This window comes from Nyctibius grandis, chromosome 5, assembly GCF_013368605.1.
Source record: "Nyctibius grandis isolate bNycGra1 chromosome 5, bNycGra1.pri, whole genome shotgun sequence".
Classification (NCBI taxonomy): Eukaryota; Metazoa; Chordata; class Aves; order Nyctibiiformes; family Nyctibiidae; genus Nyctibius; species Nyctibius grandis.
Genome location: NC_090662.1, coordinates 41661968 through 41734056, shown reverse-complemented (window position 1 = coordinate 41734056; position 72089 = coordinate 41661968). Strand labels below are relative to the sequence as shown.

Here is a 72089-nt window from a genome sequence, read left to right as displayed (position 1 = left end):
AGGTAGATTAGGTAGAACGGATCCCAGAAGCAGACAGAAATACATGAGATATTGCTGATGCCCTCTGCATGGCCAGGCAGCCTCCAGATTCTCTCCTAGACGAAGCCTCACCAGGCTTGTCACAGGCAGCTGCCAGCACTTTGCAATATTCTAACCTGAAGGTGAGACCACAAGAAATTAGAGTCCATCCTTTGTGTGAGGTGTTGTGTTGGAAGACACTGTCTGTAAAGGTCATTAGATGTGAAACTGAGAGCCAGTGGATTCTGGAAATACTAAAAAAAGGCCAAATTCCTCGGCAAAGGTGGGCACAGTCCGGCTGTAACAGTGCAGTCATGACTTGCAACTGTATCTCGGATTGCTCCTCTTGCCCATCTCCTCGCACCTTGCACCTCGCACCCCCTTGTATTGGGTTTATGTGGCAAGATTTTGGTAGCCGGGGGGAAGGTGGGGAGTGGCTACAGGGGTGGCTTCTGTAAGAAGCTGCTAGAAGCTTCCCCTGTGTCTGATAGAGCCAATGCCAGCCAGCTCCAAGACGGACCTGATGCTGGCCAAGCCCAAGCCCATCAGCTATGGTGGTAGCGCCTCTGGGATAACATATCTAAGGGGAAAAAAACCTGTGCAACAGCAGCCAGAGTAGTGGAGTGAGAATATGTGAGCGAAACAGCCCTGCAGACACCAAGGTCAGTGAAGAAGGAGGAGGAGGTGCTCCAGGCGCCAGAGCAGAGATTCCCCTGTAGCCTGTGGTGAAGATCATGATGAGGCAGGCTGTGCCCCTGCAGCCCATGGAGGTCCACAGTGGAGCAGATATCCACCTGCAGCCTGTGGAGGACGCCACACCGGAGCAAGTGGATGCCTGAAGGAGGCTGTGACCCTGTGGAAAGACCATGTTGGAGCAGGCTCCTGGCAGGACCTGTGACCTCATGGAAAGAGGAGCCCACACTGGAGCAGGTTTGCTGGCAGGATTTGTGACCCAGTGGAGGACCCACACTGGAGCAGTCTGTTCCTGAAGGTCTGCACCCTGTGGGAGGGACCCATGCTGGAGCAGGGGAAGAGTGTGAGGAGTGCTCATCCTGAGAAGGAAGGAGCAACAGAGACGTGTGAAGAACTGACTGCAACCCCCATTCCCCATCCCCCTGTGTCACTGAGGGGGAGGAGGTAGGGAAATTGGGAGTGAAGTTGAGCCCAGGAAGAAGGGAGGGGTGGGGGGAAGGTATTTTAAGATTTGGTTTTGTTTCTTATTACCTTACTCTGATGTGATTTGTAATAAATGAAACTAATTTCCCCAAGTCGAGTCTATTTTTGCCCATGACAGTAACTGGTGAGTGATCTCTCCCTGCTCTTATCTCAACCCATGAGCCTTTTGTTATATTTTCTCTCCCCTGTCCAGCTGAAGAGGGGAGTGATAGAGTGGCTTTGGTGGGCACCTGGCATCCAGACAGTGTCAACCCACCACAATCCTCTTGCCAGGTTGTCTGCCAGCTGATTCTCATCCAGCCCTCTGTATTGGCTAAGTTCAGGGGAAAAAAGGGAAATTACACCATCTGGATCTGCTGAAAAAAAGTCACGGAGCAGAATGTCACCAGCATACTGATGGCACAGCAGCCAAACCACAGCTGCCACGTGAACGCTCAGCAGGAGCTGTGACAGAGCGGGTCTAGTGGGATGCACCTCTAAGTTTACTGACAAGGGAAAAACTGAGCTAATGATCAAATCTTGCCAGATGCTGTCAGTAGAGGCACTGGGAATCTCTGATCAGCTTCATTCAAAGTTGTTGGCAGAGGAAGCAAACTTAGCAATGCCATTTTGACTTAATCCATCATTTGTAGCAAGAAGTTCTGCTCAGAGAGCAGTAACACCTCTAAGTCCTTAACATGGTTGCAGGAGGACAGAAGCAGCAGTAGAGCCCTCAGCAGTGGTGCTGTGGCTCCACAGCCTCTCTCGAGCAGGAAGCCTTGCACTGAAGCAGTAATTAGAGGCTGATCAAGACATTAAGCAGAGGCCGAGATGGTGATCACTTAACCGTACTTCTGTAGACATCTACAGCTCTCACCCACAGCAGACCAAGGCATTTGCGGTTATCTCTTTCCTCCTAATGCACTCACCTTGCAGCCTCCAGTTCCCCTCACATCTCCATATCCAATATAAAGCAGATCCTGGTACCAGTGAGGCCAGGGAAACACACAGCTCGGCACAAGCTAAATACCTGATGCTTTACCTACCTTCTCAAGCACTTGAGCTTGCTAGATGAGGGCTGATTTGGGAAGCTCTCCACAGGGCCACTGCAAGAAAGACAAGCACCAGGCCATTGTTCGTGAAACTGCTGAATATTTTGACCTTTTAATTCTATTTCATCCCTACAGCTGAGGCATAAAAGGCATCCTGTGTGGAGCAGTCCCTGGTGGAGTGAAGACCTGAATAACAAACTCCCACATTCGTGCATTTGGAGTTATTGGCTGGCTTTTTCCATGCCAGAGACAGGCTGTCCTTGAAAATTAAGGTGATTCATCTCAATTCAATCTATACTAAGACAATTTAAAATCACTCATTTACCCTGCATCATACAGACACTTAAAACAGGCACATTATTATTCTTCGTAACATAAAGTGCTCCTTGGTTCTTACTGGCCTCCTGGCTTAACTCCTAGAAGTTTCATGTTCTCTAATATTAGATGAATAATGTATTTGGTCAATTTTGCTCTTAAATCCTGAACCGTCAATTACAGCAATAGAATCTAAATCAAGAAAGGGATTTGTATGGACTTTCTTACACTGACTCAGAAAGCACTCCTTGGCCAGTCTTGGATGTAAGAAGTGGCCCTGACAGATGGATGTGGAGCCTGGCAGGTAACTTTTATGCATTGGGGACTTCCAGAGGGTGTTAGGGCAAATGAGCCACATTAGATATAATGCTATCTATCTGGCTGCAGGCAGGAAGGATTTAACCATCATCAATGTGTATAATCTCCCAGGGATGTGTATTTAGGATGTTTTAGTCCATCAGTTATTCCGAGTCTGGAAGATTTTCAATTGCCAAATTCTCTTTCTACCCCTTTGTATGAGCTGAGACTTCTTACAACCACGGAAAAGCATATAAATACTGGGATAAAAATCCTCAGCCCATCTATGAGGCTGGATACTGTGACGCCCTTCAGCTCAGGTCTGTCCTGCACGGAGGATCATGGAGCATAAGGAAGGCCATGGAACTTGCCCAAGGTGGTGGCCAAGATCTTTCTGCAGCAGCCCTTGCAGTACACTCCCTCTCAGGGGATGAGGAACATCTGGCCTGGCATGACAAGACCCCAAACCAGTGCTGGCAACACCATGGAGAACGATGGGTGTATGGAGGGCCACAGGGATGCTGGCACTAGGGACCTCCAGTAAGAACCAGGCTTTGCTGCTCTTACAAGGAAAATGTCATTTTGATTCAGCAAGGATGATGTCCCATTCTCTCTAGAGCTGCCTCCCAAGAGTTTCCTTCCTGAAATATCAAGGTTGGGCATATTTTTTAACAAACTGGGCAATTATACCAACTACAGGAAACGCAGATGCTGCCAGCTGGCTCAGACATTGGTAACAAAGAGTGAAGCTTCCCGATGCATTATTTAAAACCTGCAGGCTGTAATGAGAAGCTGCTCAGTCTAGGGAGTGGAAGACATAGAGAAATCCAGTAAGAGACCTGGACAGATGAGTTCAGGTGGAAGTTCATGACACAGCAACGGAGGAGAAAGAAGAAGGAATGGTGGCCAAGGAAGCTTTAAGGCTGCAGGTTTAGTTGTGTGATGACTGAGAGAGGAAAGGTAGTGCTTTAGCAAGTTCTCAGCACTATCCCAACAGACGTTTTACTTCCTTCCCCCAAATGATTTGGATCAAAATCAACTTTCTGTTAGCTACAGCATCCCTTGCTCCTTCCACTCTCATATGCCTGACATTCATTGACAGCCACTACCTCTACCTCCATTTCTGAGTAATGCCTACCCTTGAATATGTGTGTTCTAGCAACTTTAGCTGCTCCACCGCATCTCTGCCCTCCCTGTAGTAGCTGGTTTCACATCCTGCGCAAGCAGGTCAGGTTCCTCTATTTTGTTGCCTAGGTGCCCAGTGTTTATGTGTGCAAACATTTCCATTGTTTCTTTGCCATCACAGCTGAGCTTGGGCAATAAAAATTCAGTTGACATGGAAAACTGTTAATTTAGTTCACAAGTATGAGATGTGATTGATGAGGGTAGATAATCCTGCTAGAAAAAAAAAGGTGCCAGTTTGCCTTGTTACCATCTTAGGGATAAGTAGTTTCCTATGCTTACAGCTGGCGGCTGGCAGTCTCGCTTCTGGAATTCACAAATGTAGAGAAATCCAATGTATTTACCGACAAGGCTCAGCTGGGGGAACCCGGCCTGACAGACACGTAACCTTATATCTGATCACTCCAATTTCAGGCTTTAAGGCCATGAATGGAGTAGCTCAGGGAGCTGTATTTAAAGTACACGGTATGGGGAACTGATCTGTGAGCACGTGTGTGTGTGCTCAGTGCTGTATCACCACTCTGTTACAACCACTTAAAAATCTTTCAGAAGTTGAAGTCTGCCAATTTACAGTTAGATCAACAGAAACGGCAGCCTAAGCAGGTCCATACCGGTCTGATGAAGCTGTTCTCTCTCTTGTTTCCTGTCACTAGTAAAAAACTACAGCCATGAGGCTTTTTTTTCTGTTTCTGCTCATTTTACAGCTGCGTGATGTTTGTGGGAGAAACCTTGGGGACACCTCGGGCACACCTACACCTTGAGATACAGGGCAGGGAAAGCATGGCACCAAGCAGCACACATTTTCCTTCCCATGCCTGCCAACAGGCTTCATTTTTGTCATGGAAAAAACAGCTGTGAGACCAGGAAGCAACAACCTGCCTTACTCGGACTTTCACCCTCTGGGCTCCAGCCCAAACTGTAAGACGTGAATTACTCAGCTGTGGCAGCTCCCCTTCCCCCACACCCACAGTACCATCAGTTCAAAGCCTGCCCGGGAATGAAGCCCATCACAGTGACGGGTTGGATGAGGCGGCTTCCCCACTGGAGTGACTCTGTAATGTTATTTTGGGGCAAAAAGCAGCAGATCAGGTTTGTCTCTCTCACAGACTTTGAAGCAGAGCATCTACAAATGGAGCCTGCTTTTTATTAAAAGGAGTGCCGAATTATGTGCTTTTTGCTATGAGAACTCATTTTGTGTTCTTGTGTTCAGAGGGAACACAAGTAGCAGCTGTATGTACGGTTGATATGATGCACTTTCATTTGTACAAGGAGCCGGAGCTCAGGGAATAATGCTTACTGTTTGTAAGTAGATAGGAAAGATTATTTAAAATTGCTCCCCTATTGGAATTGGGCCAGTCGCCTTTGACATCAAAAATGACAACAGGAGCTTGCTGCAGAGGTTTGGATTTGCATACGTACGTGACTTAAATCTAATCCCAGTGAAATCCTATCATCTTGCTGCCTTACACGTGAACTTAAAGTCTTAATGAGCTTACCTCAGCCCCATAAGCAAACAATGCCTCCCGCTCAGCGGGCTTAATATGCTCTTTATAACCAAGATATCAAAGGACAGTCCTCCAGCAGAGCTCAAGGCTGTCTGGTGAGACTACCTGGGACGGCCCTGACATGGGAGCAGGGATACTCTTCCCGGCTGAGACGCTGGGCAGAGCCTGAGCCCTTGGCAGCCCGGCAATGGGAGCTGTGCAAATGGCTCTCCGAGTTCATCTGAAAAACTGAGTGCTGTTCCTCAAAGCCAATACCAAAGACATGCAAAGCCTTACGCAAAGAGCACGCGAAGGGAGTTACGTACATAACTAAGGGCCCCAAGGGAGCGCAAGGACAGGCTGGCCTGGCCTCAGCAGCCACCTGGGGCTGTAAACCAGGGTGGTTCCACTCCCTCTTTGGCACAGGCAAACGCCCTGGGAAGCCAGCACGCTGCTCTTGCTGGGGCCGTTGGAAAAGCAAGAAAACCTCCGTCCTTGGGAGAGCTGGGAAAACCTGGAAATGTGCACCCTGGGGACTCATACCAGACAACAACCCTGCTTTTAAAAAAGAAAACCTCTTGTCATCTGTAGAGTATTGCTGTATTGCATTGGCAATAGTGCAACAGAGAAAAACGAGCTGGGGCTGGCTGGAAGGGTAAATGTTTGTTTCTTACTCATTGCAGACTTTTTTTGTGTGAAATCTAATTTTCAGATTTTTTTTTTAAACCTCATTCAAAAGTATACCTTTTCATTGCTGTTGACAAAAAAACACACCAACCCACCTTTTGCTTACGTTCACAGACTTATACAGTTTTCATGCCCATCACAACTAACTTTTGCTTCAGAAAGAGAGTAAACAAAACAACTGACATTTATTAGGGTGATCTTGAAAGTGGCTTTAATAAAAGTGACTTTGAGATAAGCTTAAGACATTGCTGTAAATTCCAATGATGCAACTGAATGAAAAATAAAGCTATATGGGATTTTTGTTTATTTTATTCTTCTCCCTGAAGAGAACTGGTATGGATACAGCGCTCTTCTATACCAAGCTACAGATATGACATTTATCAGATGTAATAATCGTTTCATCTTACCATAAGCAAAAATCCCAACACAGCTGAGGCTCTAAGGACCAGAACGCTATTTTTAATCTGTGTTTCAGCAGATGAATGAGTGTAACTGCATAGCAGTAAAGGTAAATTATTACTTTAACTGAAGTTTTAGCTTTATTTGATTCAGTTTTAAAAGTATATTCTGATGTGTTTTTCACAGTGTGGTACAAACCTATTAAAATTGTTTTCCACAGACTATGCAAGCTGTCAATTTTACACAAAAAATGGGCAAAAGAAACTTAAATTGGCGCTATATCCACTAGCTACAAGAACAAAAAAATGAGTAATTTGTTGAAGATGATTGCCTCAGAAAGTGACAGGCTGATTAGAAAAGCTGCATTGCAGACAAGGAGGCATTTTCTAGATGGCAGCAGGATAAAACTTAAATTAAAAATTAGCTAAGCATAAGCTGGAGTCCAGGATCAAATGGGAGTAGAAAAAGGAGAGTATTGGTCTAGCAGGGTCATATATTTTAGTCAGGCCAAGATGCTCTGAGGGATGAAGATGCAATGACTGATTGAGGAAATGGATAACTGTGAATATGAGATCAGAACAAAACCTGACATAGACAATGAAGGATAACAATATTCAAATATCCTTTAGAGAGGTCACACAGCCCAGCTTCAACGCACATGTCAGTCCTTAGGCCAGGACCTCTAACAAGTCCTCACCAACCACTCAGTCACAGACCTCACGTGTAGCCGAGGCTCCTCAAGACACTGAGTCCCACAGGTCCCCTTGCTAGGGGGATACAGACTCACATGTACAGAAGGGATTCCGCTGTGGGTAAAATCCTCCTCCAAATTTCCAAGATAGCATTTCAGCTGCTGGTAGAAGTTACCAAGGCCCCAGAAAAGTAAGCAGATGAACACTGTGCTTTGAAATCACTGCTTTTTTATTTGCATTACATATGTAATTTGGGTGTTGTGTTGGACCAGTCCTTAAGTTCTTGGAAACTTGGTTTCCCTGAAATAATGCAACTTCTTTTCCTCTTCCTTTTTGCAGGGCTGTCCTTTCAATGAAGAGTTTTGAGGGCACAAGATTTCAGGTATAGCAACATGTAGTGAAGATACACCCACTCACCATCCCCCCCACACACACACACACCCCAGCACTTTAATCACAGGTTTGGGTAACAGCCCAGAAGAAGATAATGCCTTGTTTGGCAAGGAGCAAAAAGTAGCACAAGGGTAGAAAGCTCTAGGGGAAAAAAAAACAATGCTATTTTTGAATATTGTGATAGGACAATTTGAACTCCCAGCAATTTTGAAGTGGGATTTTTCTCTTTGTGAGAATGAACTCTAACATGTAGTGTCTTGTGCAGAAAGTCCTTGAAATTTTTTGGCTCTCTGGATACTTTTGCATTAGGGTAAAGGGAAAACCTTGAGGAAAATCTTCTGAACACCTGCAGAAAGCTTGAGGACATATTGTCGCTGAGAGTCAGGTTCCTCCTCCCTGGCTCCCTCCATGCACCAAGTATTGCCAGCAGCGCTAGCCTATTTTACCCACACGGTTGTACATGACAATTAAAATGAGCTCTTCTTCCGCATGGTCTGGAAACCTACTTGCTTTGCAGAGTAGTTATGCCCACAGCAATCATCTCCCAGCACCTCCCCACAACCTCCTGCCACAGAAGGGCAAGCAAATACGGTGCAGAGAGGGAGGCCCGCTGAGCCGGGAGGTGAAGGGATGCTCCTGGGCACAGTGTGCCTGCGGCACAGCCTGCACCGTGGATAGCCCGTACCACAAATGCTGGGGCACCCATGGTGCCCAGGGCTTGGCTTCTCCTCCCCATTTTTTTTCAGATCTCAAGGGCAAACTGGTGACTCTCATCCCTCGCTAATGGAGACATTGTACTGGAATACAATATTCTGTTTTCTTCCTTCTTCGCATCGTGCTGCCATTCCCTGGGTGGGAACAGAAGAAGTGCTCCTCTTTACCACAAACAAAGCAGCTTTTAAGACAATTCAAAAAGAGATCGCAATTAAAAAACAATTAAGAAAGAACTTGTCTGTTCTTCTTTAAAGCCTGGGCTAATATCACTGAAAGGAGATCTGGACACAGCTATGGGAATCTTTTTAGCAGAAGTACTTTCTAGGACGTTAAAAAAGAATAGCCCAAAAAGTCAAGTGTTTGTTGTTTTTTTTTCCAAAGGGCTCCACTTATGATGAAAATGCTTTGAAAGAAAATCTGCAATTTCCTCACTCAGCTTTTCAATTCTAGTCAGCTTTGTCCCATACAACACAATTGTTTCTTGCTGTTCACATCACAGTAATTTTGGCTAACAGACGTAGGCTCTGAAGTGAAGCAAGCTCAGATAAAGCTACCTGCAGACAGCACAGTCACGTATTCAGTGATCTCGACCCTGACATGGATTTTCAGGTTTAAATAGTCATTTTAGCATTTATTTCACTCAGTCTTTAGCCAGGTGCAGTTTTTAGCTGGGTGTAACATTTACGTTCCAAAGCATGCAGTTGTAAAAGCCTGAGCATGGTTGAGCTGGCAGTTTGTGCTCCCTAGAAACTGAACGTCTCCTTTTGTGGCAGCACGCAAGACACTTCAGTAATATTCAAAGCAGCAAAAAGTTAGCAGAAAACTCATGTTTGTGTTTCTCTCACCGCTGACCCTCAACATCCAAACCTGTCTCTGCTCGTTTTTTGTATCATTATTTGTTGTGGGCTAGTGCATTTGAGGACCGCTCATCACACCCTGCATCCGTCCTTCTTGAGCTGCTGTGTCCCTCTCACAGCCACTGCCAGAGGTTTTCCAGGTCTGCCAGGACAGCCGGTGCTGGCCAAGGCGCTGCTGCAAGCAGCATCCCTGCGGATGGCATCCCTGCCGATGGCATCCCCACCGATGGCATCCCCACGGCACTTGCCCAAGGTCAGGCTGAGAGGGAGCTGTTGGGAGCCCTCACATTGGGACAATGAGCAGTTCAAATACGGCAGTAACACATGCCCTGCCAAAGCGCTGTAAACACACTCATGGAAAGTACCTCTCCCAGACAGCAAATTACATTACCTACCCACAGCCCTGGCTTCCAGCAGGGCAGAGGCTGGTGCTTGGTGCTTCCACGGGGGACGTGTGCTGCCCAGGTCTCCCCAAATGGGTACTGTGAGGTTGGTGCTGGGACTGTGCCCTGAGCTTCACTGCCATGGAAATAATCACCTAGCCCTATAGCCACACATCGAGCAAATGTGACGGATTGACATTTAAACCCCCTTTCCCTGAAGAGGCTCTTGTAAATACATAACGCAGGACAACATGCCAGAAAACAGGACATATGTATCAGGACTACGGACTAGTTGTGTGAACACATCGAAGTATGCCACCTTCCCCCTTATTCCCTCCTTTCCTTCTCCTGTCTCTGCTGTTCACTGAGCATCCCAGTGCTCCGTACCAGAAATGGCGATGCCCCTTTCAGGGACAACTTTTCCCTGTCCCCTTTTCACTCTCTGGTGCCCCTCTGAAGAGTGTTGTACTCCCAACTGACAGGACTGGGAGAGGGCTGGAAACAGGATTTTACTGTCCCCACACTCAGGTACTCAACTGCCACGTGCACGTTCTGCCTCTTGCCTTAGGAGGGCTCGATCAAACCAGCAGCACAGGGAAGGAATAGAAACTTTCCTCCTGCAACATCACCAAAAGAAGGGCAGGAGAAATAGGAATCATTCTCATTTCCTCCTCTCACACTTTCCTGAATAGAAAATCCGTGAAAGAGCAGAGAACAAGCCACCAGCACTTCTATGCATGCATTGGCATAGGCTGGCAGCTGAGTTCATGTGGATTTTCCGATTTATGGTGAACTTCAAGTTAAGAGCATAAACACAAGATGAGCCACCAGTCACCCCTTTAACAACTGACAAATCACACACTGTTCCTTTTTTATCCCCTTGCACCTTAACCCAAGATTAGTAGCAAAATGACATTCAGAAAGGCATTTAATTGGGTGGCTTTATCTTAAAGATCACAGGAGATGAACAACAGCTACGTAAAAAGTCTGGGTCACTGTTCAGTGATGGCTTTCAGAAAGTAGGGGAAACCCTCTTGAGGCTGACTCTTCCCCTGCAAGTTGCTATTTGTAGCCCACTCTCCACGTGGTCTTGCAAGCCTGCGAGTAAATGTTGTGAAAGACGGGCAGTGCTAAGCAACAGAGAGGACAACACACAGAGAGCCAGCCCCCAGGCTGGAACAGACTTCGAGCTGTGAACTCAACATTTCCAGCTTTCGAGGAGCTCTGAATTTCCTCACACAAAGATTAGTAACCAAGCATTCTTCTTAAAATGTCTTAAAGCTAGCAAAGCTCAATCGTGAAGGTCTTTGATGCCAAACCAGAGCTTTCCTTTCCATCCACAGCTGTGCATGCAAAAGATGATAAATTAAATTAGCTATTGTTTCTCCAGCTGTTTGCTGGGACTAAGAGTGTGTTTCTGAAAAAAACCTCTGGAATTTAACAACGAAACAAAACCAGCCCCATTTTAATATTTGTATACATAAACTGAAAACAAGAATTCACTTCCATTTGTGCATTGTTCCCTCCCTACTCCCATACCAATTAATGAATATACATCAACTAGCTGAACGATCTGTTGTCCAAGGCTCTGGATTTTTGGCTCAGTGCTTATATGCTTGGCACCAATCACCCTAATTTAGAAATTATTTGGATGTTCTAGCTTGCCATTATTCCATTATTTTTTTGAAGTGAAATCCCAAACAATTACTAATGTTCCAAGGAGAGGCTCAATTGCTTTAAAAATCCGACCGAATAAAACAAAAACAGTGAGACTGTTGCACTCTGAAGAGAAGAGCTCACGATGCCCTTGCCCAGGCTTGTTTTCCTGGAAAGAAAGTGCAGATTGAAGCTGTTGAAGTGGATGGTTCATTCCTCCTTGCCAGGTTCCTGGGCTCTCTGCTACCGCTGGGAGAGGGCATGTGGAAAGTAGAAAGACAGAAGCACCAGATTTGCTGTTTCAAGTTAAAGACCCCGGAGACTCAGTAAATTATTGCTACAAGTCAAAGGGCTGTCCCGGGGGACAGAAGCAGAGCAAGAAAACCACAGCAAAAAGGTTCCTCAGTAAGGACAAACAGCAAGGTAGGCAAAAGCTGCAGAAGACCAGCACTGATGGGTCCAGCATTCACTGCTCCACAGCAACAAGCCCCTGCAGAAGAAGGGCTGCAAAGCAGATGAAGGCTTCTCTGAACTTGCATGAGGGTGGGGGTCAGCCCCTTCCCCAGGGGGCTGGCCATGGAGCCATATTCCCCCATCCCATCCCCAGGAGGATCCCACACCTTGCACGAACCTTAGATATATCTCCCAGTCCAGTTTTCTCCTGCAGCCGGGATACAAGCAGTCCTTCACTTATATTCTTGGCAGGAGGACTTGGTTCGTAAACAAGTGTTTAAAAAGAAGAAGCAGATGCTGTCCTCCTTCAGCACATAACAACAGCAAATAGCATAATCAGGGGCTGATTACGAGACTGATTTCCGCTCTGTAATTTAAGACGTGGAGCAGGTAATGGCGTGTATTGCACACCATGTGTCATAGCTTGCATGCTGATCATTCCACGCCTTAACCTCAGCTTCTGCAAGGCAAGGCTTTTTCAACAGCATTTCTCATTTCTGGGCAAGTTCTCTTAAGGCTGTGAGAGACGGAATAATGTCCTTATTCCACCTGCAACAAAATGCGTGTTCTGAACACGTAATCCATAGTCCAGAGGCTGAGAAGATCAGAAACCCAGGAGGACTAGGCAATTTTGCAGGATCCGTTGTGAAAATGTCAGCAACCGCACAGTTTGTTCCAATGGCAATAAGCTCAAACAGGGTGTTTAAACATAGCGATTTAATCGCCCAAATGATAACCCTTATTGTATTGTGTAAACTGTGTCACAAGTTACACTATGGCAGGAACAGAAAAGGTATCAAAAAAGGAAGATAGCCAAAGCTGTACTTTAAACACTGTTCTGAGCAAAGAAATGCAAAAAGCAAGGAGCAGTTTCAATGGGAACTATCTGAGGTTGCTGAATAGAAATGGGCAATGAAATAACAAACAAAATATAACCTGAGCACAGCACAGCCCTGGCACTATAAATCAAGCAGGGGCAAAGAGGCACAACATTTTTGAAGCTTGTCAAGCCACACTAGACAGCCAGCTCATCCCTGGAGTGCCACCAGCCTTCCCGGTGCAGCCTGGCTGAAACGCACGGGGGCTGCCGTAGGAAGCAGAAATGCGTTGCTTGCAACTAGACAGAGAGGCTGAGTGGTGGTAATCTCACTGTGCAAGCTGAGAGGTATGCAAAGATAAATAAATGCTACTTAGAAAGGAAAGCTTTGGGATTTTGTTATATTTTTAGACATATAGCACTTCAGCAGTTTAGGACCCATTCCTCTGAGCTTTAGCTTCATTCTCCACTTTCCAGTTGCAAAGGGTTTTAGCAAGGTTGTATGTCCTTTAGCATCTCTGCTTTTCCCCCGTCATGGCAGGAGCAGCATGTGATCTATGTCTCTGGCCTGTGTTCTGGTTTCATCTTCTGCTTATCCCTCCCACCAAAACCTAATATTCAGGCCATCTCTTACAGTTATTGCTTCTTTCTGAGTAACTAACTCCAAAACCACGTCCCCTCATCCTACCAGATATTCTCCTCTTTCACACTCTTGACTGCTACCGCCCTCTCCTCTCTGGCAACTGTTCTGGAAACATTGCCATTCTTTCCTTTGACATCATGACCAGCACAAGCACTAAAAAAAATAAATATAAGAAATATTGCTGCTAAGGTGATTTTTAATATACTTCCTTCCTGATCCCTTCAAGTTACACCATTGATTTCACGTTCCACCACATCAAACACCAACTTTCTGTCCTACCTCTCAAACCCCCTTGGGATACAATTGCTGTCACATCGTCTCATTTAGAGAGGGATTGTTACTGTCACTCCATCACCAGGAGCATCCTCAGTCACCTGAATCTCCATTTCTCTCACAAGCCCATGTTTGCCCTCTCCCACTTCTCCCTTTACCATCAGCAAAATCCCTTTCAGCATTCATGGAAGCAACTTTCACCCACCCACCTCAAAGCTTACTTTCCCCACAGACTATCCAGAAGAAACAATCTGAGGAAGGATGGTCATGCAGTGAGCTGGCGCTTCCACTCCCACGAGAGGAAAAGAGGGTTCACGTTGCCCCTCTTCCTGCTTCTTTTTGTTTTGCACATCGCATGTACTTGAAGATCGAGACTATGATTTTCTACGCATAACACCCTGCACAAGACCTCTGCCATGACTGGCTTCAGGTAAGTACCATTAAGTGAAAATATTACTAGTAGCACATTTCTAGTAATGAGTTTTAAGAAAAAAATTTCTCTCGCCCTTTTACATCATATTGCTACCTTGATCTAATTCATATTAAGAATTTATATTTCCTTTAACTAGTGTTTGTGAAAGACTTCAGAATTTGGAATCACAACTAATGCTGCCATGTGCCAATGGCGTACGTGTGTACGCTCATGTATACACACATAAAGATCCTCAATGTTTAGTCTCGCAGATTCTCTTATTAAAAAATAAGACCAGATTTTAATAAAGATTTCTCGTCAGAATTCACCAAGATCATGTGCCGATTTTAATATTTATTTAAAATAACTGTGACCTTTTAGAGGCTCACTCAAGGGCTTATCACATCTTGCTATCCAAAATGAAATTGCTTTAATTTTAAGGGTTTATTGTTGTTATAAAGATGAGGAATGGCAGGGTACAGTCAACTGTAATACGGCAGAATGCAATAAATATGGTTTAGTGCAGAGGCTGCCTGAAGTGACCCACCGATATACAGCACTGAGTGAAAGCAAGTGTTTTCAAACAGAGAGTATCAACTTGCAGAAGTCTTCCAGTAAGTGAAAGAACCGGGGAAGGTGCGCTCTGAGTGTTGAACTTCCCTCTTTATCGTCCTCCAGAAAGCTAATAAGGGAGAGGAAGGGCAAAGGCTTTCACCTCAGGGTCTTCCGTGCAAGCGGTGCGATGGGAAGGGATGTGCATGACACCAGCTCAAGCAAGCTTTATGGCCATCCTGGTATCAGCATGCCCCAGGTGTGTTTGTGTCAGCATTAGCCAATTAATGTATGAACTGAGGTGTTTCATTTAATTTAGAAAAATGGTTTGTCAATTATTTTTTTTTTAATTCAATTTTATTTCCTCTTTCTTTCAAAACACAGGATCCTAGGAGATCTGAGGCAGCCTGGCAGAAAGGCAGCCAGGTGTCTGGCTGCATTTTGGAAGAGGTTTGCTGACATATTTCTGCAAAACCTTTTAGTTTTCCTGCAGCGTTGCTGGGTGGCTCTAACAAACAGCCACCTTCTTTCTTTCCTTGTACTACTGTCCGTGGATACCCAGATCCCTATGGGAGTACAGAGGGAACATATACTCATTTGAGAGCTGGGACTGTGATTCTTTAAGCAGAAAAGGCTGTTGTATCCCCTCAGCAGTCTTCATCATTGCTGGGAGCAGGTTGGCCCCAAGTGATACCTTGACCTCGCCTCTGGCTCTTGCTGTCAGCGTGGCAGCTGGAGCCTTCTTCAGGCAGAGAGAACGGTTTCACTGCAGATTTCCAGTGCTGGTGAGCTGCAAGCATGTCTGTTTACTGAATGCTAATAATCTCCACGTGTTATGCAGCTTGACTACCTAATGTCAGTACTCGTTCAGCACAGAAGATAATAACTTCAGGAGAAGAGAGCCACCCCTGCCAAATCTAGCAATCAGAAATTCACCTCCTCTTCCATATTACAAGCACAATCCCATATTTTAAAAATCCCATCTGTCTGTCAGGATATTTATCGCATTCTGTAATCACCCCCATGGCTGCTGAGCACTCACTTATCAAAGCATTTGTCTGTAAAGTGGTAAAGAGATATCCATTTAATTCTGACCTTTAAAGAAAGGGGGGAAACGCTTACGTGGCAGACTGGATTGCAAACAGGACAGAGCGCCTTCACCCTTTGGATCGCCATCTCAAAGGAGTAGCTTGCAGAGGTCTTTGGTGAACTCAGTCACATTTGCAGCAGACAGTTGTCTGGACTGCGTCAGGCAGATCATGGTAGCTGCAAAAGGGCTGTAATTCATCTCTCCCTGGCTCCCTCCTGGGGAGGGACTGCTCCAAGCTGAGCTGAGGCTGTTTGGCTTAGCAGGGCTGCACCTCTATTCCAAGGGGGCTGAGGGGGTACCATGAGTAGCTGGAAGGTATCAGTCCCTGAAAAAATGCAGATTTGGGGCTTTTGCACTTATTTTCCAGAGCTCAGCCTAGGGGTCAAACAAGATCACAAAGACAGCCTATGTGAAGGGACATGGCAATAAACAAGTCATTGCCAGAACTGTTAATGCCTTCTTCCATTTCAAAGCATGAAGCTTAATTTCCTCCTTACACCTATGATAGAATTTTTCAGTGTTCAGTACTCTATGGGGACTGTTGATATATAAATAACTAATTAGATAAGGCTCTGTTTATCTGAGAAAGCCACAGTCTTCTGAAGGCAGGCTCCCAGCAGAGCAGAGACTGCCTGAGTTGTATAATGTGCTCCTGGCTTTTGAAGGAAAGCCAGGCCAAGCCCTGTATCGCTTTGTTGACTGAAGGCATACTTTTCCAAAAAAATCAAAGCTTAAGTTGGATTCCCAAGTCTGTGTTTAAGCTTCAGAAGTGCAGCTGGATTTTTCAATCTACCAACACCCTTGAAGTCAGCGTATGTTCCAAGTATGCTGGAAGTCAGACCAGTTATGTAGGAGCCAAGGTCTGGCACCATGGCCAAGATGCCCAGAATGCTCTTCAGTGTTTCAGAGGCATGCAGGAGGCCTTAGCTAAAAACCTCAGCCAAGGCATGGGCAACCATCACGTTTTTCTTCCCTAATACAAGAAGCATTTCAGTGAAAACAGTGCCCTGACTTTCTCATGGCCTTGTTGCCCTGAGGACTGCCCATCTCTGCTGATGATTAGCATGTAGGGTTTGGTCTCCATTTTAGACTTGGTTAAGTTTTAGACTTGACCCTTGGACTTCAAGTACAGAGAGTGGGAAAGGGAAGAGATGGAAAAGAAATAGCTAAACTGAAGAACTAGAAGACAACTCTGGCACCTGGCAAGGAAAATTAGCTCTATATTTTTCTGTCAGAGAAGGGTTTTTTTTTTCCCAAAAAAAAAACCCAACCGAAAACCAGACTTGAGAAAGCCTAGCACCAATTATATGTCCTCGCTGTTGTCAGAAAATATTACACTGAGTAAGGGGAGAAAATTCCCCTACCCCTAAGAAGGTATTTCTTACTGAGAAAAAAATTGCTCTGATAATTTTTGTGGATTGAAGGTTGACAAGGCAACAGCAGAATCTCTCTCTGGCCTTTAAAGACACGTCTATGACAACAGGAATGCCTGAAATCAAGGACACTTTCTGTCTCTCTCTGTCTCAGTCCTCAGCAATGAACACAAATCCAATGGCATTAGATCCCAAGGATGTCTACCCAGAGAGGTTTTTTATAGGATCCAGAGGTGAGAAAGTGTCCCCAGGCAACCTAAAAAGATGACTTTTCATGCCGGAATCAGCGGGTTTGGATAAGACTGGACATCCTTCTGAAAAGGGAAAGCAGCAGAGAGACATCCTGCACCTTCAGTACAAAGCCTGTGCTGTCAGAGCTTGCCGTAAGCAGTTGTCCAGGATCAGAGCCTTATGGGTGAGAGCTTTACAGATGAATAGATGAAAATCTCTCTGGTCAGTCTCAATTTTTTCTGGATAAGAAGGTTATCTCTGCTGGATTAACTTTTTTCAGTACACGCACCAAACATTTCCTCAGCAATGATGTCCCCATGTGTCTAGTGTATTGCAGTGGCTGTTGGCACACTACCTTCTCATATCCCTTGAATATTTCCTACAGATTTTTAAATTTTATAACACTATGCTACCATGATTAGAGTGTCCCATCCCTTGTGTTTCCTGTTTTGCTTCACTGCAGGATCTCTTGTCGTCATAAAGAACACGGAAGTTAAAAGCCAAAGAAATGAGAACCAACTCTGTCAAGGCAAAATAAAGTATGACTGGAGTTGAACACAGCTGGAGTGCAGACTCTGCACTGATAGCTGTCGCAGGGGAGTCCGTAGGAACCCCATGTGTCCAGATGGTTAAGGTGAAAATGCTAAGATAAATTTTGGGCCAAGAAGGCAGGTCTACCCTACAATAATCTGCAAGATGAGGTGTGTGCAATAACTAAAATGGGCCAGAATCCAATGGTGTGTTATTCCTGGCACTTCTCAGAAGAGCAAATGAGAATACCCATGCTTTGCAGAAGGTGGGCTGGTGGGTAGATGGGTTTTACACCGGGACTGCAGCTGTTCTGTTCCCTTCACTGCACAGAGGTGTGTGTGATGCGATGGGGAGCGTATTGCCAATGTCGTGCTAGCTTAGGGCTAGTGTTGGGCCTGATGGAAGAGACAGATGGGCTGGGAGAATGGGCTATGTCATGGAGCACCAGTCTGGCAGCAGTCACTGGAGCTCAGTGAATGCAGAGAGCCAGCCTCTGGTGTTCACAGAAGGTGCTGCGATGACTGCACTGGCAAAAGGCACCCCTCTCCTTAGCAAGAGATGAAACTCAGGGCAGACACCAGCAAAGCACTAGTGGCTGCTAGCCAGTATCCTTTAATCCTGTCTGAAAAGAGCTCTATTGGGCACAAAGGGGATGGTTTTGCCTGTCCTCTCAGCCCTTATCTTTGTTCAGTCTGCTAGAAATGTTGACAAGATGTTCAAATGACCTTGGCAGCTCTGTGACACAGGTGCCATTACTGGACTGAGACCAACAACTGATTTCAAATAGTCCAAGTAGCCCTACAGTTAAACAACTTCTAATTTCACTGCTACAGACACAGCAAATGGAGCCTGATGTCACATTGCATGAAGGTCTTTCATCCAGCAAGTTTATCCAGACAGTGGACATGAATTGCAATAAAAGAAATTCCAAATAGACATTAGGAAAAAAAATCACCATGAGGATGAACAAACACAGGACCAACTGTCCAGCGAGCCTGTGGAGTCTCCATCATTGGAGACATTCAAAACCCAACCAAACACAGCCCTGAACAATGTGATCTAAGTTAGACCAGCTCTGAGAAGGGGATTGGCTCAGATGATCTCCTGAGGTCCCATCCAAACTAAATTATTCTGTGATTCTGTAATAATTTCTTAAAGACTTATGATAAAATTACCCAGGCTTAAAGTAGACAGCTTGGGGATATTGGGGCTTTCCTGTACTCCTTTTGATAGGCTCAGCATTAGAGAACACTTATCCAGACCAAAGGCAGTTATGCGATGAGAAGAAAGTCCTACAAAGCTATTTTCTCCCAAGCGGTTAAAAGATTATGTCAGATATAGAGTGAATTTTGGCATTTTTATATAGACCTCTTAAACAGACATCGCTGTCATCAGAATTCATCCAGGCAGGTCTCCCCCTTGCTTGGCTATGCAGCCCCAACATCTTCTGGAGAACCAGAAGGGCAAATCAAAGCCTGGGAGATGCACCACGAATGACGGCAAATCAGCATGGTGGTGGAGCAGCTCAACCAGCACCCAAGGGAAGATGAGCTGTAGAGCTGCTGATTGTGGGGATGGGGGCAGTGAGTTGAGGGGGGGCAGGCAGGAGAGTGGCAGCCTCCTCCCATTCTTCCCATGAGAGGCCAGGGCAGATGGAGCTCACCACTGCACGCCACGTTTCTGCAGGGACAGGGGAATGGTACTATGCCATGAATAAGCAGATGGAGGACACCATAACAGCAGCAAAAATGCAGAGTTTGCAGCTGTGTTGAAGCTTTTGTATTGCTCTTTCCAAACCAAGTTCAGTTTTGTATTGCTTTTAATATCTCAGAGACAAGATATGAGTACACTGGGAATGGCTGAATAAAAATTATCAGCTCCATTCAACTGCAGTAAAACAAATGAAAGTTATGCTAGGTGGGAGAATCAAGAATTATCATTTTTTAAAATACACTGTTACAGAATGTGTATGCTGAGGGGACTGTGCCTTCAATGTTATATTCATCACGTAAGTCACTGCCTCTCATTAAAAAAGGGGATGGGAAGGAGAGGGTCACAAATGGAGGAAATTACTTCAGCTATCATGTTTGGGTTGTTGAGGTGAGACTCCTCATGAGGGGAGTACACCAAACCAGGGAGTACACCTCCCACTCCCGCCCTGAGGGGCCTGCTTGTCATGAAATTTGACCAAGCACAAATTCTGCCAAAATGTGGTTACCCAGCACCTCTGGAAAATCAGCATCGTGAACTATTTAGTTGGGAGAAGAGCTAAGGGCATAGAAACAGGCACTGATTTTTGCCATTATCCACAGTAAAGGGAGCTGGGGGGGGGTGGGAGTGCTCCAAATGCAAGGGAAAAATAGTAAGATTTTTTAAAAGTCCGTGTACATCTTAACATTACTTTTCTTGTTGTTTACAAAGGGCAAGGAGCAGAGGCACATCCTGTACCTTCAGTACAAAGCCTGCATTGTGTTGTACACAGTTAGTCAGATTGAAAGGAGGGTTAGGATTTATTTTTAAAGATGCCATTTTAATGAAAAAAAAAAAGGGTATAATTGGCTCAAACATCTGTGCATGAATATGACAACTTAGAGTTGAAGTGAACATGAAGGAACATCCATGCAGAAAGCACTGCAAAATGCTACGTGGTTTTGACTGAAGGGATTCTTTCTATGCCCACTCCCCATTTTTCTCCCCTTCTCATGGCCAATAACTCCCACCTCCAATGTTAAGGATCAGCAATGCAAGTGTTATAACAACTCATGTGAAATTACATACAGGAATCACAGAGTTAGTTACTAAATGCCTTGATTACACAACACAGCATGAACAGCCCCTAGATGACGAAATCTATTCCAGCAGATCTCTGCCAGAAAGCTAACCAGGACCTTGATCTGAGCAGTTAAAGCAAACCACAACATTGTTTTGCTGCACTCACCACCCTCAAAACATTCAGCTCAGTTGCTAAAATGATCGCAGTGCTCAAAGGGTGAGAGAAATTTTTTTCTTCTGCAATTATAAAGTCTTAAAAACAAAAGTTGCTCTGTGCCACTGTCTCATATACAGCTCCAATTCCATTCATTATTCACTATTAATATATTCGTTAAACTGTATAAACCCTAAATTATATCAACCCAGCAGATTTGCAGTTCACTTATTCAAAATTGGTTTGATAAGTGAGAACACCTAATAAAATTAACACCATTTTGTGTCATACCTAAAAGATTGTTTCGATTTAACATCTTCTGAAAGTGAGATATCCTGAGCAAAATTAGGAATTCACAGCAACAAAAGGTCATCACATTTTGGTTTTCTTGTTTTTTTTGTTATTGACATTGGATTCATGTTGTACTGGTCAACAGCATCTCTACCTATAAGAAAGCTTGAGCTTGGTGAAAAACAACCTCGTCAGATATATTCTGGCATGAAAAGTCTATAGTTCTGTACATTTCAGTAATTCAGAGAGGGCTACTGTTTTACTGTTGATGATTGTCTAATATTTTAAAACACTTCTGATGCAAAAATATCAAGGTAGATTGCAAAAGTGTAGTTATATAAACTGTGCAACATTCAATGGAATAATTGTGCTGCATTTTACATATGATGGTAATGAGCAGCTAGCTACCAGAATGACTGAAAGGTGTCCAAAATTGCTGCTTGCCAGCAGAAAATTATACTCCATATGAGTTTTTTTTGTACCAGCCTTATCATCAAAACATCTTTAAAAAGTGGTTAACATCTTCCATGTTTTTGCTTTCCCTTTTCTTATCCTCTGCTAAGAGAGGATTATATTCACTTTCTACTGTTATGTCATAATGATGATTATTTTCATGACTTTTTGCTGTTGCTTTACACCTTCCTCTCTTTTTTTGACACAGGCTGTATATACTTACATTAGAGAAGCCAAAGTCACTTGGGGTGACCTGCAATCAGGTCACCCAGTTGGGTTTGTCAGGACTCAGGAAAGCTGAAGGTAAATGCTTGGGCTTGGAGGGTTGCAAGTGGATGGAGCACGTGGAGCCTATCCAAGCGCTGTCTGTCACGCTAGGGCAGTGAACATCATGGACTCCAAAGCTGGTGGCAGTACTACAGAGATGAAGAAGGAAGTAAGAGCAGTTGGATGTTACATAGTTATAGATTCACGAGTACTTTCTTTCTACATTGAAAATAAACACATGCTGAGCATTATATCTGTGGAGGACTCTGATTTAACAGGTAAATACTTACAAAAGGTTCAGTATAAGACGTTAGAGTAATGCTTATATCACTCTGAAATGCAATCTGAATCCTAAACCCTAGGCACTGACTACTTTGCAGAATGGCTTGCAAAGCCTCTGAAGTACATATCAAACTAGCCCTGGGGGAAAAAAAAATAATGAAATGAAGCTATATTTGATGAGTGCGTGCGTGTGTGTGTGTGTGTATTCAGGTCACCCAAGCCAGTGTGCTAGCACTTTGCATGGCACTCCAAGAACCTCACCCAGTTTCAGATAAAATGTTGCACCACATTGCAATGCAGATTTTATTGTCTCGTCTTTCAGAAGCAGCAGGAGGCACTGAGAGAATCTGCAGTACAGCTAAAACTACTCAATACCTAATAGAGTACTTTATTAGACCCTTCCTTATGCGAGTCTTCTGTTAAACATTTGAAATATAATGTATTGCCTTAGATAAATATGCAATAGGAGTTGGGAGTTATTAATGCATTATAAAAAGTGTATTCCAGCAAGAATGGCTACCTTATTAATTAGGAATAACAACCCTGAAGATTCAGTTATTTATATGATTTTAATTTAGTTCCAATTCTAAACGAAAATTTAATTATAATTGCACTTAATTCACCCAGAGGATGAAAGGGCCCATTTAACAAAGGACATTCTGCCTTCATTAAATGATTACAAAGGGAACTAGAAATTGATGGTATTTTACAATATTGTTCCAAATCCCAGGGGATTTGCGTCAGCTATGCTCCATAACATTTAAAGAAATCAGTTCTGGAACCCCAGTAAATGAATCCATAAATTACACTTTAATATCTCAAAGAGCTGCCTTTCTCAGATGGAATTTGTCACTCTCAGGATCGATACAAAGAGTACAGGGTTAGATGAGCTTTATGGAGAGCAATTCACACGACTGCATCGTTATACTATGTTTCAGTGTGTCACATTGGAAATGCATTTGTATCTAAACGAGCAGACACCCTTGCCTTGGAGTGAGGTCTAGATATAAAAATTTGCTACAGGTTAATCCTCTGTTTCAGAGGAAATAATGGGAATTAATGTTAACCAAACTTGACAAGTGCATGGGGAAAAGCAACATCCATAAAAATGATTGAAGCACTTAACACTTTGTAGAGTGGCTGTTGCGGTCTCAGTGCACAAAAATCAAAACGAACGCTCCTTTTTAGCACCAACTTATTGAACAAATATCTCTGGAGAATGAGATGAGCAAAACTGCCATCTAGTAATGTCCGGATATTATCAGCAATGGACAGCTTGTTTAAACCTCTATCAGGTTTGCGTAGCAAGGTTTTGGTAGCGGAGAGGCTACAGGGGTGGCTTCTGTGAGAAGCTGCTAGAAGCTTCCCCTATGTCCAACAGAGCCAATGCCAGACGGCTCCAAGATGGACACGCCGCTGGCCATGGCCAAGCCCATCAGTGACAGTGGTAGTGCCACTGGGATAATGTATGTAAGAAGGGGCGAAAAAAAACCTGCACAAAGGCAATTGCAGCTGGAGAGAGGAGTGAGAATATGTGAGAGAAACAATTCTGCAGACACCAAGGTCAGTGAAGAAGGAGGGGAGGTGCTCCAGGTGCCAGAGCAGAGATTCCACTGCAGCCCGTGGTGAAGACCATTGTGAGGCAGACTGTGTCCCTGCAGCCCATGGAGGTCCACGGTGGAGCAGATACCCACCTGCAGCCTGTGGAGGACCCCACGGCAGAGCAGGTGGATACCTGAAGGAGGCTGTGACCCTGTGGGAAGCCCACACTGGAGCAGGCTCCTGGCAGGACCTGTGACCCATGGAGAGAGGAGCCCACGCTGGAGCAGGTTTGCTGGCAGGACTTGTGACCCCGTGGGGGACCCACGCTGGAGCAGTCTGTTCCTGAAGGTCTGCATCCCATGGGAGGGACCCATGCTGGAGCAGTTCGTGAAGAACTGTAGCCCAGGGGAAGGACTTACGTCAGAGAAGTTCATGGAGAACTGGATCTCATGGAAGGGACCCCATGCTGGAGCAGGGGAAGAGTGTGAGGAGTCCTCATCCTGAGGAGGAAGGAATGGCAGAGACAATGTGTGACAAACTGACTGCAACCCCTATTCCCCATCCCCCTGCGCTGCATGAGGAGGCAGAGAAGTCAGGAGTGAAGTTGTGCTCAGGAAGGAGGGAGGGGTAGGGGAAAGGTGTTCTAAGATTTGGTTTTATTTCATATTACCCTACTCTGATTTGATTGGTAATAAATCAAACCAATTTCCCCAAGTCGAGTCTGTTTCAGCCATGGCGGTAACCGGTGAGTGATCTCTCCCTGCCTTTACCTTGATCCACGAGCCTTTCATTATATTTTCTCTCCTCTGTCCAGCTGAGGAGGGGAGTGACAGAGCGGCTTTGGTGGGCACCTAGCGTCCAGCCAGGGTCAACCCACCACAAAACTCCACACAGGAGAAGGGTTTGTGGCATCCCTTATGTTTAACTACCCCGGCAGCGAGAGCATTATGCGTTATAAGCATTTGAGGGTTTTTACCATGCACTGGACATAGTCCGTGTCCTCTGGGACCCCCTGCACATGTGGTGGTGAGTCCTGGTTGGAGGACACCTGCCTCACACTGACTGGGAGCATCTCTCCGCCTGCCATTGCTCACTCAAGACCTCGTGCAGAGGAGACCCCTTTTCCTCCTCTGACTCACCCTCCCAGCTTATTTCTGCTTGGGTTGGTTTAAGGTATTTACAAACAAGGGTTTGGTGCCCGCTAGCCCAAGGGTTTGCTGGCCAAGACGAGGAGCGGGAGAGCGGTGTAGGCTGTGCTCAGTCTTATGGCAATGGGAGCAGCTGGGGAGGCCCTTGGGCCCTGCCCCATACACTGTGGGGTCCTGCTACCACCCCATGCCCCATCAGAGCTGCACCGTGATTTCTGTCCTCATCCCTTGTTCTTCAAAGTGAGAGCAAATTAATGGGGGCAGACAGCAACAGACACCACTGGGCATCGCAGGAGATGGGCAAAAGCTGGCACTGTGCTGCCTCCGTGGTATGAGCGCTGAACATTTCCATTCTTGATCCTCATGTACATCTGCAACATTGTCAATCAATGCCAGTTTTGTTGCACAAGAAAACATGAGAAGAACTCACTGGTACATTCCCAACAAGCAGCCTTGTGTAAGGGCTCTGCTTCCCACACTCTGCTGCTTGCTCAGTCAAGAAAATGCGCTCGTCTTTGGCAACAGCCGAGATCCCTTGCACAGGGCTCAGCCTCCTCTTGCTTTCTCAAAAGTGGTGCAGCAGCTTTTCCTGCTTCCTTATTTTCTAAGTTATACTGCCATGAAAGTGGTGCTCATTATTACAAGCATGTGCTTTACTAGTGGATTATGAAGAGTGATTTTGAAACATCCAGAGTAAAAGGGGTTCCTTGGACGTTCCCACTGTAGAAACAACCTGAACAGACACCAGCACCCAGCCATGGGCTGCCCTACCATGATGCAGGGTATTTATTTATCATGTAAGTGCTTCTCATCTGGCGCTGGCACTTGCAGTATAACTGACAGGAGAGGCAGGCTTTTTTGTCTTAAATAAAAAAAAACCCTACAGAGTCCCTTGTGGTTTTTCAGCCTCCTTTAATGCTACCTGCACCCAGCATGAACTCAATAATAAGAGAGAGCATTAATCCTACTATCAGCACAATTCACCAGGGTATTCTTCTATTTATTTTTGGAAACCGGTACGTTACCACATGTGCATCCTTTTCCCTAAATTACAGCAAAACCTCTACACATAAGAGAGAACATCGTGTTTTAACTTATCAGATCAGAAAATGAGAAACGCCTCCCTGCGAAAAAGTGCAAGCAGGCAAGGGGAAAACGCAGCAAGAAAGCAGCAAACTCCCCGCTTTTTACAAGGTTAGCACAAAAAAAAAAAATTAACATTTTAAATGTTTTATTCTCTGATTCTCCTCATCCCTTTATGTTCAAAGGAGATTTCCTCTGGGTTACTCGGCTAAATAGGAGTAAGGCACACCAAAGGGAACTTTTTTCAGATGTCATCACATACAGTGAGGTACCGGCCAGCCTCATCGATTTTTGTAACAAGGAATGATCCTTCTCCCACAACTTTCTGCTTTAAAATAATGGAGGTAGTTAAAGTATCTCTCTTTTTATTCTCATAGTTGCAGTTTGCAAGTGATTATACAGGAAAATAAAGTTGTGGGGTTTTTTTTTTTTCTGAGTCTGGATAGGAAAGAAACCTTTGCATCTAAGGCAATACCAAAGTCCCTGGAAAAGAAAATTTCCCAGATTTAGGGAGCACAAAACTTCCAGCTGTGGAAAACGTTTTCTATGGGAGAGCCAGCAGTTCTCAGACAATGACAAAATGCAAATCCAGAACACCCCAAAACAAGGGCTGCTCTGCGCAATGAAGCAGAGCGGACTGGAGCAGCTATTCTGGGGACCATAAAGTATACATGCTCAGCCTCGGGGGCAGGCAATATCTCTGAAAGTCAGCCTCCAGGAGACTAAATTTGGATACTCAAAATTAGAAGCCTTTTTTGAAAATATGAGCCTGGGTGGAAAATTTTGCGCTGCACATAAGCAACGTGCCACTTTCACAGGCTTACAACCACTTATTCCTAAGCCAGCATTTCTTCAAATATGACAAAAACACCCCTCTTTGACTAGTTAGGGTTCACAAACTAAGGCAAACATAAAACCCAAACACAAACATTTGCAGAATTATAGCCTGGTATGTGGAAAAATAGTCACCTTGTGTTAGGCGAGCTCAAAAAGAGCTTCACCGAGAAACGTTTTTAAAAGCAGTCCCAGAGAAATGGACCTTAAATTTGCTTATTTGAAGCATTGTTGCTTTATCTTGGGGAACTCTGAGCTGCATGGGGCATAACAGCTTTCCTCCTCCTGAAAAAACAGTCTCTGAGGGCATTTTTGGAGGTAGAAGCCACACTGTGGGTAACCCAAAGCCCCTCACATTGGGATGCAACCCCCAAATGGCACTGGATGATGTGGAGGACTTAGCCCATGGCACAGTCAGCGGGGAATGGCTTTGGCCACCCTGCGGCTTAGCTCCTTGCAGATGTCACCTGCGGGAGCAACAACGGTGTCCCACACCTGCACTTCTGTCCTTCCCACACAGACAGGCAGCATTTCCTTACTCAGACACATGAAAGATAAGGGAGAGGTTAATCAGCTCCTAACTATGGGTAAGTTACCGAGCTGATTACTAAGACAACACTCTTCTGTGAGACTACATTATATATATATTGTGTGACAGTATGGACCTGTGACAACTTGCTTTGCCGTTGCCATTACCCAGCATCTCTCTGGGCAGTGCTTGATGGTGCACTTTCGCTCGGACTGACACTATTACCCAGCAGCAGCTTCAGTTACCAACATTTCCTTAATCATCCTTCCTTTTTTTTATTTCTCGTGTCTCTCTTACTTTGGTTCCAGGTAACAGGAACAATATCATATTCCTCATTTACATTTAATTTGCCTGTATTTCCCCCCCACATAGTTTGTACAAAAACAGCCTGTCAATTCCTCCCTCAGAGAGTTAACACTCAGGGTTTCTTCAATTTCTTTTGGCCCCTACTGTAAAATTCTTTTTGATGAATTATTTATGTCTGGAGCTCCCCAAGGAATTATCATTTGTATCTTCTATAGTTTCTGCCTGTCACCAGCTATTACCGAATTACATCAGCTGGACAGCAGCTGCCAGTAATCAAACCAGGTTCCTCCTCTGCCTTGCCTTTTTGCATCACCCAACAGGCACAAACCAACCAGCTCCTGGAGCAGGTTATTTTACAAGCCTGCTCCCTTGCCCATTGTGGAGGTTAAAGTTTGGTTGATTTTATTTCCTAATAACCTTGGTAAGAAAGGCAGCAATATAGAAAAAAAATAGATGTTGCTACTTCTGTGCATTTCGGTGGGCAAATAACACCAAAACCAAAATCTATCCCAGCCTCAGACCAGAAAATAGGTGTATCTGGCTATGCTCATTGTCAAATAGAAACAATTGTATTCTCCTAAATCGACTTAATTCAAACATCATCTTCAGGAAGCAAACATACCTGCAAGATCCCTATGCCCTTCTTGAAAAATAAAGCAAAAACTCTTGGGTGTGAATATTTACTTATCCAGCAATGGGCCTTGGTTGTCATCTCCTCAGTCATTCATCCAAAGCCAGACTGTAATATTGTCCTATTTTGCAGTCACCACAAGAAGTGGATTCTTCTGGGCTTAAGATCCTTATTGTTAGATCTTAGAGCCCTTTGAACAAGACTTCTGCTCCACCCTGGCAATAATAAATGTTTATGTGTATTAAGCTAAAGAGGCAATAAAATCTTTGTAGGATGGGAGTTTCAGTCACATAAAAGCTCTCTGTACAGAAAATCCAATGCAGACCTGTTTCCCTCGTTTAACTGGGTTTTTTTTCAGTAAATTTTCTGTGTGTCTGAAAATTAAATCTCAATGCAAAATTTTTGCAGTGTTTTCAGTTTCACATTTAAACCAACTTCCTCTAGCTTCTTTCAGTTTTAATGTTTTTTCCCTCTCTCCAGGTTCCTGTGTCAAAATAAGCGAGTGCTGAAAAGGAAAGAAAGAAAAGATTGTGAAGTGTGGGAAGAAAAACAAAAGCAAAACCTAACACTTAAAAATTCACACTTTAACAATATTTCAAAATAAATATTCAAAACATGCTTGAAAAATGTTTCTTCCAGCTTTAAAGCAGCCATCCATAATACTTTCTTGTCCTTCCATTCACTGCATTCTCTTAGCTTGTCCAGGAAACTTTGTATTGAAGCAAAGCACAGAAATAATCCCAAACAGAAGGCTTTCTTTGCAAGAAAACTCCATTCTTCTGTACAGGAGGGAGTTGGGCAGTGAAGACTTACTCTGAGGCTTCCTCCCTCGTCATCAATGTGGGCTTTGATTTTTTTGTAGAGAAATCCCTACATTTGGGCTGTACATCGACAGCGCTACAGGTCAATACAGTCTAAACATACCACCTTTGAAGACATGCCTTCAAACCTTGACTTAAACTCATTACTGAATCCTACTGAAGCCCGTGGTTGGCACACCCAACCCCTCTCACCAGCTGCAGCCCTCTGATGAGTGACTCAGAAGTGGGAATTGGCTGAGACAGGGGCCAGCCCATATCTCGCTTTCCCATGACCCACGGTCAGAGCACGCCCTGCCAAGTTCAGCCTCATCATTAGTTCTTCATAGGGACTAAATACACCCCAGCAATGTTTAGTATTCCCCACTTTCCACAGCTGCCTTACTATTATCATCTTCCTTCTTTCTGCCTTTTAGCAAGAAGAGTGTACATGAGCGCTCAGTGTAAGACATTTCGATGCAAGGTGGCCACGTATGGCACAACAGTACCACCACATCTGGTTTGATGTTTCTCCATGAAGCAACTCTCAATTAAGTGTGTAGAAAAGCAAGATTTTTGCTTCAAATCATACTATTTCACACGCTTTTGATAGAACTGAGGACTCTGACCACTCAGAAAACCTTCGCAATATTGATACGTGCCCTGCAAATTTGTTAGTCTAGGATTTAAATCTGCTTTCTTTTTCTAATCTGTTACTTTTGAGTTCACAGGAATTGTCTGGATTTTGGGTTTACAACATACTCTCCAGATATAGCTCTGAGACTAGAAACTTTTATATCAGTAAACAGTCAGAAAATGTAACTATATAATAACAATTCTAGGAGCGAGGATTTGAGGAAAAACACCAGCTGAAGTCATGACAGCTGGCAGCATAATAGTCAAAACATCTTTACTATTTTTTTTTGGTGTAACAGCAACACCTTGATCCGTCAATGTTGATTAGAGCCAACCACATCACATCCCAAAACACATCTTTGAAAAATGACTGTTGAATACGATTATTTTTTCTTACATTCACATCATTTCTAGTGTTTTCCTATGAGCTCCAGCTTCTAAAATTACATATATTCATGAGAATCATGGGGTTTCATTTCTCACGATAAGGCGATGAAAATGTAACATAACAAAGTCAAGCAGTTAGATACCAGCCAAGAGAAATTTTGCTGTAATTTATATCTCATCAGCTGTATGGGGCAGAAGGGAGGAGAGGCAGGGGAGCAGCCAAAGGACTGAGGAATGGCCCTGAGCTGTTGGTGTGACACAGAGGAGAAAAATCCTGTGATGTACTGGGTGAAGTACCGTGGTGGGCAGGGAGAGGTACTTTTCTTACAGTACATAACCCTGCTGGGACCGCAACCAGAATGCCATCCAAAGCCCTAACAAAGCTGAACTCAAGCTAGAACAGGTGCAGAGACCTAGTAGGATGGGAATGGGGAGTCAGTTTTACTGTTGAGACAAATATAGCTTAATAGGGTTGGCCTAGAAGAAGAAAGGCTGAGGGGAATACAATTACACTTTATAAATACGTACCCAAATACCAGCAGGGCTGAAGAATGATTCAAGCTATAAGACAATGCTGGCACAAGAACAAATAGCATGAAAAAAGTCAACAACTATTTTAAGCTAAAAGCACATTTCTAACCATCAGAGAGGCGGTGGTTCACAACAGTCTTCCAACAGCAGCAGTAGGTGCTAGTAAGTTAACTACTTTAACAGCAGAAAAATTGTAAAGTCATGTAAGGGATTTTATGACATGGTATCTGCTGTAGTAGTGGGTGTCCCGTAGGATCTATGCTCTGAGAAAGGTTCTGGCTGTCATGGTTGAAAGGTAGAAAAAAAATACATAAATGTAAACCCTGAAAGCTGAGATGCATGAAGGCAGGTAGTTGTTTACTGATACCCAAGTCCAACACAATAGAGAGTTGGATGAAACCAGCGAGAGGAAAAAAGTGATCCCTTGTTTATTGCTTATTGCCCTTCCTTTGCAACCACCAAGGTCCCTGCCCATTTACAGAGAGGCCCGCTCATGAGGATTTCCTCAGCTTTGGCCAAAAAGGGCAGTTTGTCTGCCCAGTGCTGCCAGACCTACCTCAACCAAGGGAAAACCAAGAAAGTGGGAACGAAAAGTCTTAGCTTGATCCTCTGCTATAGCTGAGGATAGATAATGTGCCCAGCTCCTTCCTGGTCAGAACATCCCAGGTGCCTGTTATGCCATAGTTTTGTCAGAGGAGAAAAACCCTGTTTGTATCTCCTCAAAGGCCCATAGCAGCCATCTCTCTCCTGTTTCTAATCTTGCCTGAGTGAGCTCACTCCAGAGCCACCTTTTTGGCAAGCAGGCCAAGTGGCTTCTACCAGGTGGGGAAAGGTTTCTGCTTCACATCCTTCAGAGGCAGAGGCACACTTGCCTTCAGCTTGATTTCACGCACACTTCATTCACAGGCTCCAAAAAGGCTGCCAGCGCCGCTACTCCCACACAATAGATCATAAATAACTGCACAGGTAAGTATTTCACTGAAGGTCCTCAGAGTGCAACCCAGTAACTCCTGTAGAGTCACTGGCCATAAAGATAATTTGTCTGAGTCAGCACCAGAGGAAGAAGGAAATTTGGGGTTGAAAGGGATCTGCTGTGAGAAGACATCAGCATGCCTTTCTGGCAGCTCTGCCTGCACTGATTTGCTGCAGGCAATTCTCAATCAACATATGAAGAGCACTGCAGGAGCTACCTCCTAATTATAAATCATTTAGTCAATCAAAACATAACTCCTCAGCTACGCAAAGATCTCATTTCTTCTCAAGAGCCTTACATGGAAAGAAAAATGGAACTGCTGTACCAGGAGGAGGGAAAAAGCTTTATTTAAAAGTGACAAAAAATGAAAGCTTCAGGATCCCATTTGTGGTGTAACTTACAGCAACTTAGGTACTTGTCAAAGCTAATTAAGACAGGCCATCTGCAAGTGCTTATGATTGGAAACATTACCCTCCGTGCCAGCAGAACAGTGTGTTACAGCCTCCTCGCATCCCAGCCCGACAAGTGCTAAGCTGCTTTGCCTGATGCCACCAGTCCTGGCGTAGGGAGCACTTTCCTCTTCCTGCAGCCTGAGAGTGTGTTACCTGAGCATCACCTTCGGTTCCTGCCCCGTGCGCACTGTCAGGGACAGGAGCACCCCGTGGGGAGCAGGGCCAGTGCCACCCTTGCACACACGCCCAGCTCTGGGGCACAGCCCGCTCTCAGGCCAGCTCCCACCGGTGGGCTGGGACACCTTGCTGGGTACCCTATGGCAGCAACTTCATCTTTGAAGCACTGTACTAGCAGTTCACTGCCTTTGGCAAGCGATTTGCAGGCAGAGCCACAAGCAATGACAGGCTGGCTCGGGAGGAATGAGGCCTGCTGGTCCACCCCAACATGACGGACAGATGGGTGCTGGCAGCCCTGGGAGTTGTCCGTGAGGAGCAGGTCCAACAGGGCAGAACTGCTCACAGGACTGACACTCAGGCAAGCAGCAGCGCAGCGTCCCGTTGCTAGCGTGCAGGGCCCTTGGTACACAAATGTTCAGTTTCTCCTTAGCAACGCTTCTTTTTTTCTTGTGTCCATGAAGTGTTCTTTGTACCCTGAGGAAGCCAGAAGTGCTGGAAGCTCATGAGGAGTGCCAGCCTTGCAAGGGAGCCAGAGGCACTGCCATCTGTGTGCAGGGTAGGCAGGGCCACCAGCCCAGGGATGTCCTGGGCAAAGCTGTCTCTGCATAGACCTTTGGAAAGGTCTTTCATATCTTAAGAGGCTATTTTGGAAGTGTCATATTTGCATGTGACAAGTACCAGGATCCTTAGAAATCCATTTTTATTCTAGCTGTGGGCTTCACAAGCTTTGCCTTGGCCTTGGATTTCTTTCTCTGCTGAAGTTTACTCAACCCTGGACTTCAGGAGAGCTCACTTTGGCCTCTTCAAGGATCTACTTGGGGGTATCCCACGGGTTAGGGCTCTAGAAGATAGGGAGGTCCAAGACAGCTGGTTAATATTCAAGCATCACTTCCTCCAAGCTCAAGATCAGTGCATCCCCATAAGTAAGAAACCAAACAAAGGGGGCAGGAGACCTGCATGGATAAGCAAGGAGCTTCTGGCAAAACTCAAGTGGAAGAAGGAAGCATATGGAATGTGGAAAAAGGGACAGATCACTTAGGAGGAATATAGGAACGTTGACAGAGTACGCAGGGATGCGACGAGGAAGGCTAAGGCTCACTTGGAATTAAATCTGGCAAGGGATGTCAAGAACAACAAGAAGGGCTTCTTCAAGTACATCAGCAGCAAAAGGAAGACTCGGGAAAATGTGGGCTCGCTGATGAGTGAGGAGGATGCCTTGGTGACGGAGGATACAGAGAAGGTGGAGTTACTGAATGCCTCCTTTTGCCTCAGTCTTTACTGCTAATGCCGGCCCTCAGGAATCCTGGTCCCTGGAGGTAAGAGAGAAAGTCTGAAGAAAGGAAGACTTTCCCTTGGTCGAGGAGGATCAAGTTAGGGATCATTTAGGCAAACTGAACATGCACAAATCCATGGGCCAGGATGGGATGCACCCACGAGTGCTGAGGGAGCTGGCAGACATTATTGCTAAGCCACTCTCCATCATCTTTGAAAGGCCATGGAGAAGAGGAGAGATGCCTCAGGACTGGAGGAAAGCCAATGTCACTCCAGTCTTCAAAAAGGGCAAGAAGGAGGACCCAGGCAACTACAGGCCAGTCAGCCTCACCTCCATCCCCGGAAAGGTGATGGAACAGCTCATTCGGGGAGTCATCTCTAAGCATGTGGAGGAAAAGAAGGCTATCAGGAGTAGTCAACATGGATTCACCAAGGAGAAATCATGCTTGACCAATCTGATGGCCTTCTATGAGGACATGACTGGCTGGGTAGACGAGGGGAGAGCAGTGGATGTTGCCTACCTTGACTTCAGCAAGGCTTTTGACACTGTCTCCCATAACATCCTCATAAGTAAGCTCAGGAAGTGTGGGTTAGATGAGTGGACAATGAGGTGGATCGAAAACTGGCTGAATGGCAGAGCTCAGAGGGTTGTGATTGGTGGCACTGAGTCTAGTTGGAGGCCTGTAGCTAGTGGTGTTCCCCAGGGGTCAGTACTGGGTCCAGTCTTGTTCACCTTATTCATCAATGACCTGCATGAAGGGACAGAGTGTACCCTCAGCAAGTTTGCTGATGACACAAAACTGGGAGGGGTGGCTGATACACCAGAAGGCTGTGCTGCCATTCAGCGAGACCTGGACAGGCTGGAGAGTTGGGCGGAGAGGAGCCTCATGAAGTTCAACAAAGGCAAGTGTAGGGTCCTGCACCTAGGGAGGAATAACCCCATGCACCAGTACAGGCTGGGGGTTGACCTGCTGGAAAGCAGCTCTGAGGAGAATAACCTGGGAGTCCAGGTGGACAAGTTCACCATGAGCCAGCAATGTGCCCTTGTGGCCAAGAAGGCCAATGGTATCCTGAGGTGCATTAGGAAGAGTGTGGCCAGCAGGTCGAGGGAGGTTATCCTCCCCCTCTACACTGCCCTAGTGAGGCTACATCTGGAGTACTGTGTCCTGTTCTGGGCTCCCCAGTTCAAGAAATACAAGGAACTCCTGGAGAGATTCCAGCGGAGGGCTACAAAGATGATCAGAGGACTGGAGCATCTCTCTCATGAGGAGAGGCTGAGGGAGCTGCATCTGTTTAGCCTGGAGACGAGAAGACTGAGAGGGGATCTTACCAAAGCTTACAAACACCTTAAGGGCGGTGTCAAGAGGATGGGGCCAGACTCTTCTCAGTGGTGCCCAGCAACAGGGAAAGGGGCAACGGGCACAAACTGAAACATGGGAAGTTCCATCTGAATAGGAGGAAAAACTTCTTTACTTTGAGGGTGACAGAGCACTGGCACAGGCTGCCCAGGGAGGTTGTGGATTCTCCTTCTCTGGAGATATTAAAATCTCGCCTGAATGCGATCCTGTGCAACCTGCTCTAGGGGAACCTGCTTTGGCAGGGGGTTGGACTAGATGGTCTCCAGAGGTCCCTTCCAACCCCAACCATTCTGTGATTCTGTGATCAACCCAGTCTAAGTGCAGAAACAGGGACTCCAGCAGTGAGAGTTGGCTTTGACGTGTGCATAATGCAAAGATGTTGGGCTTATACTGAACCTTCAAAGAGGGAAAGGGAAAATGAAGCCATCTGTAGGCTTTAATCTCAAAGGAGAAATTTCAGTTGCCAAGCAGGATAAGCTACAAAACAGCTCTCCTGTTGGTGAGCATCCACCTCAGAAAAAGTGACAAGGACCTGTCCCTGGGGTGACACCCACCTCCTGCTCACCGAGCACCCTCTGCCTCCAGCAGGAAAGCTTAAGTTAGCTCTGCGCATCCCGCCGATGAAACAGGGACTCCAGTAGTGAGTTGGCTTTGACGTGTACGTAATGCAAAGATGGGTTTATACTGAACCTTCAAAGAGACAAAGGGAAAACGAAGCCACATTTCTTTCCTTTGTAAAGTGCTACAAAGAATGCCTGCAGGGTTTTTGGTTTTGTTTTTCAAAGGATCATATATACCTATATACATACATATACACACACATACCTACATATACATATATGTTGTACACACACGCACACACATTCTTTAAGTTTAGGTCCTGCTCATCTGTCAGGAGATGCTATTAGAGTAGATCTCTACACCTAGATGGCTTGAGTGAAGTGTATTTGTAGCGTCTGCAAGCACCCCACACACTTGGGGAAAAAAAACCCAACCAAATTCAGTGTGGAATTTTTACTGCCACACTGAAGCTGAAGTAAAAATCTTAATATTATCTCTTTATTCAGATCATTTTTATTAAATTAAAGAGGTCTTATTAAATAAATCAATACTATACTTGAAAATTGAGTTTGGCCGAAAGTCTTTATAATACAATTGTCAATTGCTTTTCTTTTCTGCTTGGTGGACACATTATGTTTAATCACGGTTTAATACTTCACTGCACCTCTATTTTGCAATGCTTTGCATTTAGACAGTCTTACACGGACTCTGTGGATGCTATGCACAGGGCACCGTCAGGTCAGACAGTCTCTGAATGAGAACCTTTGGTTTTCCTAGCACCAATGTTAGTTATAAAGTAATACTTCACTGTTTGCAGCTACTCCTAACAGTATCTTTAGGTAGTAAGGTATGCATAGTCACTTCCAGCTTGCAGATAACCAAACCAAAGCAAAGAATTCAAAACAGAGTCTACAAAAAAAGGAAAAACGGTTCCCACTCTGTTAACAGGAATGCTGTGTTTGCCACCTCCCAGGGTGGCATGCAGAGCTCCCAGCCCAAGAACTGCACAGCAGAACCTCTCCCTAACTCCAGCTATATCCCAAACTTTCTCCAAAAAGATGTCACGACCTTGCTTTTGTAGTCTCTTTTTTCCCCCCTCAAAGTGGGGGACACAAGCCATTCCATCCTCCAGCATTTGGCATTTCTGCTGAACTTCATGCAGAAGTTAAAGAACAAAGTTAACGGCTGGCGTGGAGACTGGAACACAGCAGCTGGAGGCGAATGTGCATTCTCTGTCTTTGGGGTTTGGTACTAAGCTAGACTTTCTGTTTATTGTTGGGAAAAAGCTAAAGAAATATTATTTTTGCAGTACTCCCTACCCTAAAGTGCTCGACAGACAGACGGCAGAGATCCAAGACTCACCCCAGCCGGAGGCTGGAAAGCACTTCTTAAAAAACAAACAAATGAACAAGCCAACAAACAACAGACAAAACCAAATAGGGAAAATGACACAGAGAAACCCCGGTTCCAAGTCACAGAGGATTTCTGTGAAGGAAGAGAAACCAGTTCTATCAGCACCACTTTTACTCTCCTATAGCATATCTGGTGGCTGGGATCTCATGGACTCCTAGTATCATGTACTCAAGACAAAGACAAGTAATGTTCTTCCTCTCAGAACTCTACAATATAGAACACAAGACTTATGCTAGCAGTATAATAGTGTTATAAATCACATTTTTGAAAGAAAAGTATAATGTTTTTAAATTTCTACCTACAGAAGAGATGCCTTAGTGTTATCCTTTAATTATTAGCATAGAGTTTCAAATGACAAGCTCTTAAAGGTATTTTTCCACTGAAATAAGAGGTTGTCAATGGTTTTCAGACAATGAGATGCATTTAAGACTTTCCCAATCTCAACCCGATCTCGCCATAATTACTGAACCTTCAGTGAACCCAGGAAAGATCATGCTTACCTCAAACTTGGCCCTATTTGTCTTACAGATATCTTTTTCCCCTCTATATACCAGCTCCTAACCGCAGACAGCCCTATACAGGTACTTCCCTTAGTATTTACCTGCTTTTTAATTTCTCACATTCTGATGAAGAGTAAAATTCATGCTGGACCTTTCAATAAGGAGATCTTACAAAAATGGAACAAAATGGGATTTTTAACAAAAGCAGCAGCACCCAGAAGTGAAGAACATGGTACCTGATCATAATTACGCTTCTCACATTTTTTACTTGGTTTGCTGTAAAAAACCCCAAGAGATGCACAGCTGACATCCAATGGAAGCCACAATTTCTTCGCAAAAGGAAGTAGTGGGGAGATAACAGCAACAACAGACCATCACTCAAGGTGGGGTTTCGAGGGCCGCATTTTAGACAGGGATCTGAGCTCTCTGTTACAGACCAGGGAGGGAGCAGTGCTGGCAGCGGGCAATGCAGTTTTCCCCACCAGCTACTGGGAGTCCCAGCAAATGGCACAGGCCAAAACCCAACTTCCAGACAACTGAAATCAGGCGAGACGGCCCCTACCCTTCTTCAAATGAAAAAACAGATATGGCAGAAGTGTACAAGAGTTGGCAAGAGAGATAGATGGCTGGAGGAGAGGGTGACAGATTAGAAGGAAATCCATAAAAAAGATGAAGCAAAAATAACTAGGAAAAAAGGCCTTTGTCCTCAGAACAACACAGTAATTAACAAATACATTTCGATCCACAAAGACGTAATTTCTTCTGCTCTTTGGGGCTGTAAGCTGTGTTTATCTGTATTTAATCTTGATGCTTTTTGTGCTCTGGTATTTCCCAACAATGCTCAACAGGAGACAGAAAAGTTCTGTTAAAATCCCTTGATTTCACCCTATGCTCACCTGAATCAGAAAGCTTTTCAGTGAAACTGCTCTGGGTGTACATTGACATTACCAAAAAGAGCATGTGGCCAGTTACTCACAAGATGATAGTTCTGTGCTAAACAGGGAAATTACTCCAGATGTGTATGTGAGCAGAATTTAGCTCAGTCTAGCCTACCAGCTTTGTGTAGTATGTTCTCATTATCCTGGGACATTACGAAGTCTGACAAGTTCTGAAAAGTCAGTCTGACTCAAAAATCACTGCAGAAATCTGGGCTTTTTTAAAGCAGTTTTGAGAAAATGAATATACACTGCATTTTTCCCAAGCCAATATTTCTTATAAAATCAGATCTATTGGTATGTGTAAAATCTTTAAAAAGCAGCTAAAAAAAAAATCAAAACACCTGTGCAGGCAAAATTCTTGCCAAAGATGGCTTTCTCTAAAGTATGGGGCAAATACAAACACAAAACGTGTTACTTTCTAAGTCCTGAGAAGAATTTTAGAAACCTCAGGACAAAACCAGCCTTTGGGCAACATTCAAGGCTGTCAAGACACATAAAGCAGCAAAAAAGTCATCCTCCAGCAACGGGTAATTACTACATACAGATACCAGTAAGCGTGCTGGCGGACAAAGGCACTGCTGGCATTGACTTCAGCAGGCTAGGAGAAGGCCTTTCCGTGTTTAAGAAATGCCAGCACTCTCTTTACGACCAGAAAAAAACCCAAACTACAGTGGACAGAAGTAAAGTAGGACATAAAATTTTATTCTGAAATGATCTCTGGCCACAACAATAAAATGTAACAAATATTCACTAGAACAGTCTTAACTCCTGTCATCAGCTGTACAATACATACAGTATCATAAAACTGGCCACTAGGATTAAAACCCACTACAACATCTTTAATGTTAAGTGGCAACAGCAGCATCTCACAGAAAATTATACATACATATATACACAGTCCACATTCAATCGTTTTTCACGTTTTCAGTACACACAGTTGCAGCATATTACAGTCACGTGTCTAAGTCGTTGCCCAATAAAAACCCAAGCTACTGCTTAGACGTAATTGTAGCAGTTGAACTGAGTAATTACAATTTGTAGCAGAGATGTACAAGCCCCTAGAAACAATAATTCACAACTGTTATCTTATTTAAATGCTACCATAGCATTAAACTGGGCAATATTCTAATCTTTGCTGACTGGAAAAAGTTATTTTTGTACTTACCACAAATACTATTGATGGAAAAAAAATACTAAAAAATGGAGAGCATTAAATAATGCACACCCTTTCCTAAAGATTCTAATATTGCCCGATGCTACTTATGTCTAAAGTGTTTTCAACATTCCCATGAAGTCATTTGTAACTCCAAACCACCCACCAAGTTAAAAGTGGCTTAAGTGCCTTGCACCCAAATTGTAAAAATCCCTGGCCACCTTTATAAGACTTAGCCAGGCACATATAAAAGGAATGCACTTTGGTTCATACCAAATGCCCTGGGATTAAATCACACTACAAAACTAAAGAGTCTGAGGTAAATTTTTACAAATACAGTTGATTTCTGTCTAGTGTCATCATAACAAAAATTTATTAAAAAAAAAATTAATTTGATGTTGAAGTCCAACCAATGAGGAAGGGCCATCTTTAACCCCTTAATGAGACGTACTACAAGAACAGAGTGTCCTCTCCACCCTAGCAGTGTGATTGCCTTATTGTTCCTGTTAAGGCCTCGATCATCTACAGGATGTTTTAAGACAGGTATAGCATTTAAAAATAGATTTCATCCCTACTATCTGGCATTCAAAGGGTTAAAGAGGCCAAGATGCTTGCCCTACACCACAGCATTTGTAACAAAAGGCACATTGTTAACACCAAGGGCACAATCCATCCTCTACTGTTAATCTACACATCTTGCATCACTCTGTTGTTCCAATACACTTAAGTTGTAATGAACACTCCAGTGGTGCAAGAAACTGAGCCAAGTGAGCCTGCAACCAAAGACAAGAACTGTGCTACTACTAAATCTGAAAATAGCTCAATGTCCCCAGACAACGGTAACACGTGAGACTAAGCACTGTTTCCAAGCCAACTTCTATCAGCCTAATTATCAGAGCCCTTAGAATAAAATCACATCAAAGCAAGAGGCAATGTCCTTCCCTCCCTCCCTCCTTTTTTACAGGTATAAATAAACTACAATAAAAAGCAGCTACATCACTTAAAAACCTTGATGTAGCTGCTCCTTTAGCATAGAGGAAGTTCCACTGTATCATCTGGGTTAAAAAAATAGCTCTGCACACTGTATTTTGGCCTTAAAGTTTCCGGTAGCATTTATGAAGAAGGTGGATCATAAATGCATTATTGGCATCAAGAACTGGTTACATGAAAAAGAAAATTTAGTGGGTTTAGCCCATTAATGACCCATGAACATTATGAATGTTTTCACCTTCAATTGCCATGAAAGGCAGGAACATGTATCAATGTTCCCTTTAAAATATATTAAGGGAGGTGATTCTTATTCCACCCCTAACATAAGCATCCCTATTTCTTAACTTTTGCAGGAGGAGTTAAGGTAGAAAGGAGTGGTAAAGCCAAGCAGGTGGTGGAGGAAGTAAAGATTCCCAGTTACTGTAGAGAAACACACAGTATTATATTCCCAAAGTCATGAGAGTCAGTTAATTTTATATGAAAAGTAACGTATCTCTTTTCCAGACTTAGAATTTACTGACCGTAACTTACTGGATATTCATAATCCAAAAGCCACTTAACTGTATTACTATATTTCATTTTTAACATGATTTCATACATGTTTACATATTGCACTTACACACATTGTATAAAGTTGTGAACATTTAACACTAAATAATTTAATTTGACTAGAGGCAGGAAACAATATTTTTTTCAAAAAAAGTAAGAAAAATTGTTGATTGATGCTCTAATTTTTACAGTTATCAATCAACAAACACCATCCTCACTCTGAAATTATTTTTGGAGCTTCTTTAGATGTTGACTTTTTGGCAAGAAGTGATATGTTTCCTGAGAATTCTGTCATTTTGTATTTATATCCCTCCCCCAGTCTTACATTAAATTAAAAATAAACCAACCAACGAACCAAACAAACAAAAATTAAGCTGTAAGTGGTAAATTAATGAATATGAAGGAGAACTTAACCGGAAACTTTCTTGGCCTCTCAGGGGACCATGCTTTAAGTATTTTTTGCAATTTGTACAAGTAACTCAGTAAAATCTGTGCATATAAGTGTTGGTTATAGTAAAGTTATTGAGGTTTAATGCAATCCATTCTAGTATGTCTTGTTCTAACATCCATAAACCCTTCTAGATTATGTTCTACTTTGTTTAAAATTCCCTGTTCATATGTCTTATACATCCAAGGTAGACCACGGCCATTGCACGTGATGAAATACTGATCTCAGATCTCAAACTGTTCCTGTTGAAAACATGCTACAATATGTGAATATTTCTCTCATAGGTTTAGATATTATTCCTCAGTAAAGACCATCTTTCTTCCACGAATGCAGAACAAAGTAAAAAAAAAAAAAACAAGCATTAGCACACACACACGTGAACAAATCTACGCATACCTCTAACTGTTCCTTCAAAGTAATTTTCAGCTACAAATGCCAAATATTAAATCAAATTTCAACCATTTAACTTTCTGTTGATAATTCTCCCTTATTACAAATTATCTAGGATGGTGTCTGCCAACTGCAAAGCTTTCCACTGAGGATCTTTCCACCTACTGTTATGCTGTCTAAGGTGAAGTACTTTTCTAGAGAAAGCAGTGTAGTAACATAGTGTTTGCCCCTACATGCAGATTTGACCTGAAGTGTAAGTGTACCAGAGAGGTCACAGTTGCTCAAACATTGTCATAAGAAATAAAAGCAATCTGTAAAATCCACATAGCATAACAGTCTGGAAGTTACAGTATAAAACTGACAGAACAAGCACTTCTGCCCATGTGATTTAGGGAGACAAAGATGCACATTAGGAGAGAAAAGAAACTGGCGGGGGCGGTGGAGGCAGGGTGGGAAGAGAGAGAAGCCCAGTGTGAACACTCAATGTTATACACCTGAAATGAAGTCCAGAACATTTTGCTTTACCAACTCATCAGTCACTCTCAGATTTAGAGGAACAGACATACTTCCATCTTCATTCTTTCTGAGACTGCCTGTTCCTCTCACTCTACCACATGGCGTGCAAGGTAAGAGAGTCATTTTAGCCCTGGAAGTCCTTATTTTTTGCATTACATTTAAATGCTCATTTTAATCAAAAACATTACTTTTGAATAGAGACAGCATTCCATAGGAGGCGACTGTATCATTAGTGATACCACTACTTTCTCTGGGCTACTATACAGAAAATGACAATGTAACATCCTATGGCTCCACTTTAAATTACAAGTTTACAGGTGCTTAATTGTATTTCTTTCAGTATTCTCCCTGGAGTCCAGTCAGGCATAGGTGTGAGTGTTTGCAGAATCAAGACCCATACCCATAAAATTGAAAAGGTAGAGTCTTACAAATTTACCCCAGGTGAAACCGAACATGAACCATGGAAGAGAAAGGTTAATACCTTTGACACCACACTGCAATGCATGACAGTCACGTTGTAACCAGTGGCCTGCCACTGATGTTTATTACTGTGTCACACTAGTTACAGTAAGGCTAATTGTACTGTAGAAGACAAACATTTTAAAAAATAAGTATAAAAACTTAAAGCATTGTCCCCGTGTTGTTATAAAAACAAAATCAACATTTCTTACATTTAAAATGAGTGCTGAAAGATACAAATGAATAAAGTTATTGAGCAAATAAAAATGTATATCTGAGCTACTTTTTCATACAAATAAGGCTCAGCCACATTGTATCTCTCATATTAACAGCATTGGGTTTTTCAAACTCAGCTAACGAGTTTTGGCAACACTGTTCTTTGCTGAATATTCCCATTGGCATCTGTCATCTGTGCCAAATTAGTCCTCAGTTTTGAAGCTGAGCTTGAAGTCGGAGGTAACTTGGAAATCGACGTTATAGCACCAGTGCTCTCTGTAATTCTCTTTGACGAGGCCTTTTCCCCAGCTGGAGGCTTTGGCAACCGTCTCCTTAGCCAGGGATGCCGCAAAGCCTGGCTGGGTGTCATACGGATAGCAGGATCCCATTCTAAACACTGTTTTAAGAAGTCAAGGAACAGGGGATCATCACATCCCTTTAACGCATTACCCCATTCTCTGCTCTCTGGTGGGCCACGTAGTTTGCCCCTCCGAGAGCGTCCACCATTAAGTATTACAGAGCCATCGGACAAGGTTGTGATGCTGCAATAGCGGGGATAACCCTTAGAGCTCACAAAGTTTTTGGCTCGCTTGGATGAATCTAAGAGTTTTGGAGAAGGCATGCCCAATAGCTCAATCATACAAGCCAGCTGGTCTCCTTCATCTTCTCCAGGTAAAAGTGGATAACCAGTGAGAAGCTCTGCTAGAATACAGCCCAAGCTCCACATATCTATGGGCATCCCATAACGAGCACCAAGGATGACTTCAGGTGCACGGTAAAAACGTGACTGAATATAAGTGTACACACGCTGATGCTCATAACAGCTTGAGCCAAAGTCAATCACTTTAATACCACTTCTACCCTGTTGCTTCAACAGAATGTTTTCAGGTTTAAGGTCACAGTGAATGATTCTGTTCTTGTGCAAAGCATCCAAGCACTGTAAAATTGAGTGGGCAAACTTGCGGACCAAAGGCAGGCTAAAGCCTTGAAACTTGTTTTTCTTTATTAATTCATACAGGTTCATGCTCAGCAATTCAAATGTCATGCAGATATGGCTGCGGAATGTGAAGTTTTCCAACATGTGAATAACATTCATGTTGTTATCCTTATCTTGTTTTCGGAGATGCTCCAGGATCTTAATTTCTTCCGCAGCTTGGCGGTGGAAACGTTTTTCATTTCTCACCATTTTTAGCGCCACATGCTGATGCATCTTGTGATCGTAGGCCTTCACCACCTGCCCAAAGCTTCCTTTCCCTATAACTTTCAGGACTTCATACCTGTACGCAATATGATCATGGGGTACTTGTATATAAGACCCTTGGTCATCATCATACCCGCAATTGTTCGAACCACCAATCACACCTTGCCGCTTCTTTGCATTTGGACCCAAAAAGTATATTTCAGTGTAGCTAAAAATCTCATGATGCTCAAAAGCTGTTAATTTTTGCATGTATTGCTTCATTGCCTGCTCTGGTGTCATAACAGAGGCTTTTACCTTCCCTGTTCCATCTGTAGATTTTAAAGAGCTGGAGCTCCCTTGTCGTCTGTGAGCACTCTCTGACTGTCTCTCCTGAACCACTGGCAATCCAGATTTGCCTAGCGTTGTAAGTCCATTTGGCTGTGTTGTCAGAACCGTCCTCTTGTTACTATTATCTTCGAACAGCTGCTGAACCTGGATTTGTCCATGGCTACCAACATGGAGGTGCTCATTCATTGTGTGCTTACTGCCTCCAACCTAAAATTGAAAATAAATACATACCCAGTTAAAAAGAAAGGCATGAACTCCCTGCTTCACCATTTATTCTGCAACCTGCCATCCTGCCTAAATCACCTCAAAACTAAGTATTCTTTTAGAAGTCAGCTGTCTACAGATAATCTAAAAAATACAGCACATATACTGTGACATTGCTAGATGCTATTAAATTTTTCAGATCCTTGTTTCTCAAATGCCACTTTCACGACTCTCTAAAATGTTTGCAACAAGACAATCACAGATGTGCTACCACGATAAGCTAACAATTCCTCCAAGGAATCTTCAAGGCAATAGTCCTGTAACATCAAGAAGTATGCTTGAGGGACATTAAATTAGACTTTACAGAACATAGTAGCAGTTTTATTGATGCTGGAGATCTATATACGATGCCTACTAGAACTTACATGGCTCAGGCTCTCCTAGTCATCTGTTCTCAGAATTCAAGATTTTAACTTGTTCCTAAATTTGCCGTATATCAAAAGCTCCAGATACAATTTTAAGCAAGAAGGAATGTGCTGTGACATGCACAAAGAGAAAAAGAACCTGCACATTTCTGAAGTTCAAGAGATGCCATTCACTGCTTGCAATTGAGAGACCGTCACTATGCAGCACTGTATTCACATCAATGAAGCATAAGCATATCCTTTAGCACTTTCCCAAAACAGCCCTATAATAACTTTTAACCAAGATGAGATTTTGGGCCTGCTACAGACTTGAGCGGAAAGAAAATCTTTGCTTTGAAGAACATATCAGTAACTTTATTTTAAAGGAATGGAAAAAAGGATTAGTTGATTTTAGAAATTGCATTTGTTCTTGACAGTTTTCACAAGGGAATAAGCAGCATTCAGCATTTTCAAGCAAAGAAACACTGGAAGTACTGGGGTATGAAAACAACTATTGCTCAAAACCTGTTATTTTTAAGGAAAAATGAGAAGTTTACAAGCGTATACTTGTCACTAAAATAGCTGTCCTTAGAATTCCTCATTTGCTCTAAAGTAGAGGATAATTAGTTTGTCTTCTGCCTGGTCTTATACAAACGTGGGAAGAATTCCCCTTCTGTCTCTCCAGCTGATTCACCAGTCAATATTTATGCCAAAATACTAACCGAAAGTTCACTGATACTGTCAGACAGATGATCAAGCCAGGGTTGAGAGCACTTTTAATCTGAACCTTATTTTTTCTAGGCAGCTAAGGAAAACACATTCCCTGTTCACTTAAGGTTGCTGAAATGAAATCGGAAAATGACAGTTGTGTGCTGTGATATGAGGCAATGAAATCTGTGCTGCAACCGCAGATGTGCTTGCTAATGAGAAAACCAGGACATGCAACACAGACTCTAGCATATTTTGTGTTTCTGTTAAGGTATCAGTCTGACATGGCAGAAGCATGTTTTTGTAAATACAGTAACTTGATCCCAAGGAGTAGCCAGCTGGACACCAGCTTCACCTTTAGATAATATTTTGAAATTTGCAGCTCTGAAACACACAATGTAAGCACAAGAGCTCTCAGGGATTGCTTCTGCTGAGTTCACTGTTCTTCTGATTCCATTTTGACTCACATGGAATAACTGGTCTATTTTATTTCATCACTGCAGTTTGACTGTGTATGTTTATTTGCAGAGCAATTTTGGCTCACACTATCAAATCTGATTAATCTCATGGAAAGCGTTACCACACAATTGCAATTCAGAGCAAAGATGCTGGTAACGTTTAAGCACAGTGAAGATATACAGGATATTGACATTAATTCCCTTCCTAGTCTGATGTCTCAAAAGCACCAGGAATTAAATCATCAAGAGGACTTAACGAGCCTATCATGCCTACAGGGAATTCCTTCAGGTCAAGTTTGAAGCGCACTGCAGTAGCAGTTTCCTGAAGGCCGCCCTGATCCTCTACATAAACAGCAGTTACTGAAAAAAAGAAAATTCAGCCCCAGGAGCTACTACACGATGCATCTCAGAACAACCAGATCTAGTTAGTAAGATGTGTCAGACGTTCAGCACATACAGCATTGCAAAACTGTGTAAGTGAGAAATGCACGATGAAGAAGCAGAGTAACTGTACAGACTACAAGTACTCAAGCTGGGAAATTCCAGGTACAAACACTTCTGCGGCACTGGTTCAACAACAAAGCAGTATGTATCTGGACAAACCGGGACCAGACAATACTAGCATATGGACAATGAGGAAGAAAGAGCATAGGGGAGAAAACCATCTTTAAGAATTTCTTAACCCAAGTACTCATTGCCACAGTTCACATTTTAATTTTTTTTTTTTCACTTGAGTCACCTGTTTTCAGAGCTAACTATTTTCTACCCTTCCTAAGCACTGCTTGTTTCAATAGATGTACTGGGGAATTTCTCAGACTTCAGTCATTTGCTTTTTATCAGGGCCTGGAAAAAAAACCAAACATTTATCCACTCTCAACAGGGACTAAAGAGTTCTTTTTCCTAAAAGCATGTTTGCAAACACGTTCTAAAGTGTAAACCACGTAGCTCTGCTTCCTGCACCTTCAGGCAGCCTCATGGTTTCTCTCAACTGCTCACAGGTTGGCTTTTTTTTTTCCAAGCAGCAGAATGAAATCACCAGCATTATCCCAGCTTCACCCCAAATCCAAAGTGACCGGTTTTGCCAGTTACAGTCAGCTGCTGCTTGGGAATGCAAATGCAGATGCAAACAGTAGTACTGGTTTTCTTTGTGGAAGACACCAAATTAGCACAGGCTCTATTCCAAAAGCTGTGGGGGAGAAGAGAGCTTACTTGTCTTTCAAAAACCCCAACAAGAGTTTCAGAGCTATCAGACACATCACAACCACAAGTCAATATGAAAAATGGACTTTCCCCATCTCAGGGTGCTGCCTGCACAAGAATCACCACCTCTTCTATTTCCAGCCTGGATGAAGCTTGGATTCTCACCAGCCCTTTGCTCTGCCTATCTACTTCTGGCTACCGGGTGCCTGAGATTGCTGTCAAGTTCAGGCTTGCATTGCTTACAAGCTCCACAGGCTTCACCAGTGAAGCTACAAAGGACTACAGCCTTCTTAGTCCAGTACCAAACTGTGCATGGTACACAGAAGCTCCATCAGCCCTTCATCTGAAACCATAAGCCTGAGATTATGGTTTCTCCCTTTTGCTTCTGCAGATGGGCCTGTAAATTCCAGAACCAACAACCTACACAGCTGACAACCTGCGTGCACTTATGCAGCTTGCTTACTAAGTATTTTACTGCCTATGCTCATTCCCAGCTACACCTTCGAAGATTTACGTATTTTTTAGCACACATCTTCAAAAGCTTACTGATGTACACATTCCTCCATAAAACATACTGAAATAACAGGTAAGCTTGAACTCAAAGAACTAATCATCCTGAATCTTCTGGAAACACCAATTACAAAACAGCAAGTATTACAACACTTTTTTCCCCTTTCTCAGTAGTTTTTCGTAAGTTCAAAATCACAGCTACGATTTTGCTTTAACTTTGGTTTGCTCAGTTTATGGAAGTTGATGGCTATGCCGAAAACCTAACCTTTTAAGTAGAGACACCAGGCAAAACAAAAAAAAACCACTTTCTTTGGAGGGGTGGGAGTGTTTGGGGTTTGTTTTTTTGCTTTGTTTTCACAAATAGGTTTAGGGACAGAAGTCGACCACAGACCTGTAACAACATAAAAGTAGCATAAAAGTGAGTTCACCTTGCTAACAAGAAGGCAAATCAATTGACAATTCCCTTGCAGTAACACTCAGCCAATGCAATGGTCTGTTTCAGGACTTTCTACAAGACTACAACTATAGGATTGAACACCACAGGAGCATATACCTCTTCTCAACTCTGTCTTCCCAAAGCATCAAGACATTATGTAGTTGTACCATATTCTATCTTTGTAAAAGTCACTTGGTGTGATATTAGCACCCTATAAAACTACCCAAGATAGACACACTTTTCAGTTGTATATTATCATTTTATTTTGAGCAAAACCCCAGAAAGAAAGATTTTGATATCAATCAGAATCTGAAAAGGTTTATAAAAGGAATCTTAATAATAAAGTAAACACAATGGCCTGCTAAAATACTGCACAGGAATAAGATGTCTTTATCTGCTATTAGTTTGCATAGATGAGGACAAGGAAGAAATAGTGTTCCAAAGTAGTAACTTAATTAAAGAATAAATGTTAGACTATACACCCCTTTCTTTACAGCATTTCTGGGCACGCCAGTTTCAGTCCTACTGTGTCTAACATGCTAGAAGCATACGGCATCAGGTGTAGCACACTTCACTGCCTATTTTGTTGACTACAACCTGAGCAAATGTACAAAAGGCCTTTTTTTCCTTGATAAATGAATTCAACAGCATTCCTCTGTTCAGAACTAAAAATAGTTGCTAATTAGTATGATAACAATAATGCAGGATTATCATAACGGTTTTATTATGAGTATGGGTTTTATACACCGAAAAAGACTAAGCCCATGTCCTAAAGAGCTCGTGGCTCAACAAGAGCTGTAGAAAAAACACACCATTTGGATTTTTTACTGCTGTCATATCTGGTCCATATAAGCTTATTTTTTTAAAAGTTAATTTTGACTTTATAAGCAAATATTCTCACAGACAGAACTACGGCTCAAGAGTCATACTGATTCATAATTTTTTTTCCTCCTGTCAGGATTGTGCGGGTACAGTGAGTCTGAATACTTCTGGGACACCTTGCATGTATTACACACGTTGAAACCAGAAAGGACAGTCAGTGGACACTAAATTGAACCCTTCAGGTAAGCTGAAGTGTACAGATAGGAGAGATGTGCCCAGATTTACTGCAGTCCCCATAGCACAGCCACCAACTGTTGGAGCCCAAATTTCAGAGCCCCCCCATTAAAAGTTAAGATAGCTTCATATTCCCCCTAGACACAAATTTTACGTAGAAGGACAAGAAACATCCAAAGAAGTCTAGCTATAGCAAAGACCAGGTCATGACCGCATAGTTATTTCCACTGAAATGTGACAGCATTTCTGTGGCAATTTATTACATGAAAACACCACAATAGGAAGGTATTTTCTTTGTTTTCACCTGCTTTAAAGCAGCTGCCCACAATAAAAAATTGCAGCATGTGATCCATCAGATCTTCATGTTAACAGAGTCCAGGAATCCCTGTTCCATTATCATGTAAATTACTTTTTAAAATTTTTAACTTTAAAATTTTTAAGATTAAGACTGACTGAATGATGCAAAAGTATATGGACAGACATTCACCGCTGGTGGCAAAAGGAAACAGGCTAGCTGTAGGGAAATCTTAGGGCTTGAAGAGGGAGGGCACTGAATCATGCGCTCACTGTAAATGGGTTGGTGTTACAGTACTAGACAGGAGAAGAAAAAGATTAAGACTGCTTTACTGCAAGAGAAACACGGAGCATGCAGAATGCAGGGATACGTGCCAAACAAGAAAGAACAGAGATGGAGGCAGGCAGAAGACAGAGACAAGAGTCTGGGAGAGGGACTCACAGACGGGTCGGGATTTACATGAGCAGAGCAGCAGGCAAGCAAGTTAATCTCTACTGCAGCATGTCAGGTGGACGTAAGAACACTATAATGAAACAGCAGAGAGTGAACAGAAAAAGGATCCAATCATCAAGGCAAGAACTTAAGGCTTCAAAAGAGAAACCAATGACTTTAGAGAGGAAAATGGATTGGACAAGGGGTTGGAAATGAGTTCACATTTTCCACCATGAGCCAAAAAAGTAGTCAGGGATGGAAGTAGACAGAAATAAGCCTAGGATGAAGCCACAAATTGTTTTAAAAATAAAACCCTTCCCTGGTACAATACACAACAGCCTGCTTAGCAACAAAGGTTGCTGTGATTGCAGACTGCAGCCAAAACCTCTGCCCTGTTATACTAAGCCTGTGTAAAAGAGCATCTTCTACCCATGCTCTCCCAATGCTATTATGTTCTATCAAACAATGAAACTTCACTTGAAAGTAGGAGACAACAGTTTCACTAGAGTCTAGATCACACAACTCACTGCTGCAAGAAATATGACAGGTAGTGGATTTCTCCTCTGTCTGAATTGAAAAAAAACTTTTTAGCTTAAACAAAAAACTACCTTCAATCTCAGTCTCTGTTCCCAACTAGTTTATATACAATGTATACACTTACTTCCCGCCACCAGCAGGTTAAGCCACTTAAGCAAATTATACCTTCTGAAAGTTTGAAACACAAAGAGAAATACTCTCAATTTTCAACTATTACAGAAGTCACATAGATACAATAGGGATGAAAACAGAATAAGCAAATGAACACAAAGAAGGAAAATGGCTTAAGAAAATTTAAATGTTCCATTTTAAACAGTCTGATTGGAGGAAGTAGTGGGATGCAAAACCAATGGTTCCAATCAGTCGGTGTCAGCTGAGGTCAGTAGGCCTGAAGTTTACAGAAAGATCACATAACAGATATAGCCTTTTTTTTTTTTAGGTTAAAATCCAGCATTCTGACGTCACATCTGATCCTTACCACAAAAAGTTATGTCAGCCAACCACAAAATAATCAGCTACAAAATTCAGAAAGGCAGTCTGAGGTATGTCTGTAATAGTACCCAAGGCTAAATAAATACTGTACAGTAGGCTCTGTATCACAAAGGAAAGGCAGAGTTTGCAACAGTCAGAGTCTAGAGGGACATGAAACACAGCAATATAAAGCTTCGTCATCCCTGTGCACTTCCTTAAGTATTCCATCTCTATGTGTGTATATATATACACACACATGCATATATGCTATATATAAACATATGCATACATACACAATGATATATGTATAAAAATACTCAAAACACAGAAATGTAACTCTTGAACACCCCTTGCATGCTTTCATAAAGACTTCATCTTTATATATGTATGTATATATGCACAGACACTATATATATTATACACACACACATATAAAAATCTATGTATAAAAATACCAAAGTTCTGTACTTCCAAAATTAGTAAATAGTCCCATATATATAGCTGGACCACCACGCTTTCACAAATTCTAAATTAAGCCTGGGCTCTGTTACATGTGCTGCCCCAACTCTAAAAATCAACCAGAACTTAACTGGTATATGAATGTGAAAACATTAGCCTTTGATACTAATGAACAATTCACATATATACCCTAGCTACATAAATATACAATGATGTTGATCTCAAGTATGCAGCTCCACCTTGGATTTGCAGAATATTCATCATTCCTTTAGAGAATATCCTACATATACTGATTTTTTTTAATTTTAAGCCAATTCTTTCTATAAATGGATTTGAATGAGATGTTTTTACCCCTGAAGCTACATAAAAAGTCACTGAAACACTAACATCTAAATGGATAGTTTCACCTTCCACTAGCCCAAAATCACATTACCATTTAAAGCTCTGCCATATGTTTACAAAGATAGTATGTGAGTATCCATGAAGAACTCATTAATTCTGACAGTATGCCATCAATGCCTTTCAGGGTCTGTATGAAATCTTTCATAATTTAAAAGGAAATGTATGCAGCAAAAATTTCAGATATTTAGTGTTAACATGACAGCACATAGACCCCTCTCTCTACCCTGTCGTGCCTTCAGGACAGAGATACCTCTCTCATCCATATATAGTGGCATACTTGGGAAGTTTCATTCCTAGTAGATTAAGTAGGAGTGGGAAATAATGTGAGATATCACAGAACCGGAAAATAACATCCTTTTCATGCCATCAATGCTTATTTCTTTAGGTAAACTACTGCAGCAATAAAGTCAGATTCATCCAATCATTGTCCCCAGCTATAGCGATAGCTATTCTACAGAAGACAGCTATCGGCCGGAGCTAATCAGACATATAAGGAAAGAACAGCCTTCGTTTTTCACCACAGTTCATGCGACCCTTTAATCACAGTGACTAACCTCATTGCCAAAATAATGTCATCTCAAAAAACGCATTTACCAGAACAGCTCCTCTGTGCGAGTGTGGAAGATCTAATTTGTCACTGAAAATGAGACACAAAACCAGACTGAAGGGGGGCTGGGGAGGGAGAGGGAGAAAGCTGCTTCTCAGCGCAGTCACAGGGTCCCAGCCTCCCAACAAACATGCACGTATGATCAGAGTCTGCAGAAATTAAATGCACTTTGCTTAAGCATCAAGCGCCTCGTTAGGCTGGACGAGGTGCCCGCGGCGGCGGGGCCCCTGCCCTCTCCCGCCCCGGGGTGCCCGTGAGGGCTCGGTCCCGCCGCGGGGGACACCCGGCAAAAGGAGAGAGGCCGCGGCGCGACAAGCCCCCGGGGCCGGACGCCCCTTCCCCCCCCGCTCCCCGCCCCGGCTCCCCGCCCCGTGCCCGGGCTCACCGTGTGGGAGGCGTTGCTGGCCCTGAGCGGCGGCAATGCGAGGGGCGACGGCGGGCCGGTCCCAGCTCCTGCCCGGGAGACCCCGGCTCCGGTGGCCGGGGAAGACTGCAGCGGGCGGCCGCTGTCCCCTGCCCTGCCTGCGGAGAGCAGAGGGGTGAGCGCGGAGGGCAGCGGCGGCCCCTCAGGCAGCGCGGCCGTCGGGGCGGCGGCGGCCCGCGGCCGCGGAGCTTCGCCGGCACCGCCGCCCGTCTTGCTTCGGGCAGAAGCCATTAAAAGCTAATCACCGCCGCGGCGCACACACGCACCGATCCGGCTAATAGCGCGGGCGGGCCACGCTCGCCCGGCTAAACCCTTCATCCGAGATTAACCGGCCACCGGCAGGCGCCTAACCGGGAGAACAAGCCGGCTCTGCCCCGCACACGCCTCGGGGCTGGACGGCCGCCCGACCCCTCCCGAGCCGTCTGGCCCGGCGAAATCCCGGCGTCGCCGGGGACCCGCCAGGAGTTCGCAAGTCTGCAGCGGAGAGGAGACGAGCTCCGCCGCTCCCTGTCAAACGCGGCCGCTCCCGCAAACGCAGAGATTCCCAGTTTTTCCCGGGTCGTTTTTCTAAGTGATCTCCCCCCCCCGCCTTCCCCGAGGCGAACTCGCCACCTCGCACAACAGCAGCACGCCGGAGCCCAACACGCAGCTCCCCGCTAGCCCCCGCCGGCCCCGCGGGCTCGGTTGCCGGGGGGAGGGTGGATCATTGTTCCGACGCGGACGGCCCCGCTGCGGCGGCAGCTGCGGGGTCAGCCGCGGGGCGGCCGAGCCTCTCCCCCACCCCCCGCACGGCGCGGCGCGGCCCGGCCCAGCGCGGCAGGCGCGGCGCGGGGGGCCCGCAGCCCGTCGCGGTGGCGATCGCGGCGGCCCTCTCCTTACCGGCTGGGTAGGCAGCACCAGCGGCGGCGCTAGCCGAGGGTTTTCTGGTTAACATGGCCGCTGGAGAGGAGGGAGAGGAAAAGGCATGTCAGGGTGGCTCTCCTCCGCTGCTCCTCGGCCTCTCCGGTCGGCGGCTGCCTCTCTTCTCCGATCAGCTACACCCAGACCCAGACACGTCCTCCGCTGCATCCCCCTGGCCCCGGGCCGGCCGGACAGATCCTCCAACGGCCCGCCGTCGCCTCCCGCCGCAGCAGCAGCAGCAGCAGCAGCAGCAGCAGCAGCAGCCGCGCCGCCGCCGCAGCCCCCGGCCCAAGCTCATCACCTTCCCCGCCCCCGCCCCGGTCGCCCCGGTCCCCTCACACGGAGGAGGGGGCAGCAGAAGGCGGCCGGACAGGGCCCTCCTCCTCGCGCGGCGGAACAGGGACAAACAGCGCACTGGAGGGGCAGTCCCCGCCCCGCCGGCCGCCTCCCCTCCCTCCGTCCCTCCCCGCCGCTCCCTCTCCTCCCCTGCCCTACCGCTGCGCTGCGCGGCGGCGGCGCGTGCCGCTGCTCCTTCCGACCCACCGCGCTTCCCTTCCGCGCGGGGGGGGGGGGCAGCGCGCCCCGGCCCCCCCCGCCCCGCCCGCCCAACGGCCGCCGTGCGCCGGGCCCCGGGCGCGGGGAGGCGGGGGGCGCGCGTGCCCGCCCGGCCGTTGGTGTCCCCCCCCGGGGTCACAGCCATCTTGGCCGGGCCCTCTCCCCGTCACCCCCCGCCTGTGCGGGGCAGCGGCACGCCACCGCTGGGGGGGGGGGGCGGAGAAGTCGGTGCTGAGGCAGTGGGGGTCGCTTGTGTCAAACTGGAAGGACAAAGATGGCAGCGTGGGAGGAAGGATAAATAGCCTGGAACGGGTAATGGGATGGAAACTTAAAACATGGCAGTGAGGGAAAAGAGCTTTTGGGATTGCCCCGGAGTCGACAGTGCCTCAAGCTGGAATGAGGGAGAGTGCGGGGCGGGGGCGGGGGGAGCGCGTTACTTGCCGTGTTTTCCAAACTGTGCAACGTGCTTTGTGGAGTACAACGCTTTGAATTCCTGGTTTGTCAGATTGAACGTCATTAGAGCCAAAAATAGATATCTGAACATTTGCTCAGCTTGGGACAGCGTTGAAATGAACTCTCCTACCTACGCTCAACCCCTTTTGAAGTCTGTACAGACCACGCATATTTTCCTTTTTGAAACAGCTGGTAGATATGTAGACAGACCGCCCTTCATCCCTTTCCACAGAAAAAGGCAGAAAAATAAATCTCCCCTTTTCCTACGCCTAAAAAAAAATAATCCATCCCTGCTGCCAGAGAGAAAGACTTTTGCCTCTCCCAGTGCCACAGATGATACATGCATAAACAAAGACATTTCCTTTACTGGTACAAAGAAATAAACAATTTCTCTAACCCCTCTTGTCCCACAGAGAAAACAATCGTACCTTCTCCCACCCACATCCACCTAGTCTTTTCCCTTCATTGCAGCAGAAAGGCTTTGTCTTCTTCAGTGTCCCCCCAGATGACTGCAGACACTCCCCGTGTCCCTTCCTCTTGGCTGCCAGGTGTACAAATGCTGTTTGCTGGTTACTCTCAGTGTTTTCACAAGCAGCTCATACACATCAAAAGCATCTGACTATCAAACGCTGCGATTATATTAGCGTTCTTTGTGAGATACCTTAAATGTTTCCAGGAATGGCAAGAAAAAGATACTTTTCTAGTTAGTCTAGGGAGGGGAACGGGGAAGAAGCTTGTTCACATTCAGGCTAGATAAGAAAAACTGAAGTTGGTATCTTTTTGTAGGGCTTGCAGGAGTTCTTCATCTTAAATGATGTGTGTTCTCTGACTGTCAAAGTCACAGATGGCTTTATGCATGTTCTGGGGTTAGTTATGCTTAAACATGGAGATAAGAGACAGCCAGTTAAGTGTCCTGTTTCAACCTCCTTCCAGTCAGGTGTACCATTCACAATATGCCTTCCACAGCTGGTTCAAACAATCTTGGACCACTATGAATACTATGGGAAAATCAGAGTTAGTCTATCCCTTAATAAACAATCTTTTAATTAAGTCAGTGGGAACACATTACATCGGTACCTGTCCAGCTATTCCCTTTCTAAAACCATGTGCATTGTAAGCTTTCAGCATTAGTCTTTAAGCCTCAGAGTGGGCTTCGGCCTGCCTAGATGCCAGTCTTTCTCTGTCTCTTTCTCCATCTCTTTCTCCATCTGCAATCCATCCTGGTGGCTGCTGTCAAGGATAGCACCTGATGGAGTCTGAAGTGGAACTCAAGATGAGGGCAAGCCCATCTTGATTCCTTCTGAATGCAATACAAGAAACTTCAATTTAAAAGCCTCTTTCATGCAGGATTTAGGTTGACAAAGAGGAGGAACATGCTAATATAATTGTAAAATACCTTGGCTGCAAATAGCAATGCCTTTAACAGCCTTCTTCAAAATCAGTCACAGATCTACAAAGAAAAGAAGAAAGCAAAGCCTTAAATACTCAAAGACAAAGCAAAGATTAATTCTTTCACGCCAAGTGTTACACTCAGGAATCTGAAGTATGTCCCGTTGAGCGGCCACAAAACCTTCTTTCTGATACTGGCCAACTGAACATATCAGCACTTTCCAGACCAATACTACACAAGATGAGATCAACAGACTTCAGTTCCCAGGACAGAAATAAGTATTAGGCACCTGACAGGAGAAAGTGTACGGTGCTCAGAAATTAGAGAGCAAAATGAATCAGGGTTTTCTTGATCCTTTTTCCTGCTCCCTCAGTTCTTATTACCCAAAAGTGTGAACTAACCTGTAATGACAGAAGATTAGTCTTTCCTTTCTTGCAAACAAATCTACTGAGTGTTCATGAGTGTCAGACTACTTGCATGGGGCTTGTAAGGTAGTGTCATCAAAGCACTTGTTTTTAAGAGAAATATCTGAAAACTTTCTTTCCAGATGGGTACCCAACCAGGCCTGCAGACTGGAAAGTACCAGCTCAGTGGGACACAGGCAGCAGTGGTTCTGCACTACAGTGGCCACCTAAGGAAGGAGGTGAAGAGGGCAGCAGTTGGAGGTGCAGGTAGGGTAAGGCGGCTACTTGCTGCAGCTGTCTTGAAGACACGTAGGCTTGGCTGTTACAGGTATCATCCTCCTGTGATAAACTGCACAAAGTGTTCTAGAACAAAAATTAGCAACTATTTGGTAAAAATAGAGTGGTTAAATCACAACCATTGAATGAGAAAATTAAAATTCATTAAAAAAAACCAGAACCAGAATAGTCTAGAATAAAACATGTTATCTGTAAAAACTTGCCTAAAAGTGCTCCTGCCCACATAGTATATTAAAATGCGTTATTGAAGATAATATGCTAGTACAGTGAGGAGAGATACAGAGCACGCTGTGTTTCTTGAGCCATTCAGTCAGGGCCCTGTATTGTGACCAAGACAGATATTAATTCCAAGCAAACCATGAGGGGTTGCTGAAGTCTGTCTTGCTACGCTGCCTTGGGACTCAGTTCAGATCTAGTTGTCCTGTTAGAGCACTGTATCTCCTTAGCATTGCTGTGAAGTCTCCCATGCCAGTCCTCTTACCTCTCCCAAGTGGATGCTAGTTAGTGTTTAATTATATGGGGCTTTGGTATGTAGTTGTAGGGTAAGAGAGGCTGGCTGGTCATTGTGGTATTAGCAAACGCTTATGTGGTCTGACCCCAGGGAATTCCAGAGAAGCCATGTGTGTCCAAAGCTGTCGTGATGACTTTGGGGGCTCCCACAGTGACGGGTGCAGCGGGTGCTCAGCACCTTGCTATGCTCTGACTGTTCTCACCAGGCACAGCAAACTATTTTGGCTGTAGATAAATGACTGCTAGGTAGAGCAAATATGAGGCTTCTCAAACATATGATGGGGATGGAGGATGTGGCACTTAGGGACATGGTTTAGTGGGGGACTTGGTAGTGTTTGGTTAATGTTTGGATTTAGTGATCTTAAAGGTCTTTTCCAACCTAAACAATTCTATGATTTTATGATTCTATGAAAGGGAGAGGTAAGACAAGCCTAGAACAAAGAAAGTAAAAATGTGGTTTTCTGCCACCTTTTAATCATCCTCTTATACTAAGCCAAATTTGCGTTAAGAAGAAGAATCTATACTCACTCTCAACATCTCTTAAAATGTTCTAGGACCTAAGCCATTTAAAAACATATGATTTTTCCCATTGTTTTTGTGAAACAAAGGCCTTAGGTGCTGAGCTGGAGACATTAAAACACTGAGAATATGTCTCACCATCAATTAACCATAGGTCCGAGCCTGTTGCCTCAGCCAGTAACCCATCTTTTAAAAGTAAACCCTTAAGCCCAGTGAGCCGTTGCCTCAGGAGGGCCTGGACACTGTCAGCACCAAGTTCTCATTCCTGTGTTGTGGCTAATTTAGGCATGAGCAGGACTGTGTACGCTACAACGTGATCTTTCAGCACATCCTGCTGAGCACAGCGTAGGCACTTTGAAATGTAGCAACATAGAAATCCTAGCATTGCAGATGGAAACACAGACGTCAGGGCTCGACTGGCTCTCAAACATGCACTTCAATGTGTGGTACACATGTAAGGTTTGCAACTCCACCCACTCTCTACCCTCCCCAGAAAAAATAATCCCCAGCAAAGCATCACCTGTAGCTTAGGATAAAATTGTATTTCAATACAATTATAAAAAATGAGGTTATGTATTCAGAGCAAGAGTGCAGAGAATCACTGCCACAGATCAGTTTGCTAGTACATATTCATACTGACATGAGAGTATATGAAGCTAAACTGGCTTGCCAGGTTCAGATGTTTGTTGGCCTTTATTTCAGTGTGTGTTCACTGAGGCTAAACTTTATTCTGTGTTCAAGGTTTTGCTCTTTCTGCTGTTTAAGAACACATAAGTCACCACTTCTATTACAGTGTTAAGACACAACAAAGGATGTTTTAGTGGTCAGTGAGTACACTCTGAAGAGATACTTTGAGATCCTACAAGTCTGCAAGCATGCAACTAATTTTTGTTCTTACGGTATTACAGCTATTTTTGGAAGATTGTCGCACTACGTATTTGTATTTTAGTGCTGGCAAATTGCATATTAAAGAAAATGCTTTCCCTCTTCACCAGACCATGACAATGTTTCCAAGTGTCTGTATTATATATTTTCTGTATAATTTCTGGATTCTTATAGCATTAATATTCATTAGAACCTTAGGCTTATTCCTTTGTGTAAACTCTCAGCATGTATAATGGGAGGAGAAAGGTTCCTGTTTTCCTGTCTCATACAGCAGAAGCAATCCTGATGGAGTCAGTGGAGTAGCATTAATATAAAACTAATATCTCAGGGAAAAAGCCTAATGGTGGCTGATTCTTTTCAGCTGCTGACACACCCTTCTTTATGTACTCAGAAGAAAGTGAACCTCTGGAACAAGAAAAGAAGGAAATGATGTATGTGTCATTGGCCCTTCTTCTTCTGTGGACCCTTCCCACCTCACCTGTGAAGCCCCTCCATTCCCCCTGCTATGCAAACAAGGGAGATGGGATAATTGCAAAGACGTAATTTAAAACTACTGGCTCTCATGTCACTTGAATGTTAGTCTTTCCTAAAAAAGTCCTATAGAATCACTATTACTGCAAGTTTAGTATGCAGATGATAGTTAGGATTTCTACCAAGCTGTTTCAGAAAGAAACCACAAACTTGTTAAACCTTGTGTCATTCTCTGAATTCAGTTTCCTTTTCTAACCACCTTGAAAATCAATGTAGAAACTCAGTGTAATCTTTCTTGCACTCATTGTGTGGGCTACTCGGTTTCAAAACCAGCTGTTCACACACAGGGTTAGTCCCGGCTGTTGAAACCCTGGTAACCTTTGCTCGTCCAATTCCACATGTGAAATGAAGGAGACTTAACTTTAAAGGGTTTATGGGAGTCAGTTACTCTCCACAGCAGTGTTTCATAGAAGCTGGGATTTAATTCTGTCAGGTGCCGAGAGGTTTCAACTTCCCTGAGTCAGGGAGCCCAGTATCTCACAGGGTGCACTGAAATTGAGAAATTACGTATCTCACTCACTTGTGATAAAGCTCATTAAAATAATTAAAATCACTGCTCTACAACAGTACAAAGTGAGACATAATTAAAAGATAATGGGTCAGAGGAACTCAGAAACCAGAAAGAACTCCGACCAAGTTCTTTTCCTCACCCAGGCTTTCTCTGGGCAGAATTTATTAATAATAAAAGGAAAATGAATCATTAAGATTAAGTCCCAGGGCCTGAGTGTTATATTATTAGCTAGTATAATCTACTGTCAGAATTTACATGGTGACTTTTGAGTTAAACCATGAGCCACCTGCTGAAAAGCAAATTTAAGGCTACATGCTGGGAAAGCACTTTCTCATTAAAATATAATCAAGGTTTGTTAGGGCAACAAGAAAAGAACCAACCTGATGTGCTGAATTACACTGAGCTCTGCTCGAAGTGGGAACTGAAGGTATCGGACATCTGTGGAGAATTTTCAGCTCCCCATTTCACAGGGTGTAAGCCCTACGTGGACGACTGCATCTGTTGAATGCAAGTGACAAGAGGAGCCCCGGCCATGTTTCTTAAAGATGGTATGTGCAACATACATACACAGTACTTTTTCTGCAGTAATGAGCCTCTTTACCCTTCTCCATTTATCTTGGGACTGTAAAAAGTATTTTAAATAGGTGGGGTAGGACTGATATTTGAATAACAAGAAGGGATGTGCAGGCATATATTTGTATTGAGGAGGGAGAGTTAAAAGTGATCTCCCCAATGCCCCCTTCAGTACCTTACTGCTGGTCCTTTGGTGTAGAAGTGCCCTAGGCTGCCCATCCTCTCATTTAGGTTGCTGCATGAATGCTTGGTGGATGTGTGTATTCAGATGCGAAGAGGGGGAGAAGAAAAATAGCAAATACGTGATGTGAAAATGAAACAGAGGCTTTAATTCACTATCATAATTTGTAATCTCCTTCCAAAGGAATAAATGTGCACATTAACGCACAAACAGTTCACAATCAATTCAGAAAATTGCAAGATAAAATCATTGTCTAATTTGGAAAATTAAGTAAACAAAGGAGAATTCCTGCAGATGTTCTACAAATAGAGAAAAAGGAAAAGGAGGCCCAAGGGAACATTTCAGTGTGTGTGCTACTTTATTAGTAAAATTAATCCCAGTGATTTCAAAAGGACCACTCACACACAGTTCCACCTGTGATTAGGATCCAGGCTTTAAATTATTGAACAAATTATTTACTTAGCTGCCAACTACAGGTAGCTCCCTATAAACAGATTTAGTTGTGTGTGAAATGGGTAACAATAAACATTTTGGGCTAGGTCTAATAAGTGCCTAGCTCATAAAAGGAAATCCCATGTGGCAGAAAAGATAGGTGCCAGTGCTCATTCCAGTGCTTGGAAAAGTGTTCTGTAAAGTGGTGTGAAAGGAGACAGAAAGCACAGGTGATGGGAATACCCTGGAGATTTCTCCCTGCACGAGCTGGCCAGATCAAGAACATCTTCTGGAGATGTTGTCTGCACATTCTTTCAAGAAAAAGAGTTACTGTCATCACAGAGTCCCTTTCTGTACAATAAACTAGTGGCAAAAGCACTCATTTGGAAAAGTTCAGTACCTTTGACCTTCAGCCTCTAAAGATGTGCCACAACCTACAAGCTGCTGAATCTGGAAACAGGAATTCATGACTCACTGGGCCAGAGAAACAATGAGTTATGGAAGAGAAATAAAGAAGAAAAAGACTATTGCTGTGAGGTTAGACTTTAAATGTGTTTTTTGAATGTTCCATACAGCACAGTCATATTCTATCTCCCCAGTCATGCAATGTGAAAAGTTTTTCTCCGTATTTGGAATCAGAATGAGTATTTTCAAATAGAGTTTAACTTCAGTTTGTAAAGGCTAACGATCTAGTTCTGTAAACAGAAAACACACTGAAAAACAGGCAGTAAATACCTAAGAGGCAGGAAAGGAAGACATTATAGGGTAGGAAAGACAACATGAAAAGATTATGGTAAGCCAGGTAGAGGGAGTAAAGAGGAAGAAGCTAAGAAGCAAAACATAATCATCTTTTATTTTCTGGCATTAGCTTCCCAGTAGTGTGACCTTTGTCTTTTTCTGTCTCTTCATTCAGTGCTGCTTCCACTTGTGCTCTCCCATTTTAAGTCAATTTTTTTGTCTCATATGTCTTCTTGACTCTCCCAATGAACTGTGCCGTCACAGGGCTGCTCCCCTCCAGGAATCAGAGTGGGTGAAGATTGGAGTCCTGCTATCTACAGGGTATCAGCTAAGAAAAAGGAAACCTGGAAGTGTGAGAGGATGACTGGGCAGGATCAGTGGGCTGAGCAAAGTTTCAGGGACTTCCCTGAATGGAAATAGCTCATCATTTCCTCAGGTTTTTTCCTGAGGGCCCTGTGCTAGTCCTACCCCTACCGCTGCAGAATTTGTGTCTGGGGCACTTAACCATGAGAGTAGCTGCAGCACAAGGAAGCACAGGGGAATGGACACCCAGCTAGTGGCAGCCTATTGGTGAGGGAATTGGGGCCCTGATAGGTAAATTTTAAAAAATGACATTTTCTAAGGATCTGTCTTCTTGAAAGCTCATTAGTTTCAGGTTAATCAATTTTTGCTAAATCCATATTTTATCCCATTTTCTATTTGTCTCTAGGTCCTTCCTTCCTTCTTCCCCCTCGATAGATTTATCCAGTCTGCAATTGCAGGGGCGAATTCTTTCTGCAAGTTCTTGCTAAGGATCTTCTCTTCCGCTGCTATGCTTTTTGTTGTCATGGAGGACTATAAAGTGAACGGCACACTGACAGCCAGGTGTTTGTGGTTCAATGGCATCTTCGCAACTAGCTTTCTGGATAAGATTTTCACCTTGCACTTAAATTGCTCAATAAGGCACACCAAACTTCTCATCGCTCTGCGATAACCTGTATAGCATGATGGTCTCCACATTCCTGAGAAACACTTTATTCCAAGTTGACAAAAATTCAGAGCTTCTGAACCTAACAGCATCTTGAAATGGCATGGTCAAAGGGATGAATTCCTTAACCACTGGATACAGAAAGATTCATTCAGGCAGTAAAAAGACATCATGAAAAGAAATGTGTGTCTTCTCCTTCTGGAAGTTTTAATGGGGTACCAGACTGGCAACTGTGCCTAAATTGCAATTTCAAGAATATGTACTAAATGGTCTATTTCTCAGAGGTAACACAGGACATGTGTGATGTGAGGTTACAGCACAGGTCTAACTAAGACATCTTAAGTACCTAGGGAGTGCCACTGAGCAGAGAGGTAATACATATATTACCAAAAAGAAAGTTAAAAGGTTTTTTTCAAAGCAAGTGCTCCTCACTGTTTTTTTAATGAAGTAATTCAACATAAATATGTGCCACTAACTTTTTTTTTTAATTTTAGAGATGAAAGTCTTCATTGGCGTAATGCCAGAACCACAGGAAGCAAACCAGAGGACAGGAGGCACCGGAGCTATTAAGAACAGCACACACTTCTTCCAAGGATAGCTAATTTTTTTTTTTTTTAAATCATTTTCCTCTTTTGGCCTTTAGCTGAAGTTGTAGTTGCTGCTTTCAAGACTTAAAGTAGAAATTCCACACTGCTCCACAGCTTTTCCCAAATCCTATAAGAATACAAAATCTTTTGGTCCATTTCCTAGAGTTTTCCCATGGCATTCAGTTCAAAAGAGCTTTCTTTTCTCAGGCTGAAAGTTGGAGTGCAAAGAAGCATGCACAGAGGAAAATCATTGCTTCACATATGTGTGTATTTATTTTTTTAAAGGGAAAGATAAATGATCAAAACATGTTGATTCCTTGAGAAGATAAGGGTTCTGAGTAAATACTCATCTATCATAGCATTAGTTGTGCTGTAACAACATCAGTTTAATATAACAGATCCCACATGCTCATTTCTGGGGAGCTAATAGCAGTGGAGAGGAACTTGTTTGTTTGACAAGAAAGCCGTTCATAGTGGCCATCAACATCAGGCATGACATCGAACTGCTTCATGCTCTTCACAGAGAAAGCCATAAATGTTTAGAAGTTTGCTATGCAGATTAGCATGGACAGAAGAAACTTCTTCAATTTATTTTGACCTATCCTCATGAAAATTTGAATGCTTTCTTTGCCATTGTGGAGCAAAATCCCCCACAATCTATGTGAGAGGATAACTGGAGGATCAACAGAATATCTCAGCCATGAAACATGGCAATCTTTGAACACATCTCCAGTTGAAAAGAAACATTTGCTTGGGAAAAAACCCCAACTGTTAACCTCAAGCAATCAAATCTCCCACAAGGAAGCCTTTTCATTTCCCATCTTCCCCAAGCACTCTGATGTGAAGTCTTTGAAATGACAGTAGCTGCAAAAGACAGGGACTCAGGCAGAGAACGTGCCCTAGGGACATGTTGTGGTTCCAGCAGCTGTGAGGAAGACATCGACTTACAAAACAGCACCCAATGTAGCACCTCTGCTATGAGCATCACATGGATGAAGGCAAAGATAATTCCCAAAAAGCCAGCCATCTACCATCAATGCACTTGCCAGTAACTTGTGTAAGAATGTCTATCAATCAGTTGCATAAATGCCGTTCATACAACTCACTGTTTAAAACAAAATTGCTTTGGCCATTCATCTATAAGCATAAAGCATCCTGAAATCAGGCACCTCACTAAACTCTGGACATCATGTTTTTTCTCAAACGTTGTCCTTTCTTCTGAGTATTGTATATTTTAACCAGAAAATAACACTGAGGTCCAGTTTTATTTAAAAGAAGATTTAGAATATGACAACTTCTACTTTTGAAAGTAGATTGCTTTAGACACCTCTGAGCCTTGCTCTAAATACAAATCACACATGCAGTATGCTTGTCGGCTTAGGCTAGACATGTCATGCAAGGGTTGGTTGGTTTTTGTTTTTTTTTTTCACCTAGATATAAGCAAACCTTAATGTAGAAACTTGAAAAGCAACCAGACTACTGTCATCTTCAGTTGAGAGAAAGAAACAGAAACACTATGCTTAAGCCCTTCTTTCCCATATGGCTCATAAAATGTCAAAACTGCCATTTTCTTCTCCTGAAGTGATTTTGAGGGTAATTTCCATTTTGATACAGATCCCAGGCAAGTAGATGGAACATCCTGATGTTGCTTTTTTCATACCAGAAGAAGGACCTGGTATGAGACTGACTCATAAGTACCAGACATTATGGCAAACATGAAATTCTCTCTGCCCTGAATGGGAATGCTCAGTACCAGCACAGTCCTGGTAGATCTTTAAACAAATGTACTCTTCATCCAGTTCTAATTAAGAAACACAACTTTACTGTGCTGTTCACAGTGATATTGCACAAGATCAACAAAATTACCTTTCTAAAATCTGCGTCTTTAAAACCTGTTTCAAATCAGTGATGTGATGTCCACTTCTTAACCATTGGTTCATAGCGCATATAATCTGTGCTTGCAAAAAATTTAGCTTTGTATCCTTAAGGACTGCATGTTCCCTTTGAGACTGACACTGATTTCAGCAGGGCCCTGGGCAAGAATAACATGAATGCTGCAAGCCTCCATGGGGCTCCCTCCTCAGCAGTGCTGGGGAGAGAGCATCTCTGCACACCCATGACAAGCCCTAACCTTTCCTCCCACCCTAAGCTGTCTGTGACTTTGCCCTGTCAGTGTGTGATTGCCCTGTGTTTTCATTTTTGAGGCTTTGCAGGCTTTGATGCTGTTACAGACATTGCTGGAAGCTGGGAGCAGGGGAAGGATGTGGTAAGGAGAAGGATGTGATGAGATTGAGAGGGCAACTAGGGAATTCAGTGTCTGCCGCGGCCTGCCAGTACCAAGTGCACAGTGTGGATGGGGAGCTGTGGACTGAAGTGATAGATTGACATGATTGTGAAACAGCTCTGGGAAGAGGGGGCTCTTTGTGGATAAGTAGACTCTATACTACAGTTAAGGTTTCTTTTTCCATTTAGTAATGCCAAGGAATCTTTGTAGGTTCCTGCAGATTTTTTCACAACATATAGGGTACCCTTTTCATATGCAATACGAAAGAATCTGGCAGGCACAAACAACTTCTTCAAAAAGAAATTACAACCTTGACTGCAGAAGAACGGATTGATATCCTAAACACTGCAAGCTATGAGAATGGACTGGTGAGACTCATTCTCGCTTTTGACGTGAAGGAAATGAACTGTTTGGATCTCCAGGAATCTCCGGTCATACACGAGTGACACACAAATTTGACAGCTCTATTTGGTAATTCAGATCTTCCTGTAGGTTTTGTCTTTCTAGCCCATCTGTCAAAAAGGTACAAACCCCACATATCTAACAAGATGGTGAAGGGAGAGCAGTTATAGCTGTGGGCAAGAATTCGTCAAAACTGTGCTACGTGGTGACTCTGATCTCCTCTCTGTTACCATTTCTTTCACCTTGCAAGCTTTCCTGATCAGTGCTCTTTTATCAGTCTTGTCCTTGTTCTGTATTTGAAGGTCAACTGAGATATCCTTAGTGTAACCAATCTATTAGCCAGATCTAGATTAACTATTCTATTTTCAGCCCACAGGCATTTTTCTTGTTAGACAGCTGAAGAGCAGCTTCTGAATCTAGACTGCCTCTTCAAAGTTCACCTTGCACATCAGCATCTCAACTGCAAGGGAGAGAAAAGGACATGAGCAAATGCAGCTATTGTCAGAAATGGAGACAACTACAAAAGTGGGTCATGAGAGTATTCTACAGCAGAAGCTCTAAATCTAGGAAATGGGTCAAAATGTAAATTACCCCAGAACTCTCAGCATCTACCTGGGACAAAGCTGTTTCAACATGCAGATTCATAGATTTTAAGTTCAGATGGCTCTATGGTGATGACCTGGTCTGAAGTCCTGTGTAACACAGGCCTTAGGACTCACAAAAGAAAAATCCTTCTTTAGACCCCACATCAGTACTTGAAATAGAGCATATATTTAAAAAAAAAATCCTATTTCCAGTGGTGGAGAATTCATCACAAACCCTGTGTGTTGAACTTCAGTGACTATCCCCATTGTTACAACACTTTGATTTTATTTCTGGTCTGAATTCTTCTAGCTTCAACTTCCAGTGATTAGTTCTTGTCTGAAGCATTTTGTGTCTGATTTGAGTGCCCTCTATTACCAAATTTCAGCTCCCCACCTAGATAATGAAAGGCTCAGGCTCCCCCCGCATTCAGGTTGCATATCATGTGCTTGTAGTCAGTAGATAGAAAGTAAGATTTACGATGTATACGTTCAATAAAAATAATAAATATTTCAGGATCAATTGATAAAATATTGTAGGATATATACATTTTTTCAGAACAGACATTCACAGTCCTCGCTTCTGGACCACACAGGTCAGATTTTGCTTGCTGCCTGCTGTTTGTATTGTAGTTGCTACTGTGTAGAACAACTTGACATTCTTCCCCTTGATTGCAAATTGTTTTGATTCTTGAGAAAAATGACACATGCAAAAAAAATGCAAAAAACACTGACCCAAAAAACCTCATTAAATTTGCCTGATTGCTAGATTATATTTCACCATCCATAGAAGAAAATAAATATGTAACTCAGAAAGTAACAATAGAGACACAAATCTTGCCTCCCAGAGCTATTAGCCATTTATTTCTGAGCATAACCTCATTTATTTTTGTAACCCTTCCCTCAATTTCAAATGAAATGTATGATATTGTAGCTAATTTCATCCTGATATCAAAGCTAACTTACCTTGCCTTTACATGTAGCATCATGTAGCTGGAAAAGACTATTTTATTTGGATAGAGATGTGGTAAAAGTGCTCATAATGTTCTGCATGGGTACAAGGTATTTTCCCTGAAACTTGGAACCAACTGATTCAGTTCTGTGCTTCACATTTTTCAGGTCTGATCCTGTTCCATTTTACTCTGTCAGGGGTACTATGCTACTCTTTCTAATGACAGCAGCATTGGAGGTTTTAGGCACTACATGAAAATACTCCCAGGTGAGAGGTGAAGCATTTCGCAGCCTCTGTCAGAGACCAAATCAGCTCAGAAAATACAAGGCAGAGCAAAACCAAGCCCAGTAGGATTATTCGTGTAATTATGTTATGGAATTGGATCTTCTAAAATGCCTTTGGATTCTTTTGGATGAAGTGAGTTATGCTTAGGTAAATATAAGTGACTAGTAAGGAATTTTTTTCTGGATGATTCCAAAATACTTTTGACAGTGCAATGATAAATTAAAAAGTAAGTAAATTCACTTGTTTGATGCTTGTGGATGAACAATAAAAAATACATAAATTCTATATTGTTTCATGTGATATTTACTACAAAGCTATTGAGAGCAAAGGCATAAAATACGTGATGTGCATGATATAACTACATAATTGGATGATGTACGTTCAAAAAATTCCAGCCAATTAGGGGAAAGCAAATCTTTCCAAACAGCACAGAGCCCACCAGAACACAAATCAGAATGCATTTAAGTAGATACTATGGAAAAATCTATATATAACACTGAGATAGTTTTAGGTAAATAGAAGTACCAGGATATGTGAAAAACATTTTCTGTAGGTTTATATAAACTAAGAACAATCAAACGGGGCAGCAGCAACAAAAATAGTGAATATTTTCCCTCCATGTTTCCAGAAGCATTTTTTAATGCAGAATAAAAGAAGGGTGAAATTCAAAACCAAGTGCTTCACAGGTGAAAAATAGATTAACACACCAACATTGCTTGCCAGTGTTTGTTGACATGAACAGGACCAGACAAGGTACACTGAGGCCACTTCATGTGACTTCACACAACCGTGGCAATGAGAAAGAACTTCACAGAGGCTATAAGCATTATTGAGACCTTTCTTCATAGCCAGGAGAGAGGCTAATATCAATGGGAATCAGGCTTGCAAGTATCCATGGGTATAGTAGGGAAACATGAATTGAAATAAGATATGTGAAGAAGAGAAATAAATATGCATATTACAAAAATCACAAATGCATTTCAGAGTAGGTAGTTACAAATTAATAATGTGGTATTGGCTATTCAGGCATTTACTGGGAAATCAAGAAAAACAACACAGTGTCCTGATAGGTCAGGCTTTTTCTGTTCTTATTAATGGGCAGGCATTAGCAGACCCCAGATCCAGAAAGCCACCAGCATCTGTTTGGCTCCCTACCAGAGCTTGTCACACCTTGGGGCACAGCTGAGAGCAGGAATGGAGCACGATGCACGCTAACACACCAGGAGGGGTACTTGTCACGTGAGAAAAAGATCCAGAGATCTCCTGAGGGAGTCTCATGCTTGTTCTTAGAGGGTCTGAGTATTTCTGATTGAGCCTGGCCAGGTCTAACCAGGCTTGGCAGGGGAGTAGGACCAGCCCTTAAGGGGCTCTGGCAGCATTCTGGCAGATGAGCACAGAAAGTCTCTGAGAATGTGCTTCTGGGATAAAGACCAAAATATAGCTTGGAAATTAAGTCTTGAGATGCACAGCTTGTAAGGCCTTGTTTTATGACAGCGCCGGCACCATTTCTAAGATGTCTCTGGATAGGAACCTCAAGCTAGGGGCACATCAAGGCAGCCATTCATGTTATCCAAAGGTATGTAGAAGTTGCTTGACTGCTGCTACTATCTATCTTCTATGGCACATAGCAGATTCTCCTCCAGTGCACGTGGTGATGGGCTCTGATGGTTGGTATTCAGGTAGAATCATAGAATGGTTTGGGTTGGAAGGGTCCTTAAAGATCATCTAGTTCCAACCCCCCTACCATGGGCAGGGACACCTTTCCACTAGACCAGGTTGCTCAAAGCCCCATCCAGCCTGGCCTTGAACAATTCCAGGGAGGGGGCATCCACAACTTCTCTGGGCAACCTGGTCCAGTGTCTCACCACCCTCACAGTCAAGAATTTCTTCCTAATATCTAATCTAAATCTCCCCTCTTTCAGTTTAAAACCATTACTCCTCATCCTATCACTCCATGCCCTTGTAAAAAGTGCCTCTCCCGCTTTCCTGTAAGCCCCTTCAGGTACTGGAAGGCTGCTATGAGGTCTTCCCAGAGCCTTCTCTTCTCCAGGCTGAACAACCCCAACTCTCTCAGCCTGTCTTCATAGGAGAGGTGCTCCAGCCCTCTGATCACCTTTGTGGCCCTCCTGTGGACTCTCTCCAACAGGTCCATGTCCTTCTTATGTTGGGGGCCCCAGATCTGGACGCAGTACTCCAGGTGGGGTCTCTCGAGAGTGGAGTAGAGGGGCAGAATCACCTCCCTCGACCTGCTGGCCACACTGCTTTTGATGCAGCCCAAGATGTGGTTGGCTTTCTGGGCTGCAAGTGCACATTGCTGGCTCATGCTGAGCTTCTCATCAACCATCAACCAGGTAAAAATACGTTCTGCACTTCCATCATTTTGTCTGTTGGGGTTGAGTAGGAAGACCAGAAGTTCTGCTTAGCATTGGGTTAGTCCTAGGGGCTTTGGCCCAGCACACTCGTAAATCATCCATGGAATAAGTAGATACAGTGTGGCCCTAAAATTACAGAAGCATCAGATAGACATCAGAATATTGCTCTTCAAAATGGAGAGGATCTTGAGGGCACACTAATGATAGTAGTGACTACCAAGGAAATTACTTCCATTTGATGTGTTATTATATTTGTTTAATAACTAGAAGCTAGCCATACAAAAATAAAATCTGCCTGATTAAGCTATCACAGATACATACACAGCAATGATGGTTCAGCTTCCGGCTATGGCTATCAAATCTCAAGGAGAGTTTTTTCTCAAAAGTGTTGACTATGGGATTTATTTCTCCTTGGGTCTTCTGGTGCCAAAGTCTGTCAAGGTCAATCAGCACTAAGCGGCACAACTTCAAGCACCAGTGTGACTGACTGGAGCATGGAGGTAGTACTATGTTTGCCATTCGAAAGAGCCTGTTTGAATAATAATTTAAATTAGTTGTATAAAGCAAAAATGTTTGGTGCTACTTAGTGTAAAAAGTTGAGTACAGCCAAATTCAGTCTTGTGACTTTACACAGACACTTTTTAGGTATGTCACAGTTACAGGCTATTGTGGACACCATCTACTGAGAAACAGGTTCTCTCCAGATTCTTCTGCAGGAAATAATTTTACTTTGATTCCTATACCAAGGAAGAGACATGGGCACCTCTAGAGTACCTCATCAGTGCCTATTTATTTCTCATTTAAGACTTTTTTGTGGTTGTCTCTCCAGAGATTCAATAGACTAAAACCAGGTAACTTCCCTCGTAGTGAACAGACTGTACTATGGCCAGTCTGGCTCTGCAAGTATAATGAATCAGGAAATTTCAAACAGCATTTTGAAGGAAAAGGTTGGGTTTTTTTTCGTTTAGGACAGGGGTATCTTCCTTGTTGGCCTTCATGAGTGACATAAAATAGAGTGTGCAAATCAAAAACATTTCACACAGAATCACACAGAATCAATCAGGTTGGAAGAGACTTCAGGGATCATCGAGTCCAACCGTTGCTCTTACACCACCCTGTCAATTAGACCATGGCACTAAGTGCCATGTCCAGTCTTTTCTTAAACACATCCAGAGATGGTGACTCCACCACCTCCCTGGGCAGCCCATTCCAATGTCTAATAACCCTTTCTGTAAAGAAATTCTTCCTGATGTCCAACCTGAACCTCCTCTGGCGAAGCTTGAGGCTGTGTCCTCTTATCCTATCGCTAGTTGCCTGGGAGAAGAGGCCAACTCCCACTTCACTACAACCTCCCTTCAGGTAGTTGTAGACTGCAATAAGGTCACCTCTGAGCCTCCTCTTCTCCAGGCTAAACAACCCCAGCTCCCTCAGCTGTTCCTCGTAGGTCAGACCCTCCAGACCCTTCACCAGCTTGGTCGCCCTCCTCTGGACTCGCTCCAACACCTCAACATCTTTCTTGAAGTGTGGGGCCCAGAACTGAACACAGTATTCAAGATGCGGCCTCACCAGTGCCGAGTACAGAGGGACAATCACTTCCCTAGACCGGCTGGCTACACTATTCCTAATAGAGGCCAGGATGCCATTGGCCTTCTTGGCCACCTGGGCACACTGCTGGCTCATGTTTAGCCATCTGTCGATCAGCACTCCCAGGTCTCTTTCCACCGGGCCGCTTTCTAACCACTCTTCCCCCAGCCTGTAGAGCTGCATGGGGTTGTTGTGGCCGAAGTGTAAGACCCGGCACTTGTTCTTGTTGAACCTCATGCTGTTGGTCTTGGCCCATCTATCTAACCTGTCCAAATCCCTCTGTAGGGCCTTCCTACCCTCCAGCAGATCGACACTCCCACCCAGCTTGGTGTCATCTGCAAATTTGCTGAGGGTGCACTCAATCCCTACGTCTAGATCATCTATAAAGATATTGAACA

The 72089-nt window shown here is 43.8% G+C and overlaps 1 protein-coding gene across 2 annotated transcripts; it reads right to left on the bottom strand.

Annotated features, from left to right (window-relative positions):
• Positions 1–38627: 38627 nt before the first annotated feature.
• On the bottom strand, positions 38628–53977 carry DYRK2 (dual specificity tyrosine phosphorylation regulated kinase 2). 2 transcript variants are annotated; one of them, XM_068401851.1, is made up of 3 exons: positions 53678–53977; positions 52760–52896; positions 38628–44402 (listed from the first exon to the last, which is right to left on the bottom strand). In XM_068401851.1, exons 1-3 carry the CDS (start codon positions 53730–53732, stop codon positions 42801–42803), a joined length of 1794 nt encoding a protein of 597 aa, XP_068257952.1. In that variant the 5' UTR covers positions 53733–53977; the 3' UTR covers positions 38628–42800. The 2 variants fall into 2 exon arrangements, with proteins under 2 accessions (XP_068257952.1, XP_068257953.1); XM_068401852.1 differs by lacking the exon at positions 52760–52896.
• Positions 53978–72089: the final 18112 nt, after the last annotated feature.

Excerpts from the sequence above, each read along its gene's own strand:
- DYRK2 (XM_068401851.1), bottom strand. The coding sequence starts at position 53,732 with ATGTTAACCAGAAAACCCTCGGCTAGCGCCGCCGCTGGTGCTGCCTAC. Across the intron at positions 52,897-53,677 it reads TGGTGCTGCCTACCCAGCCG|GCAGGGCAGGGGACAGCGGC; the intron begins GTAAGGAGAGGG and ends TGCTCTCCGCAG. Across the intron at positions 44,403-52,759 it reads CCAGCAACGCCTCCCACACG|GTTGGAGGCAGTAAGCACAC; the intron begins GTGAGCCCGGGC and ends TTTCAATTTTAG.